At 45.4% G+C, this 60,948-nt stretch overlaps 3 protein-coding genes, 1 non-coding gene and 1 pseudogene across 4 annotated transcripts; 2 read left to right on the top strand and 3 right to left on the bottom strand.

Moving 5' to 3' along the window:
- Positions 1-306: 306 nt before the first annotated feature.
- Positions 307-1,245, bottom strand: LOC117845449 (uncharacterized). Its single transcript, XM_034726497.2, has one exon. It carries the CDS (start codon positions 913-915, stop codon positions 502-504), a length of 414 nt encoding a protein of 137 aa, XP_034582388.1. The 5' UTR covers positions 916-1,245; the 3' UTR covers positions 307-501.
- Positions 1,246-4,473: 3,228 nt separating this feature from the next.
- Positions 4,474-5,893, bottom strand: LOC117842880 (uncharacterized). Its single transcript, XM_034723404.2, has one exon. The coding sequence runs from the start codon at positions 5,659-5,661 to the stop codon at positions 4,774-4,776; it is 888 nt and encodes a 295-aa protein (XP_034579295.1). The 5' UTR covers positions 5,662-5,893; the 3' UTR covers positions 4,474-4,773.
- A 13,481-nt stretch (positions 5,894-19,374) lies between these two features.
- On the bottom strand, positions 19,375-19,507 carry LOC117846655 (small nucleolar RNA Z247). The gene has a single exon (XR_004638383.1). It is a non-coding gene; the product is annotated as a small nucleolar RNA Z247 (small nucleolar RNA).
- Positions 19,508-23,363: 3,856 nt separating this feature from the next.
- LOC117845520 (uncharacterized) lies at positions 23,364-24,611 on the top strand. The gene has a single exon (XM_034726580.2). The coding sequence runs from the start codon at positions 23,487-23,489 to the stop codon at positions 24,441-24,443; it is 957 nt and encodes a 318-aa protein (XP_034582471.1). The 5' UTR covers positions 23,364-23,486; the 3' UTR covers positions 24,444-24,611.
- A 23,073-nt stretch (positions 24,612-47,684) lies between these two features.
- Positions 47,685-48,753, top strand: LOC117842662 (uncharacterized; annotated as a pseudogene).
- The last annotated feature ends 12,195 nt before the right edge of the window (positions 48,754-60,948 follow it).

The following is a 60,948-nucleotide window of genomic DNA, read 5'->3' as shown; positions in this document are numbered from 1 at the left end:
TAATGGTCCCACAAACCTCGAGTACTTTACCCCAAAAGACAAAATAAGCAATATTTAATTGGGCAGCTAGGTGCCAGAAATTTGAACCGTATGTCTGGATGCGCTCTCATGAAATGATTTTGAAGCGGATGAATGTCGTAGTAAGAGAAGCAGGCTGGCAAGGCAAAGAGGGTTTGTAGTTTCCTTTGTCCGAACTCCGAAGCTGGCAAATGGTAGCATTGCGAGATGAGGAGAAATACTTTTTGCTCGCGATGTCCATTCTTGGAAGAAGCAAAATCAGCACGAGCACAGCTCACAGCCAAGGAATACGGAACAGTTGATTCTCGTTGCATTGGGAATCGGACATGGCAATACCGCCAACTCACACTTACAGTTACAGAAAGAGAAGACGCACAACCATCCAGAACATCGCGTGCGGCCGCTACAATCCGCAGGTGTTTGTTTACAACGATCGATCCGGCACTAACCGGAATCCACCGAATCATGGATCACCCACCGTAATCACCTGCTCGCGAGCGGGAACCACTTCTCCCGGAAGTTGGACTGGTAGGAGACCATGACGAGGAGCAGGAGGAGGAGGAGGCCGACGCCCCAGGGCGAGCCACCGGCGCGATGGATGGAGTCCCGCTCGGGCATGGGCACCGCCAGCAGGTCGCCCACGCCCCGCGCCGCGCCGCCCTCGCCCGGCGCGACGCTCGACAGCAGGCGCACCGCCAGCAGCAGCGCGAACGGCGACGCCATGAGCAGGATCCGCGCCTGGTTGGCGAACGACTCCGCCGCCGACTCGTAGCTCGTGTACCACGAGAAGCCCAGGAAGAGGAGCAGCACCAGCAGGAAGAAGCACAGGTGCAGCGGCACTTCCAGCGCCGCCACCGAGGACGACGACGAGCCGCCGCCACTGTACGAGTTCCCCATCGGATCGGTGTGAGGCTTCAGGAATTCGGCTAGGCGCTTGGTGGATGGGATGGATTTTCCAGTGGTTTTTGGATCGAAGCTTTTGGTGGGAGGAATGCAATGGAGGGTGGGCTCGATCGGATCAGCTCATTTATAGACGGCCTGCCCGGCAACGCCGCGATACGCCACCAGCCAATGCGCGCGCGCCACGAGTGACCGACCGCACATGGCCAGCTCGAGCTCCAGCCACTCTCCTTCCGACACGTACGCGCCGCACGCGACACGGCCGGCGAGCAGCGGCACGCCCACCCCGGCGCGCGCACGTGGGGCCGGCTCCGCGGGAAGAGGAGGAGGAGACGGGCGCCGGGCGGGCGGGGGGTGGCGGCTTTGCTTAGCGCGAGCACGTCGCGTGCCCCTCGATATTAAGCAAAGCGCGTTCGCCCGATGGGGCCCTTCCGTCAGCGGGAGGGTGGCGTGGAGCAGGTTGCCGCCGTTGCCGCGCTGGCCGGTGCGTGCAGTGCAGCGGGGTGTCTTGGTCAGGCGGCCGGATCTGTACTTTTCTTTGGGCTTGTGTTCCCTGCAGCTCAAGCATGGTCTGCAGCCCAAGCGTGGTTTGGGGATAAAAGAAAGGGGGGTGTGGTTAACTGGAGACGACGAGGCAAGAATGTCTCTTAGCGTTTGGTTTGGAGTGTATCAGCGCGGTATCGCAGAAGATGCGAGCGATCTAGGACATGAGACCAGTGTTACTGCACGGGTGGTCACGTGACGTGCATGCCATCCGATTGGTTTCTCTGGTTCTGGAGTAGATCTGGTCGAGTCAGCGTCCCTTTTCCACAAGGTAAAGGTGATGATGTGGTGGCTTGGGGGGCAAAAAAATAACAGAGAGAGTAGAGTAGGAAAACATAGATTCGATTTGAATCTCTAATATACGAAATCCGGTCAGGGTCTCGGACCATTCTCGAATTCCTATTGAGCCACGTCACAAGCGAATCATGTCCGTTCACTGTCGTGCTTGGTTCAATCAGGCCATCCGCCCGCTGGTCCAGAGTCCAGACTCTTCCTGAGATCGCTGCAGACTTTAGAGCCTCGAGCGCTTGGGCCGAATTCGCTACATGGAGCAAGCAGCGCTCGCGCCGGCGCCGCTTCCCTCTTCCTCGATTCCGTCTCGACTCTTGCGGATGGCCGAATGCCAACACGCTAGCGCGCCGCCTGCCTCCCAGGCGTCCCCGCTCCCTCTGTCACCACCGCCGCCACTCCCTCCACCATACCAATCTCCTTTCCCAACGTAGCCGTCGTCCGTCAGCAGCTCGCAGAGCTGCAGATCCACGCGACAGCGACGCTAAAGAAGAGGTCCGGCGCGTCGAACGCCGACGAAGCGCTCCGCCTGATACGTCATACTACAGGTAATCAACGGCGATGCCGCCGCAGGGTGCTCCTCTGGAGAGCGGCGAGTCCCACAAAGGCCAGGAGCAAAGACTGCAAGAGCACTCTCTGAACAGGCAAGCAAGTCTAGCTATTTCGCTGATCTCCTCGGTCTGCCTCAGATTCAAACGGGAAGCAAAGGCCAAGCCTCCATCTCATCATCCTCTGAATCAAGAAGAGCAAGCAACACAACAAAAAGGATCCCCGGCCTCGTACTCGCTTACGCTCATGATTGGTCCGTGGTGCTGTAATAATTATCAATTTGGCGAGGTAATTTAACTGAACATGCATCATACCATGTGGATAAGTACTGATTGATGATGTAAAGTGTCTGACAAAACCTTTTATCTTTCACTGTGAACATCAGGCACATCAAAATATATCTCCGCCTTCTTGAGCCTAGAGGTTGCGCCTCAAACTAGGAGGCTAATTAAGTATCCAGACGATAATACATGTCAACTATAGTATCTCCAGTCAGGTTGGGCGCGGCAACGCCGCGCCAGAGTTTCTAGTAGGAAATGAAATTCGGCGCAAATAGATAGGAGAAAAAAGAGTGGGCCCACGTAGTTTGGTTGGTACAGTTCTTGTATCATGGGCTGATTTGGATTTTGCATGGGCCACATTAGATTTTGGTGGTGCTCACGTTTCACGTGGGCCTAGGTGTACCGGCCCATGGGTCCTACCTAGCCCCATAAGCTAGCCAACTTCATTCCTCGTTCCTTTTTTGTTTTTCTTTTACCAACGTAAATCATACTCTGAACATTACGCCATCATTTCACAATTCACATCAAATCCCGGCTATTTCTGTGACTGTATCCTCTGAACATTTTCACTGGATACAAACGTCAAGGTCCACGTGAATCAACAGCTGCTGGTTAATGTTTTTTCGCTGTAGTCCTCTGCGAGCGGTTGCAACTGCAATCAGGCCTTGTGTTCTTGGGAAACTGAACAGGGCATGCATGCAGATGCAGGAGTATGCTGTATGCATTGCCAGTGCGCCTGTACTGCTTACATGGGATGGAATGAAGATCACAATGCACAGGTGCAGAATCCTGAGCGAGCGAGCGCTTAGGCTGTTCGCACCAGTACCGCTACCCGCTGCAACACGGTACTGGATGGCTGCCGCTACGGTAGTGGTCAGTCGGTGGACCGCTACTCCTGGAGGAAGCGCTTGCCGCCCGCTATCCGCTTCCCGAGGTTCCGCGCGGAGAGGAGAGAGTTGGGAAGAGAGAGGAAGGGAAGGAAGGGGAATAAAATATGGAGTAGTTAGTATAGAGTATGGGATAAATATAACACGAGTTAGGAAGAAATGAGTATAGAGTAGAGAATCTCGATGACTAGGATAGAATATTCTTTTTAGAGTATGGAAATAGAGGTTGACGAGTGCCGATAGCCTTAGGCACGCAGCGCTCACGCATAACCGATGGGCATCCGCAAGTGACAGAACTGCCCGTGTTAATGCTGCTTCAGATTTTTCAGATGCAGTACTGCCTATTACGATTTCCGTATGAAACATAAAAGAGATTCTCGTGTTTTCCTTGATAATAAATGAAAGATCCAACGAGTAATTCTGAAAGTTCAGACTTCAGATGTCACTATTGCAACCTTTGGAGAGAACAGTAAGATTAATCCGAAACTGCGGCGAATCATTTTGCTAGACCAAAATATTTTTAGAGAAAACTTGTATCGTATCAGGGTGTTTCTCCCTTATTCTACGCCCTCTATCTCCTTTGTCGTCCTTCATTCCGGCGAGCGCGGCCCTACTCACCTCCATTTTCAGCAAGACTGAGATTCTCCAGCAAACTCTCTGACAGTTTAGTGTTTAAGATTTCAGGAGTTAGAGTTGGACATTAAGGGTTGATGATTTGGGGATTTAGAGTGGGCGCCGGAGGGAGAAAAAGGTTGGCCTGATGGTAGAGGCTGTTGGCTGGTTGTGGTTCCAGTGGGATTGTCGTGGGTAGGGTTAAAGTGGTTAGCTTTTTTTTTTAATGAAACAGGACTAGTTTCCCCCTACTGGTTTCCCCCTACTGGTAGAGAGAGAGAATGTTTGGCAGTTTTGACAAATGAAACTTGAAGTACATAGAGACATGATTAAAGAAGAAGGAAGATAATTTGAGGAACATAAAAAGCATCAGTCAGTACCAGTAGGTGACTCTTAAGAAGAAAGAGAAAAGATGCTTTAAGCGGAAAAATTAAAAGGGGACAGAAAGGATGGCACCAGTCATTTTCACGCTCGATCTCTCCCAAGTTTTTTCTTCCATCATTTGTCTCCCATTTCTCATAAAGAAATCGAAAGGCACGAATTAGACAAAGTCGAACAAATGAATCTCTCAACTGAGCGCCGTTACCTAAATAAACAAATTCCAAGAGCTAAAGAAGAGTTTTTTTTTCTCCATCTCAAGTTCTCAACGAACCCGCTAAATGATCACACCCATTCTTCCCTCTCTAGCTATAGAATTACAAGGTGAGATCCAGACTCACATTCTCTCTGTTCCCAGCAGCATCTCCCCGGCGGCGTTCATGCTGCGACGAGGTGGACGAGGAGGACGAGGAAGACAGGGACAATCGCGAGCCGCCCTGTCCTGCCGCTACGTTCCCTCTTCTTGCTCCTGCGACCATTGCCTCCTCCTCACGTCCGGGCAAGGACAGCGGCGCCGGCCGCTCTTGGCGTGCCAGCGGCGCAGCCACGGTGACGGCCGGGACCCGCCAGAGCGCGGCAGCCGGCACCGGGCTGCCGTTGATCGGCTGCGACAGGGAGCCGGCCCCGGCGTAGTACCTCGGAACCACGGGCGGAGCAGCCTGCGGGAGGTGGCTGGACCACGAGGGGTAGTGCGGCGGCGGCCCCGGCGGGGGCTCGTAGCGCGCCATGCCAAAGCGGTGGTGGTAGCTGGTGAAGGCCGGGTACGCGTGGGGGTGGCCGGGGTAGTGGGCGTGGTGGTGCATGGCCATGGCGCTCTGGTACTGCGCCCGCTTCGCGTGCTGCCGCTCCCGCTTGTGCGCGTTCTGGTGCCCACCCAGGGCCTGCGACGTCGGGAAGTTCCGGCAGCAGTAGTGGCACTCGAACTTGCGCCCTCCGCCGCCACCGCCGCCGTCACCCGCGCCCGCGCCCGATCCCGCCGCCTGGCTCGCCGCGGTGGCGGTGGCCGCGGCGGCATCGCTGGTCGCGGTGGAGGGCGTGGCGGCGTCGGGCGGGACGTCGAAGCCGAACAGCCGGATCGGCGAGGGGCTGGAAGAGGACGCCGCCGGCTGCGGCGGCTTGGGGCGGACGAAGGGGAGCTGCGAGAACGACTCGATGGCCGTGTCCGGGGGGCTGCCGCCGACGTGCTGCGCGTCCTGCTCGCTCATTGCCTTGCCGTCCCAAGAGCGCGAGCAGATGCGCGCTTAGGGTAAGGGAGATGTGTAGGGATGCAAGGGGGGAGGGAGACCTACAGCTAGCCTACGGAGGCAGGAGCTCTTTTCTCTCCTGCCCCCTGCTGCTGTTGCGTTTATGGTGGTATGTTGGCATGGAGCAAGCTGCTGTTCTGATGTATTGGGCGTGTTCCCTGCTAAAAAGGGTTAAATTCGGTGGGTAGCAACGGGACCAGGGTAAGGGTACACAGGGGAAGTGTTAAATGCTGTGCTTGCTCAGATTTGTTGACTCCTACATCATCTGCTGGCTCCTTGGCAGTTGATGCAAATAATGAATTCAGGATTTTGTTTACGTTGATTTTTCTTTGTTTTCTTGTATTTTAGACCGTGTTTGTTTCTCTTGAAGCATAACATTTCTCTCAGGTACCTAGAAGTAACATCGGTTCCTTACAACCATTGTAAGAAAACTCTTATCTCAAACCCTAATGAGGTGGCTCATCTTCTTGCTAGGGCGAGTGAGTGTGTTGCTTTCTCGATCTTCAGGCATTGTATTCTTGGTTGTATCAAAATGTTGTAATCTCTGAACGTTTATATTAAATGAATGAGCCAGCTTGATTAAAAAATACTAATGATAACACTTGCTCCCCGAGATGCTCATGGTCCACATCCCATGGGTGGGGAACGTACATCTTTTAACAACTTTATATAGCAAGAAAATACTTTCTCCACCCATCAATATTTGTTTTTTTTCCACTCTTCTTTCATCAAGTGGCAAGAAGTATGGTCATTTTACACTAAGATATATACTCGTTCAATATCCATGTCGCTAATAATGATCGACACCATTTAACAACAAAGCTTTGACAAATTTGACATTTTAGAGAAAGGTAAAAACTATTTTGAAATTACTTTTTCATGATGAATCTAGTAATATATATCTTATATTGCTAATATATAGTTTTATTTTTTATGTATAGAGGGCTAAAGTAAAAAAAATCGTGTAGCAGTAATTGTAAAACGACATTATTTTGAACCGGCGGCGGGAGTAACAGGGAGAAAATACCACAAGTCTGACTTTATACCTGAATGGACTTCATCAGTTGAAAGCCCACTTTGAGCCCCTGCTCGTGTTACGTTTTAAAGGCACAAGAGTCTATACTAAACCTAAACAACTACTCCCCATTGTCTTATTTAGAACACTGTTCCAAGCAATTAGCAGGTGTTTAATGTCGTACTGTTGCATCATACATAAGGTTTTAAATCTCCGGCTATAGTTGTCGCCAGCCAGTTATAGCTGTTTGAGGCTGATCAAACTATTTGTATTTATGTACAACTAACAGTTGTAACCCGCTATAGTCTCATTTAGCTCCGCTATAGCTGTTTTAGAGGTCATCCGTTAAATACCTTTAGTTGGAGATTTAAAACCTTGATCATACAACGGGATGAAGATGAAGGCACGTACGTCTAGCTAATAATATATTGAAGTACCCCACGAGAGGGTTGGAACGGATGGAAAGTGAAGGAAAAGCACGCTTTCCCATTTAAATGGAGACATGCTTTAAATTCCTTTCGCCTGGTCGGTTTTTTTCTTTTCATTTTCTTTTTAATAGGTGTGGCCCAAGAAGCTAGACCTAGCTGCAGACAATCTCTCGAAAATCTAGTTGAAGCAGAAGCTCTAAAGTTTACGCATAGGCCCCTGACATATTGTTTATTTTGTTAGGAATAAAGCTGGGGTACTAGCTACTAGTACTACGGTGCCGCCCGTGTGCGATTCCAAAAGAGGCATGGTTCGCACGTAGTAGGATCATTCGATCGATCGATCCACTCATCCCGCGGCCGGGGGCAGGTACGCCGTACGTACGTGGCTGTTCGCGTTTGCCGGCGGGCGGGCAGGCGTGTGGAGGAAGGGGGGATGGCGACGTGCGCCCTCTCCTCCGAAGCGCTTGTGCACGCCACCGTCAGGTGTCCGGTGGTCGCGTCGCCGTCCGCGAGGCCCGACTCGCAAGCGCCCTCGCCCTCGCCCAGGATACCCCCGATCCCCAGCGACGCGGACGGCACGGCATCGCCGGGTCGCTCAGCGCCACCTCGCTGTCGGTAACTCCGAACCAGCTGCCGCCGGCAGATAGATGCCGCAACTAGCAACTTACCGAGCGAGAGATGTCGTCGTCGACGTGGACTCACGCAGGCTGCTGCTCGGTTTGATGAACTGGTGTCGGGACGGTTTCGAGCTGTTTTCATGGTTCGGTCACCGGTGAGCGTTGGTCCGTGAAATGCCAACGTCGTCAGCTTTCTTCGTGGCCGTTCGCCGGAACAGAGAGAATCTATCAACTGGGGGCTGCAAATGCCGGCCGGCGAAGTGGATGGGAACAATCGATCGACCGCCGGGTGGTCAAATTATGCGAGCCGCGAAAAAACTGGCTCCCCGCAGCAGCCCTTACCATCTTTTTCTTTGATTTGAATGATGAGAGCAACTCGTGTCCGGAGTTTGGATCCGCGCCTTGACAGACAACGATGCGGGCGCCATCGGTGCGCACATCTCAACGTTCTTCGTACACGCCGTGTCTTTCATTTAGCCAAGTGAACAACTGGCTGGCTGCTGCAACATTCAATCACGAACGCTACGAAGTGAACAGGAGGCGACACGTGACGTCGAAAGGTTGCTGGCATTGACGATCAGTTGGTAACTTTTATAGGCAGATGCTGGCGTTGCTTGTGGCAGGAAAACATATACTAAACAAACTAAAAGCTGCCCTTAGAATCCTTCCTCTGCAAAAGCGCCTGTGCTTGTACAAACTAGAGTTGTTTGTTGAGAACACACCCAGCAAACAATCCAGCTCCTGTAGACATTCTCGCGTTGCCACATTCCGCTATGATTGAACGTCGCGTACTTCCGCGGTTGTTTAAGCACCGTGCCGACATGGAACTGACCTCAAGCGCTGCAAATCGCACCTCGGGGTGTCTGGATCGTTTGGCTAAAGTTTAGTCCGAGTCACATCGGATGTTTGATGCTAATTAGAAGTATTAAACATAAGCTAATGATAAAAATAATTGTATAAATGAGGGCTAATTCGCGAGACAAATCTATTAAGTCTAATTAATTTAAGATTAGCACATGTTTATCGTAGCATCACATGCGCTAATCATGAACTAATTAAATTTAATGAATTCGTCTGGCCAATTAGCTCTGGTTTATGCAATTGTTTTTGTCATTTCCCTAGCGACCGAAGGATGCACAAGCAAGCATCGTATCCCTGTCACGATCCATCGACCAAGCATGGCTCCTGGTTTTGTCAGGCTTAGTTTACTACATCTGGATCCGTCCCATGAACCCATCAATCATGCACGCACGCGCGCACGCCGCCGTTCCATGTTTCGCACTGTTCACCGGCTCTGCTCACCGCCGCGTTCCCCCCATCCGGGCCAGGGGCCGGGTCCTGGCCCTAGCTACCAAGCAAGCAAACTGCCATGGCGTACGGCGGCGACGGCGAGCGAGGCCGGTCACGCTTGGGACGTGCATCAGTGTGCTGTTGCCGTCCGAGGAGGTAGCCAGCCAGCCAGTGGATCGGATCAGGTGTCAGGGGGGCACGCCGCACGCCGCGCGCGGCAGTACAGAATTAACTGAGGTGGGTGAATCCGTTTAAGGATTCACATGAGCGTCGCTGCCGCCATAACTGTCCGTTCTCCTTTGCAGATGGATGGATGGATGGATGCCATGGTCCCGTCCGGCCGGGCAGCCAGACCTGTGGCCGTCAGCGACACCGGCGTGGCGCATTCAACCAACGCCCCTCCTCAAGTACGACCCCTGGTCTGGACGAGGAACTGTGCTAGGATTGGCACGAATGTTTCAGGGATCGGCCCAGTGGCTGCCTGCGGAGCTGCAGAGGCAGAATTGGAAGCGCATGCGGCATGTGCCCTCTGCGGCTCTGCCTCAATCTGTTCACCCCGATCTTCATCTAAGTCTAACTATTTATACCCTTTTTCTTTCCATGAACTGTAGACCAGATTTCTGCTGTAATTCGTTAGCATCAGGAAAGTCGATGCGCACCGGAAAAGTTTAAATACTGACCCTGACAGACAGGTACGTCGTGGTCGACAGACGACAGGCACAACTGTAAGGCCCTATCGTTTACCCGCAGACGGCTACGCGACCTGGCACTGGGGCAACCGGCGCACCTCACCATTTGCAGCGAGCGAGGCCAGGTGATGAGATTTGAGATCGAGAGAGCCCCCCTTGCCTTTAAAGCGATGGCTCCCCAGCACCTGTCCACAAGCTTGCTTGCTGCTCGATCTGCTTCGCCCGCCCGCCCCAGCAGCCCCACGGCGCATGCGGGTCGTGGACGGCGACGCCCCAGGGCGCCCTGTCTGCTTGGCTGCTCCCTGCGCCCTGCTACCGTGCTTTGCTTCCCGGCGCGCATCAGGCATCACGACGGCAACGGTCCCCGGACGTCCGCAGCGACGAAGAAAAGTCTCAAGCCTTCTTGCTTGCTTTGCTTGCATCTGAAAGCGCCCAGTCCGATGTAGTAGAAAACTATGAACGGACACAGGCTGTGCGCAGTTCAATTTGATTATCTTGCCATGGTTGTAGTACAGTGCAAAACGCATCACCGTTCGATTCCGGCCAGACCCTGGAGATAAATGTTCGTGGATGCGGTTCGCTAATAGGTGTGGCGCTGTCTCCGGGCTTCGATCGATTGCCATGGCTCTCGCTCACGCCATTCATTCGCGTTGGTGGCTGTCACGCCCCCAAAAACACACAAGCTTTTCGATCGGTCTGGCTCCTCCCCGTCCCTCTCGGACGACGGCCAAGCCCAACCACACCATTCAACTCAACGGCGCGGGGCGAGTGCGCAGACCCATCGCTCGCGGACCCATCGATCGGCCTGTCGCGGCCACTGGCTCGTGCGATCGCGATCGGATATTACCGCGACGGCGATCGGCCGAACAGATGGATGGGCGGCACGGCCCCGTCCACCACCGGATTGGTTGGCCAGTGCAGAAGCACGTCGCCGTCATCCCCGGTCCTTGCCGGCCGGTCCGGCCGAGGGAGGAATTGAAGCTATCGAGGCTGGTTGGCCGCTTGCGCGTCGGTCCGGCCGTCCGGGCGCTCTCCACGTATGCGCGTGTCTCCTCGGCCCCAAACTGGGACGCGGGACAGAGGGGGGTCGAAGGTGTGGCGCGGGAAGTCGACAAGTAGCCGCTCTGTCTGTTCATGTGAGGCATGCATGGCTCGCGGTACTGTAGCTTGACAAGGGGCGTGTCTGCGTGCAAGCTCTAGCTTCGTGCCTAGCTGTATGGCAGCTTGGTCTTGCTGACTGATGGCGAAGCCAAGCGAAGGTTCACGGGGCCTTGTCGAGTAATAGGCGACGTTGGAGTGCACAACGACCTCGTCAGTGGTACTACTGCTGTACCGCATGCGTCCTCGCCTGTTGCCACTCGATCCAGTTGCACGTCCCTTAAAATCTCTCTCTACCGATTCAGTGAGGGCAGTATACTGTGTGTCGTCCTCATGCATCTTTAGTTATTTCTAGGCACTGACTCCTCGCGTTACTCTGTTTTGAGGCAGCAGATGAGTCAGGGAGCAGAGGACCACGTCAACAGTGGGCTGCATGCGTAGCCGGTTGCATCATCTTGAAAGGTCAACTTGAATGCATGCATGCTTTGCTTGCGCATGGTTGCTATGGCTCTGAAGTCTGAACGCTGAACACCGGGAGGAGGCGAAGACGTTCAGAAATCACAAGTGATCAGCGCCCTGGCCCTGCGGCTGCATGCGTGTCCCTGACCACAATTACGCCCGCAAGCCTGCGTGCTGAGCCGGCATGATGCATTGCCGGCAGAAAGCAGCCAGAGAAACCTTGGCTTGGCGTACTAGCTAGCCCAGACTGAGATCAGAGTCAGGGATCGCCGGATCGGAGCCGATGGCCTGCGCACTGCCAATCTGCCATTGCAACTTGCAAGGAGAGAGAATCGTACTCGTACGTGGGGGAGGGGACGGCACGGCTTTCTCGGGTTTCCGCCGGGACCATCCGCAGCGCACAGTCGCTCACCATCGCCGTTCACGTACGCCGTCAGTGGGCGCTGCGGCGAGGGGCGTGAAGGCGCGTTGGGCTGCGTGTGCGTCATCGCGCCAGGACGAGAGCGTGTGGCAGATGCACGCATCATGCCCACCCCGTCCCTCGGGCTGGCTCGGCCGGTATGGTAGCCCTCTTCCGTGCCATGCATGGGGACGCAGGTCGTGGCTACGCACGTAGGCGGTAGGCCTCGACAGGCCGGGCGCGTGGCGCTGGCTACGTGTCGCGCGCGCGCGGGCATGGCGCGGTGTGGCGCTGGCGCAGGGCAACGCAGGCACCGCGCCGGCGCGCCGCACGGGGTTGCCATCGGTCCGGCTCGCCTGGCTGTCTGTCGCTGTTTGCGGATCAGACAGAGCCGTCTATCGTTGACCTTCCTTTTCTTGCTCCGGCGGTCAAGGAGGATGATGGATTGGAGTGGACAGTGGAGCTAGCCGAGCGCCGCCCGCCGAACCGGATCGACCTGACGGAACAACGGCCCAGTTTGACTATCGCGCTTGGCCCATTTAATCGACGTAGCTCAAGGAGAGAGATATCCTCCACTTTGGGCCCATGTAATATGGGCCTTCCCCTTTCTAGGGCGGATACGGGCCAGGCCAGCTACTGGAGAAGTGTCATGTTCACATAGAAAAATTGATCATGTTTTTTCTTTGGAATTCCTCTTTCTTTTATGACGACGAAACTACAGTGATCTTGTTCACATAGAATTGCTGCGTGACAACCGACCGTAACCAGCAGTGTTCCACCCGTAGCAATATTGTACATTTACCCCTCCGCTTTTGTGCGGTGCCCCCAGATACCAGACTGCAGCCGCAATGTGTTGCAAACTTGCAGTTGCTTGTGCGGTGCCCCCAGATACCAGACTGCAGCCACAATGTGGGTGAAGACATAGACATGGATATTTCACTTGTGACCGTATGAGCTATCCGAGCCATTCATTTTTGAATCAATGGTGAGATGGATTATGGGTAGATAAGAAGTACGTGGGTAGGTAGTGAATCAACGATTGAATGGAGAAAAATCAACAGCTAAGATAAGCATACACGTACCCGTGGTTTTGCATTTTCCGTGAAGACATGCTGTCCTTGCGTTCCTGCTGCTGTTTGACAAATCCAAACTGGCAGCTGGATTGATCTCAGTGAAGGCCGGATAAGATGGAGACAGCTGACAAGTCTCGTCTGGGATCGTGTTTTCCGGCCGGTCGTTTTCTTCTGTATGTACAGTGCCAGTCTATCAACAAGTAAATCAGCGCCACGTGCCCAACTGTCAAGCGTCTCTAGATCGTCAACAGCTCTAGAACAACGGCAGCATCCGGGGCTGGTATGACTCGTCGAACTAGCTCGAGGCTCACGTGCGACGATCAGCAGGATGAAGCGAAGGAACATGTGGTCAGCCGGTCTGATCAGTCACGCGTCGCTGCCCCTTCCGAAACGGTACGAGCTGGACGCGAATGTTTCAGTCAAGTTCCTCCGAATTGCCCAGAGACAACAAGTACTTCGCTTTGTGCATAACGGATCCCGGAAGACCTCCTTTTCGTGGTTCTCGTTGTTCACTTGATCAGTTCATCAGGTTACTCCCGTCAGGCGAATTGGCGAAAGAAGCTTCGGCAACTTTGATTTGCTGAATTTGTTTATGCGCTCAAGTGGTTCTTACCAAAACTCACCGAGGAAAGGTTTGATTCTTACGGAAGAAGACGTCTAGATGCGCCTTGATGACTTGACGACGCACGCTTACTTTCGTGTAACTTGGAACTGGGGTTCGGTAAAGCAGTTGCGGCGTCGTATAATTCTGAGGCGTAAATTATTGGTGCGCTACGCTACCTCGTCACGGTCGTCTCTTTTTTACAAGACCGCAATCACGCAAACAAATTGCAAGCGCTAGTAGTAAAATTGAAATGGAATCTGCACACGTTCAGCTCCAACGCCCAATCCGCTCAGGGCTCAGGCAGTAGTGGTCGCCGCCGTTTCCTTCTTCCCGGTGAGCCAGTCGCGTCGGTCTCCCGCGGTAATCTCGTTCGGACACGAAACCGCGGACGACGACTACCGCCGTTGCCGCGAAATTAACTCGACTTTTCGAACCCGTCCCTCGCTCTCCTTTGTCTTTTCATCAGATAGAGTGCATGCATGTGTAAAGGCGGGCGGGCGGCCGCCGGCCGGCCGGTCGTCGTCTGGGCAGAGACGAGCGACGACGAAAAGCCGAGAAGGCCGGGAGGAAAAGCCGAGAAAGGAGCCGCGGCGCCCTCCGTCTTTTCGAGCGCCCGCACACAGGATCCGCGTGCCCGGTGCTGAGAAGAGATTAAGCAGCTCACGGCCTGAAAACGATGCTGGTTGCTAGTGCGTTCTCACCTACTTCGATTCGATCCCCTGGCCTCCTCTAGAGAAAGAGAATCAGCTTCCGTTTCGCTGTTTATTTTACGGGACAGCCGGTCACTTTGCACTGCTTTTGGGGCTCAACGGTTTGGCACCTGAAAGCTCAGACAGGCCCGGGCACGAGGCCTCAGATCAGCAGCCTCTGGTAGCCGCCGTGCGCGGGCGGGATACCATCATCGCTGAGGTGGAGGCTGCGTGATCCGCGAGTTTGGTTTCGAATCCGCCTGGTGATTAGTCAAAACAAGCGACCTGAACCTGAGCTTAGCTGGGCGATGTGGACCTTCAAGACGATCCCATGGTGGCATTCGCTAGCGGAGTTGACTTCCCGAGCTGCGTTTTCCGATTCGATTCGTGTCTGGTCGCGGCCGAGGATTCGTTACCCTTGCAGGCAAGGAACTTGTAGCAAGTGCGCCAGTGCTTGGTCAGCTCCGGGTGAAGGTCATACGACACGTCCGGATAGGCCGGGCTCCCGCAGGTCTGCCTTCTAGAACGCCGGTTGTACCAGTACCGGCCCGCCATTAATTGCGCCAAATCCATGGATCTCCGTCAGCGCCCTCGTTCCCAGCACGAAACCGATCGCGGCATACGTGTCCGCGCAGCGGCCTTTTCCGCCGGCCGTGGGCGCGACGAGAATTCCCGGCCCGGCGGCGCGACGGAACGACCGGGTTCTCTGTGAAAGTATACAGAGGGTAATAACGTGGGAGGAATGTCGCTCACTGCCCAGGACTCATGGTGTTTAAAGAACTCACGGTGTTTAAAGATATATTCAGATATTTTATGAGTTCAAGCACTTTGAAGTCATTAAATGATAATGAATTTGAAGAATGTTGCACTAAATTTGCAGAAACTTTTTCTTTTGATGGTTCATCTGATGTTGAGGTATATGATATTATTTCTGAATTAAAGATTATGAAATTCACTTTGCTAGATGGCGTAAGGTCTGCTATGGAGATTTTTGAGCATATCAGAGATGTGGATTGTTACCCTAATGTCTCCATTGCTTACCGTCTCTTATTTACTGTCCTGTGGCTGTCGCATCGGCTAAAAGAAGCTTTTCAAAGTTGAAGTTATTAAGGAACTATTTGAGGTCAATAATGGCTTAGGAGAGGTTAAATGGTTTGGCAACATTATGCATCGAGAAGAAATTGTTGGATGAGATTGACATCAACCTGACTTTGCATCGAGTAATGTTAGAAGAAACTTTTAAGGTAATATGTTTAAATAATTTGATATGAATATTGCTTTTAGATATATTTAAGTATTTATTGGTATCATTTCATATATATTTGTATAATGTTTATATTAAAGGGTCCCAAGTTTTACTTTCGCCCTGGGTCTCCCAAATCTCAGGACCGGCCCTGCTCATTGCCCTGGGCAGCGATGAGTTCGTGTTATATGGGCGTCAAAGATCTTGACGCATGGAATACAATAGATTGTTACAGACCTTGGAGTATACGACAAGTACAAGCTAACAAACTACAAGTCGTATCTCTCAGCAACATATATTCTCCAAATACATTTACAACTCTATCTCTAACACCTTCCCTCAATCTAACCTATCTAAGTTTAGATTGCTCTTGAAGTTTTCTAACTGTCGAACATAAAGGGGTTTAGTAAACTCGTCAGCAACTTGATCTCCGGAGGGAACATAATCGATTTCCAATAGTTTCTCAAGAACTTGTTCTCTGACAAAGTGATAATCAACCTCTATGTGTTTTGTTCTTGCATGAAACACAGGGTTTGTAGATAAATACTTTACTCCTATGTTGTCACACCATAGCTTAGCAGCTCTTGAACTTGGGACTCCCAATTCCTGCAATAATGTTTGTATCCACATAATCTCAGCTGTTGCATTAGCAATAGATTTATATTCTGACTCTGTGCTAGATCTTGACACTGTGGTTGCTTCCTAGCACTCCAGGAGACTAAATTTGTCCCCCAAAATATAGAAAATCCTCCCGTAGATTTTCTATCATCAACACAGCCTGCCCAGTCTACATTTGAAAAACCACTAACCAGTGTAGAGGCTGACTTAGTAATCCTAAGGCCAAGCCACACAGAATCATATCTCAAGATTCTTTTTACTGCTACCCAATGAATGAACAGTGGTAGGTGCATGCAAGAACTGACAGACTTTATTAACTGAGAATGCAATATCTGGTCTAGTCAGAGTCAAATACTGTAAAGCTCCAACAATACTTTTATATTGTGTAGCATCTCTAGAACCAAGTAAAGAACCTTCTTCTATGGTCAATTTCTCACTAGTTGACATGGAAGTATTAACAGGTTTACAATATGCCATACCAACTCTTTTTAATAAATTTGAAGCATACTTCTCCTAAGTTAAGAGTATACCATCACGTACCTTCGCAACTTCAATTCCTAAGAAATAATGTAGAACACCCAAATCTTTAAGTGCAAAGTCTTGATTTAAGTCCCTAAGCAATGCTAAAACAACCTTGGATGATGAACTCACTACAATTATGTCATTCACATAGATAAGTAGAAAAATAATAACATCTCCTTTGCTATAAAAGAATAATGAAGTATCTGCTTTGGATGACTTAAAACCAAGATCACATAATTTTGTACTTAGCCTTGAATACCATGCTCTTGGCACCTATTTGAGACCATATAAAGTTTTTGTCAAGCTTGCACACATAATCTAGAAGGGATGAGTCCTCATAACCAGGCGACTGTCTCATTTAGACATTTTCTTCTAGAAAACCATGAAGAAAGGTATTGAGTACATCTAGTTGACGTAAGCACCACCCTCGATAGACAGCAATAGATAGAACAGTCCTAATAGTAGCAGCCTTTACAATTGGACTAAACGTGTCTTCATAATCTATGCCGTAATGTTGCTTAAAACCTTTTGCAACTAGGTAAACCTTATGTCTATCCAAACTTCCATCTGCTTTTCTCTTGATTTTGTAGACCCCTTTGCTATCAATAATATTTGTTCCTTTTTGAGGTGGTACTAGGTGCCAAGTTTTCTTTTTCATCAACGCCATGTATTCAAGATCTATTGCATCTTTCCAATTTTTACTATTCAAGGCTTTATCTAAACTTTGTAGTTCTTCTGTAGATGTGAATAAACCATATTTAATAGTGCCATCAGTATATATCTTGGGTTTTCTGATCCCACTTTGCGAACGTGTCTTTGGTTTGTTTGCAGCAGGAGGAGCTTGACGCACATGTTCTGTTGGCGCCACATCGAGAGCATCAGCCCCAGATGCCACATCTTCTGCAGTAGCGTAAGGCAGCGCAACAGATCCCATAGGCAATGTCGTAGAAGCACCCCCTGAATCCCACGCTTGAGCTCGCGGAATGGGGCAGCATGCATCGCTGCCTGGTTCGCCAGGCGTGTGCGCGGGAGCTGTATGCCGCACAGACACTGGAGGGGATCCGCTGCCACCTGCAGCGTGCAATATCGGGGAGGGTTCTCCTTGGATTTCAGCGCCAGAAACCTCTCCATGTTCAGCATGAGAAGCTGGATTGCTGCGTGTACCTCCAGCTGGCAGTATCTATTCTTGATTTTCAACAATAGCTTCACTAGAGATAGTAGTTAAATTAGGACTATTAGTCATACTGGAATCCAAAGTTTGATCCCCCCAATGCTAGCTGGTCTAGAATTTATCAAGCTAGACGGGAGAAGGGAAATTTCTGCTTGTAATTGGGCTCCTGCATTGGGGTTAAGGTGGGAGAATGGAAAGACCGTTTCATCATAAACCACATCACATGGGATATACACACGTTCGGATGAAATTTCGAGACACTTAAATCCCTTATGTAGACTGCTATACCCAAGAAAAGCACACTGCTTATTGAAGCTTGTGTGAATTATATGGTCGTAGGTTGGGATAGCAAACACAACTAAAAATCCGCAGAGAGGAGTAATCAGGTTTTTGATGAAAAAGAAGTTCAAAGGGAGTGGAATTCTGAATGACTTTACTAGGAACTTAATCAGATATGTGGCTGCAAGAAAGGCTTCATCCCAATATTTTAGGGGCATAGAGGCATGAGCAAGCAAAGCTAGGCCAACTTCAACTGTATGACGATGCTTACGCTCGGTTGCACCATTTTGTTGATGAGCATGAGGACAAGAAACTAAATGAGCTATCCCCACTTTATTAAAAAAGGAATTGAGTTTTTCCCTAGTCGGTATGAACAGATACGATCTTACGATTAAGTTGTCGTTCAGCAAAGCTTTGGAACTCATGAAATTTTTGAAAAACATTAGACTTAAAATGAAAAAGATAGATCCACGCGAATTTGCTATAATCATCAATAAAGCTAACATAATATTTCTTTCTCCCAACTGAGTCTGGTGCTGGACCCCAGACATCTGAAAACACAAGTTGCGGAGGATACTTTGATATACTGGAAGACTTAGGATATGGCAACTGATGACTCTTTGCTTTCTGACAAGCATCACAAATAGACTCACTTTTAGACTCGACTAAACAAGGGAGATTATTGTTACTAATGACTTGCTCAACAATAGATGAAGATGGATGGCCTAGATGACTATGCCACCTTGCAAACGTGGGCTTGGTGGCTCCAAAAGCTTGTTTAGATGGAGGCGAAGAAGGAAGTGGATACAATCCCTTGTGACACCTCCCTCTAAGTAGAGTATTTTTCGTGTCCTGATCCTTGATTAAAAAGAAATTTGGGTGAATTTCAAGGAAGGCAGACTTATCAGAAAGTAGACGATGTACGGACACAAGATTTTTTGAAGCTTCAGGAGCATAAAGAACATTATTAAGATGCAGATCACGACTAGGGGTTTTAACAATGGAATGAACAATATGACTATGTCCATAGCTGCTCCGCTGACTGTATGAATCTGATCTCCTCCATTGTAATTGTCACGAACTGTGAGTTTGTCTAGATCACCTGTCACGTGGTCTGTAACTCCCTTGTCAACATACCAGTTGGAATCTACTCCATAAGATCCTGTTGCAGTAGCTACAAGTTTTTGATCAGGAACAAAATTTTCATCAAACCTATGCCAACAGTCAACCACCATGTGTCCCCTCTTGAAACACATTTGGCAGACATGCCTCTTGTCGTTGTTGTTGCTGTTGCTACAACTTCCTGCATTGTTGTTGTAGTGCTGGTTTGAACCAACAAGGCCACGTCCACGCCCTTGACTAGGAGGACTGGGAGGTTCACGCCCAGGGGCACGCTCGCGGCTACCACCTCGGCCACGGTTTGCACCCCCTTTTCCTCTATGGTTCACCATGTTTGCGGATGATCCTGACTGACCACCATCTTGCATGAGCTCGCATACAACTCACCTAGGAAGATAGCACCAGTTCTGGCCACCACCGCTGACACCAATGGATTGAACTCGTAGTCCAAACCCGTCAGTATATACTCCACCAATTCTTCATCATCAAGTTCTCTTCCAGCAGCCGCCATCTCATCGCTGTAGGCCTTCATCTTTGTGAAGTACTCAGCAGCTGTCATGGACCCCTTTTTGGTGGTCGATAGTTGAAGCCGCGTGTTCACTGCTCGTGCACGCTTCTGGAAGGAGAAGATCTCTTAGATCACCCCCTATACCTTAGTAGTAGTCTTCTTGGATGCCACTTGAGATAGCACGTCCCTTGAAACCAACCCGACAAGGAAGCTAAGGACCTACTAGTCAGTAGCCTTCCAATCATCGAGAAGTGGATTGGGAACCTTGGTGTCTTTGCCGTCCGCCGTCTTGCCATCGATGAGTGCTGCCGGAGCTTCTATGGCGCCGGTCAGATAGCCTTCAAGGTGCGCGCCTCGCACCGTTGCTAACACCTGCGCTTCCCATAGTGCGTGATTATTCTTGGCTGGCTTCTCGATAATAGTGTGGCTCGCCAATGGATTGAAGAAGCCAAAGTTGGAGGAGCTGGCCATAGTGGTTTGGAGGTAAGGCTATATATTGGTTCTGGCTCTGTATACCATGAAAATATTCAAAGGGCAATAAGCGTTGGAGGAACGTCGCTTATTGCCCTAGGCAGCGACAGGTTCGTGTTATATGGGCGTCAAAGATCGTGACGCATGGAATACAATAGATTGTTACACACCTTGGAGTATACAGAAAGTACAAGCTAACAAACTACAAGCCGTATCTCTCAGGAATAGATATTCTCCAAATATATTTACAACTCTATCTCTAACACTCTGGCTCTCTGCCAGCCGCCCCGCACGCAGGCTTCTATGGGTGTGATTGGTTGGGCACATATGGCCCAACCAGGCTCACGAGAGTCATTGTCTGGAAGTTTGGTTGCCTGCAAGCAGAGGTGAACCTGGCTGAACAAATGCAAGAGGTGCCTTCCGGCCTTGCTCCACAGAAACGGAATTGAAACTCGTTTAGGGCAGGCCTGGTTCGTGCGCTGCAGCTCACGCATCTAGGGGTCAAGTTTTCCAGCTCGTTGTGTCTCAATCGAGTCCGTAGCCAAGCAACCAGCTTCGCAGTGCAGCCTGTCTCAAGTGAAACAAGCAAACCAATCGTACCTGTCTGCACGGTCACGTCCTGGTTATTCTCACCCTGGTTCTGGCGAACAGCTTGGCCTGTGCATTTACTGTAAGGCCCCGTTTGGTTATTTAGGAGCTCCTAAAATTTCTATCACATCGAATGTTTAGATACTAATTAGGAGTATTAAACATAGACTAATTACAAAATTAGTTGGAGGCTAATTTGCAAGATGAATTTATTAAGTCTAATTAGTCCATCATTTGACAATATGGTACTACAGTAAACATGCACTAATGATGGATTAATTAGGCTTAATAGATTCGTCTCGTGAATTAGCCTACATCTATGTAATTAGTTTTATAATTAGCTCATATTTAATCTTTCACATTAACATTCGAATATTTGATGTGACGTAAACTTTAATCCGGACTAAATAACAAACACCCCTAAGCAATCACGCCCGTAGTCGTTCACCTTGTGGCTCAAAAGGGGTCACGTGGCGTGACGCGACGCCGCTGTCCAAATGGCAAGCCACGCTACGCTAGAGAGAGCGCGCGCGGGCGCGGCTGCTGTCCCGCCCCACAGGGTGACAGGTGACTTTGGCCGCCGCTCGGTGCCAGGCGCGCGGGGCAAGCGCACGAGGTGAAAGCCGACACGACGGCTTGTGCGCGGCCGCAGCCGCTTGCGCGGCGCGGGCCCGGCCGCGGGCGTGGACGAGTTCCCGTGTCTGCCCCTCTCTCCGTTTCACTGTCGCGCGGCCTGTATCGTCCAGCGGCCAGCGGGATGGATTTGGTCGAGGGCATTATAGTCAAATGTGACAAGTTTCAGAACGGCAACGGATTATGTGGAGGTTATTATACGGGAGGGTCAACCGGGTTAGTCTTTTCCCCGGTGGCTGGGCCCCACAGGCATATAATACTTCCTCCTTATTCGTTACCGATGCATGCATATTAGCATTTGGAAGAAATCAGATTTTAACCGTTAATTTCTTTAAGAATTCATTATAAATTGTTGCAATCAGTATCATGTTTCAAATATGTGAATATGATTCTATCGATATAACTTCTAGACCTAATTGCTGATCAAAACACTTACAAAGTTTGACTTTCCCAAACTTTGATGCGTCCTGCATAAAGAAAAGAAAGGAGTGTTGTCAGCGGCAACGAACAGTATCAGCGGAGTTTTTCATCTCCCTTGTCCGTAGTCCTTACCCGTATAATCTTTAGTTATTTATTACCTATAATCTTCTATCACAAGCGTTCATGGAGTCTTATCCAACTCTCACGTTATCAATACTGATGATAACTACGGAGCCACGATTTTTAGGGGAGGAAGGGAGAAAACAAACGAGTTGACCATTTGGCCAGTAGAGAACAGTCAACCCAATACTAGACAAAAGCTAGCTAAAAACATGCCTTTATTTCATGAATAAATGTTGACTAGGGAAATATTTATATGTATACAGTAAATTGAATCTAAATGTACCCTTTTGTGCCAAAAACTAAATTTTCTTGCAAGTTCGACGAAGATAAACGCTTAGTGTAACTCATCAAAATGAATGGATATGTAGACTGTATGTTCCCCAAAATGAATGAATGGAGTAGTATCAAAGAATAAACCAACTTGTTATAGTGATATCCAACGTATCAGTAGCAAGGTATTAAATAGCGTTTAGCGGTATGGTAAAGGATTACTGTGGATCGCGGATAGCGGATGCTATAGCGGACGCTAAGTCCAAATAGCGGAATTCAAAAAATAGTCACAATTTTAGAGCATATATAAATATTAACATCAAGTTTACTTATAAAAAGTTATAGTTTTAAGTTAACCATTACATTTTACGATAAGAATCACAAATAAATAGGTATAATTAAGATGTATGGATATATATTAACATTAATTCCCATATCAATAAATAAAAAAATTCATTTTTCATCCAATAACTCTCATTACCTAAATAACCATTTAAAATATTATTATTACCATTTGATTCATATTCATATTCATATGTCACTTCAACGGTAAATATAGCGTATATTGGCCTAACATGTACGGGGCAATAGTGGACAATAGCGGCCGCTAAGTCCAAACATGCTATCTTGGGTACCTTGTAGCGGTAGAGTATCGCTACCACTATAGCGGCCGCTATTGCGGGCGCTACAAATGATATTTAGGGGCTGTTTGGATACGAGGTGCTAAACTTTAGCAGGGTCACATCGGATGTTCATATGCTAATTAGGACTAAACATGAGCTAATTACAAAATTAATTGCACATATGGAGTCTAATTCGCGAGACGAATCTATTAAGGCTAATTAATCCATCATTAGCAAATGGTTACTATAGCACCGCATTGTCAAATCATGGACTAATTAGGCTTAATAGATTCGTCTCGTGAATTAGACTCCATCTGTGCAATTAGTTTTGTAATTAGACTATGTCTAAAACTCCTAATTAGTATCCAAACATCCAATGTGACAGGTGCTAAAGTTTAGCAAGGGTATCAAATCCCCCTTAGTACTAGAGTGTTATCCACAACCACCTTAAAAAAACGTAGCAAGCATATCAGAGGACAAATAAAAAATTGAGCTATCTAGTATTCAATTAGAAGCTCTGACAAGCAAGCAAAACAAAACTAGGAACAAATCACCCTGGTGAGCTGCTTTCAACACCAACACATCACTGCTGATCAGAACACATGCAAAAGACGTCTAAATCCAAGACTAAAATAAAGGATACTCTTCAAACCTTCCGAACACTCTAGACACCCTGCAAACCTTCTTAAGACCCCCCCTCCAGGTTCCCCATCAACACCCTTCGACCTTCAAATCTTCCCTCTCCACACGCCACCACCACCACCTTCTTTTCCTTCTGTCCGCCTGTCCGTACCACTCGCCCTGGTGCACGCAAAGCCAGAGCGCGGCGGCACGCCATGGGCACCCTCGTCGGGCACGTCGCGCCGGGCGCCGGCTTCCTCCTCATCGGCCTATGGCAGCTGTTCAGCCACACCCGCCTCTTCTTGCTGCGGCCGAGCTCGTACTCGGCGCCGGTCTGGTTCCCGGTGCGCGGCGTGCGGCACCTCGAGCTCATCCTCATAATCATCGGCACCGTGATCTCCATCCTGATGGAGCTCGTCATCGGCCCCGCTAAGCACCAGCCCTTCGACGACGACGGCACCATACCGTCCGACCACCTCCACAACTTCGAGCACGCGTCCATCTCGCTCGCGCTGCTCACCTTCGCCGCGGTCACCATCCACCTCGACAGGGTGAAGGCGCCGATGCGTGACGCGGTGTCGCAGCTCGTGGCCGCCGCGGCGTTCGCGCAGCAGCTACTCATCTTCCACCTCCACTCGGCGGACCACATGGGCGTGGAGGGCCAGTTCCACTGGCTGCTGCAGACGGCCATCGCCGTCACGCTCGCCACCACGCTCCTCGGCATCCCCTACCCTCGGAGCTTCACGGTGAGCCTGGTCCGGTCGGCGAGCCTCGTGTTCCAGGGCGTCTGGTTCATCGTCATGGGCGTCATGCTGTGGACGCCCGCGCTCATCCCCAAGGGGTGCTTCCTCAACCGAGAGGAAGGCCACGACGTCGTCCGGTGCCGCACCGACGAGGCGCTCGACCGCGCCAAGTCGCTCGTCAACCTGCAGTTCAGCTGGTACCTCACCGGCACCGTGGTGTTCGTCGTTTTCTTCTACCTGCAGCTCACCAACCGCTACCCCGAGGAGCCGCAGTACTTGCCGCTGGTAAAAGGTGGCGGCGGCGGCGGCGACAGCGACGGCCGGTTCAGCATCGGAGATGACCACGACGACGAGGACGATCTCGAGGTCGCGAAACGTGGCTTCGGGCACGTGGTTAGCGGCACAAAGCCTATCGAAATCGAGAGGTGAGGTCGCCGCACCGTACGCACGGTTAGGATTGTTCTGTGATTATCGTGTAATTTGGCTTTAGTGTTTGTGGTGAAAAATGTACAATTATTCTTTAGAAAACCGTTACAAAGAACGGTTTACAGTTGGTACTACGAAGTACTTCGTAAATTGTGACCCTTGGAGTACGGATCCAATGGTAGCCCATGTCTGTCCCTCCTCGCTAGGCGTTGTCACGCGCGCAACAATGGCAATCACTGTAATCGCCAATATTTTCAGTTGACAACGCAATCTACCCCACAAAGCATTTATGGTGGCGGCTAGAACAGGTTTGTACTGACGGGTATCGCACCCGTCAGCAACCTTGAGTCAGCACAAATGCCGTCTGTGCTGGTGGGTGCTCGCCCGCCAGCACAGACTGCTCTTTGCAGGCGGACTACATTAGCCACCCACCAGCACATATGCTTTCTGTGCTGACGGTGTGGTTACGCCGCTCGCCACTAATATGTATTTTCCCATTCAATATATTATTTCCTATGAGTTATTTATAATTTTTATTTCCCGCCAGTTTTTAGCCGTTAAATTGCAATATGTATCTCCAACCACATAACAATAAACTTGAATAATAAATAATTCATATTATTATAAACTACATCATACATAATATATAATTCACATTATTACAAGTCCAACATTTTGAATAGAGCTATTCTTTGCCACGCTAATATTAAAACTGCTACGTCCATCTACGAAGATTTGTGCACTCGTTTGCCATCAACACGCCATCTTTATCAAAGAATGCTCCATCCTCATGACAAATCTTGCATAGGATGAACCTCGCCATGTTCGTATAAATGTTGTTGATTTGTTTATCTTTGATCTTGCTATAGTTACTGTCGATGGTAGGCATCTGCAGGTATACAGTAAATGAAGATTAGGATGTATTGACATTAGGAAGTTAGCACATGGTAGTGTATAAGAGACTTACGTCTTCAGGGTTCGTCCAGTACCTCCCATTATTTATGATGAACTCGCACATGTAGTACCACATAGAACAGAGCTGGGAGGTTGCTTGTGGCACTGCAAACAAATAGAAAAATGATGAGTTGTTATTAATGACAAGTCTACATTATATGAAAAAAACCAAAATTTATGTTCTTACGAATCTATGATGTATTATTTTCATAGCTTTTGTCCTTTTTGGATTGTGGATCCCGCCTTTTAGTATGTAAAGCTTGTACGCACTTTGAGGGTATAAAGATAAGAGTTAGTAATACAACTTAGGTGCATAGAATGTCAACATGCATTTAAGTACTACCAAGGAATGTCTTATTTTTGTATAATGCCTATAAAATCCTTGTACCTATCTCTATGATAGCTGACTGAGTCGAGGACCACTGCTTCTCCTAGCTTGGGTAAAATAATGATGCAAATCCAGTGATCTGTACATTATATTAAAATAATTTATATTATAGACGATATTAAATAACACCTAGTATATATATAGTAATTAAAACTAGCTTACTCAAAACCATAAGGAATCATGATATAATCCTTGTTAGCCTTTTTATTCATTACTTTTGCAATGTATACGGACACTTTGTGCATTTCTTCTTTGTGGGCTTTTATTTTTATAGTATCTTTCTCTGCTTGTGTCGCTGCTGCTTCTATTTGTGCTTTGATCGTTTCCGTCATTTTGAGCTTGTGCTCTGGCTCGCTTATTCGTGATGGGTCAAGGTACGCTACCTTGAACCTGCCGTGCGTCAATTCTTCCTCACTCCATTGCATCTTGCAGAATAGGTTGCTCAGGTACTTGAAATAAAATACGTATGTATTTAAAACTCGTGTATGCAGTACATGTGGACTTACAAGCACCATACAGAATGAGATTCATGTCGAGGTGTTGTCAATGATAAAGTCTGTGCGAACCCTCAAAATTGATCACAATCTGGTATGGGAGAACGCCAAGGAAAACCTTAGTTGGGACATGCGCGGTGATTTATTGAATTCCTTGCTTCATTGCATTCATGATCCATCCATGCAGCTTATGCAGTTCCCATGAGCCCTTCAGCAGATCCGACCAATACAAGAATGGTTTTCCTTGCTCATAATGCTTGGGATATCATTTGACGCAAAAGAATTGAGGTTTTGATCCTTTTCCTTTTGCCGAGAGGCGCTGCGAGTTATAGATTTTTCACTGGAAGATGAAGCCTTCTTCTTCAATACGTTTAAAAACTTATCGACGTCTGCTGATGGAGCCTTTTCATATGTGCTGACCATACGAGGTATTGCTGGCCTCTTGGGAGGTGGAGATGCTGGTGAAAGCGATGTTGGATCATTAACTTCTAAATCATCTACTCGTTCATCGCCTTCTAGTGCTGATGTCCCATCGTCCTCATTGGGAGCTTCTTGGATAGGTGATAGAATTGGCTGCTCATCCTCATTGTTAGCTCCCTGCACATGCGACAACATCGGCTGCTCCGTGTCAGCATTTGAATTTTGAAGGGGTAGTTCTTAGCTCGGCCACGAGGTTTCTAGCGATGCATTCAGAATGATATCTCGACGATGTCGCAGTATGTACTGGTTCATCGCATCACTGAGAACCTCAATCCCCTCATCAGTAGGGATGTCTACCTCGCACAACTCATCCAACACTGTAACAACTTGTCGGGCATACACCCCAGGTCCACGAGTAGGCCTTGGACGGCCCACCAAGGGATGTACTCGGACAAGGTCAGAACAAGGATGGGCGTATCCTTCTCGGATTAGTCTTGTATGTTTATGGAAAACTACTCGGGCCATTACCGAGTAGAACTCTGTAATAGTACCCGACTAGGACTCAGACTTGTAACCCTGCCCTCCCGTGTATATAAGGCCGGGCAGGGACCCCCCTCAAAGGCATCTCTCTCAAGATCAAAGCAAACATCAATACAAACCAACACACAGGACGTAGGGTATTACGCGATCTAGCGGCCCGAACCTGTCTAAATCGTGTTCCTTGCGTCACCATTGATTCCTTGATTCTCGACGATCCTTACCGCATAAAAGACCACCTAGGGTACCCCCTAGGCGGGTTGCCGGTCTAAAACACCGACAGCTGGCGCGCCAGGTAGGGGAACTCGTCGAGTTTCTCAGCGCGAACTCAATGGCACGGTCGTCATTAAGCCCATCTTCGCTATCGAAGCGGGCGCAACCTTCGTTTTTGGATCCTGGCTCTGCATCGCTGACGGCGCCGGATCGTTCCGGCACCAGATCGTCAACTCCGACGGAGACCTCGGGTTCCACCGCGATTCGAACTTGAACTCCGACGGCGACTCCGGGCCCGACTACAACTTGGAGTCCAACGGCGACTCTGGGTCCAACTACGACTCGAAGTCGACAGCGAATCTGAGTTTGACTACAACTCGAAAGTTCGACTACATCGCAAGCTCGCCGACCACTACGGGCGGCTCGCCAATGATTTCATGGACTATGTCGTAGGCACACCGACTACTCCAGCCAAGCATGGTCTACGCTCAAAACGCACCCTTGTCTCAGGGTCTTGGATAAGTCCGACCCTCTAAGCCGGGGGTCGGGCGATTCGAAGCCTTGCGGCAAGGGGTCGGGCGCATCCGACCCTGGGACCAAGGGTCGGGCGAGGCGGAGTTCCAGCCTCAAAGGGTCGGGCGCATCCGACCCTGGGACCAAGGGTCGGGCGAGGCGGAGTTCCATCCTCAAAGGGTCGGGCATGTCCGACCCCGGGACCTTGGGTCGGGCGAGACTGAATGAACTACTCCTCACCCACGTCAAGACAACCACGATCAGCTTGCCAACCACTCCGTTAGCTACGGGCAGCTCGTCGACGACTTCAACTCGTCTTGACTAAAAATTAGTCGGGGCAAACTTTGCATCACCGACAACTAGTCAGAATCGCCTCCGACTAGTTGACTTCGTCAACAACCGTTACGGCTACTCTATTCAACGGACTGCTGACCACTTCAACGACAGAAATCGCCTAAGTGCTCGGGGGCTGCGGGTACCGTACCCGTTGGTCAGTTTTTTCTTTTCAAGATCTCCAAGGGTAAAATGGACAAAAGCTGGTTTGACCCTAAGACTGACTCTTCGACTCAATTTAAGGCTCGGGGGCTACTCCATATGGAGTGCGATTGACATCTCACTACCATATAAAATTACTCGGGAACGGAGACAACTCGAAGAAAGCAAAAGAGTACCTTCCAGCCACGCAACAGTACTCGAGCACTTCAATCTGCAACCTCTACGACCAAGCTACTCGGATGGCACCTGCAGTGCCCAAGACTGTGGCGCACGACTACAAAGTACTCGGGGGCTTGTCGGGCATACACCCCAGGTCCACGAGTAGGCCTTGGACGGCCCACCAAGGGACGTACTCGGACAAGGTCAGAACAAGGATGGGCGTATCCTTCTCGGATTAGTCTTGTATGTTTATGGAAAACTACTCGGGCCATTACCGAGTAGAACTCTGTAATAGTACCCGACTAGGACTCAGACTTGTAACCCTGCCCTCCCGTGTATATAAGGCCGGGCAAGGACCCCCCTCAAAGGCATCTCTCTCAAGATCAAAGCAAACATCAATACAAACCAACACACAGGACGTAGGGTATTACACGATCTAGCAGCCCGAACCTGTCTAAATCGTGTTCCTTGCGTCACTAGTGATTCCTTGATTCTCGACGATCCTTACCGCATAAAAGACCACCTAGGGTACCCCCTAGGTGGGTTGCCAGTCTAAAACACCGACACAACTTGCACCCAGACGTATTCTAGCGGGGGTGCCTTTGGAAACACATGACCCGTTACTGCCATGCCAGTTGCGACCTCTCAAAACTTATTTTATTTCCTTCCATAAAGTATAACCAACCTGCATGGTGTATCCACTTGTATGTCATCAACGGGATACCTCACGTTTGCAATGGAGCCAACACTACTTGGCGCAACGAATCCTGTCTAGGCAAGTAGCATGGTTGGTTTTGCCTGTCGTTGACCATCGAATACTGTCGGGTCAGCCATCGTTTGGCTCATCGTATGGTTTGTTAGGAACTCTAAGAACTCCTGCTTGCGATTTCTCTCATCTTCTCTTCAAGGTTTTTTAACGGTCGCGCTTCCTGTAGCTTGCTTCGTCGTTGGGGAATGCTTTACCATAAGGCAATGTTGATGACATCCCTCGAACATGTTCTGAGTGCTTCGCGGTTCCAATCATAGCGGTTAGCTGATTTTTCTGCCTTTGTCGGGCCTGAAAAGACCCTTGTTTTGCGCCTCGGCGAGCTGTTCCAACCTCTCATAAATTAGCTGTGTTAAGGGGTATTTGAATTTAACCTTGCCGTTGGGTGTTACAGTCGGAATTTGAGCTAGTACTCAATTTCTGCTGCACTCATCCAAGCCTGCAAACATATCCGGTAAACTAGCTTTCCTCCGTTTTTCTTGCTCTCTCCTCCATTTAGCAATCTTGGTAGCGTACCCTCCTACACATAAGTGATGGGGGTTCTTGGCGGCTTTCATAGCCTTCGTAGTATTTTCTTCGCTCTGGGCTTTTGCTTCTGATGTGTTCTTCTATTGTTTGAACTTTTCCCACATTTCTGGATAAATCTTACTGAAGTCATCCCTAGCATTCGCTTTTCTGTACATATTCTTTATTAAGAGTAGACCTCCAATTCTGAAACATCTCCCAAGGAGGCCCTCAGCAAAGTTTTATGCGAATTTCTCTTGACCTGAAGGAAAAGTGATCCTTTCTTTCACTATGGCCCGCAATATATCCTTTGTAGTGGTAGGCACCTTCTTCCAATTACTAGTCGTGATCTAGATCTGCAATTTATCCCTAACAATAGCTCCACATATGTTCCAAAACCTAGCAAATATCCCCTTAGGTAATATGGGCTCACCTTTGGTGCCAAGTTCTTCTATTACGAGACTACCTTTTTCAGGGATATGGTTTTAGCTTCATTTCCTACGTTTCCTTTTCGGATTACTACTAGAAGCAGTAGTAGCTGAAGGTTGTGGTGCAGAGGCAAGTACCTCCTCTTTATGCAGAGTAGATGTTCTACAACGTCGCGGCGGGGAATGCACTGGGGATTGGTCATCGTTTTATAGAGAAAATAATAGTTGGAGTTTATCATCTTCAAGTGAACAACAAACATATCACTAGCTAGTATATGAATGTGCATGCAGGTACCTAATGATCCGTAGTTAGATCGTATTCAGGGTCATCTTCATCTAGATGCCTGCGAGACCTAGGTGGGCTTGGTTCATACTCAGGTGGAGTAGAATACGATCCACAATCGTCATTAGAATCGTCATCTTCCTCCTCTGAGGATTCAACATTAGGTGTGGGCTACTGTTCTCCCCCATCTTGCAATGGAGGGTTCACGAATTTGTTGGCATCTGGTTCCGCGATATTGTCATTGTTCTCATTGTTGTCGTTGTTCTCGTTGTTGTCCATCGCTCTTAATATGCAGATTGTGAATGCAGGATTTAATAAATAATTTAAATTCTATTATCATTCCTATAAAAGAATATAGGTAACAATGTTCTAATTTCTACCGGAATCCGTATCCTATAAACATTTTAATTTATACCACCATGTCTACCATATCAAAAAATAAAGTTAACAATTTGTTCCGAAATAGAGAAAACAATAGTTGATCATCGCTATATAGAGAAAATAATAGTTTGGAGTTTATGCCCTTCACGCACAAGGATATCACTAGTATATAAATGTATGTACATGCGGGGATTGTTCCTACCAAAACATATAATTAACAATATTCTAATTTCTACAAATTTTTTTTAACAACATTTACAGTAAAATTGCAATACAAATTGTATCATATGCAATTTCATATTTATTATCATATTTACAATGCAGTTATAATACTTTTACCACTAATGGAATAAAAATGAAATTGCAATAGAATTTACTTTAAAAAAATGAATTTGAAATACACTAATGAATTTACTTGAAAAAATGGAATAAAAACTTCTACGAACCGGCGCATGGGAGAAGGGGCGCGGCGGAGGAGCCAAGACCGGCGGCGTAAGGAGCCGGGGGGAGGGGGGGGCGAGGGTCGACTGTGCTCGACGGGAGCAGAGGAGGCGACATCGGTAGAGGGAGGCTAGGCGGCACTCGGGAGGGGCTGAGGCCGGGGCCGGTGGTGCTTGAAGACAAGGCAGGATGGGACCGGCAGCGCTCGGAGATGGGCCGGCACCACTCGGTGGGAGCGGAGGAGGCGGGGCCAGTGGAGGGAGGCGCAACGACGCTCGGAGACGGGGCGGGAGGGGGCCACCGACGGTGGACAAGTGGCGGCGCTACGAAAATTCCGGCATGAAATTTTGGCAGCCTGATGGCATGTTGAGATTTCACGTCGGGACTTAGGAAAAATTTCGCCGCGCCAGGCAGTGGAGGCCCTTCGTGCTCAGCACAGAATTTTCACCAAATCTCAAACAATTTTAAATAATTGCTAATTGAGTTCAAAAATATTTGAAATTTTTACACCTGATCATAAATATTTTATAGTGTATGTAAAAATTATATTTTGATAAATAACATAGGTTGAAACTCCTCTTGAGTTATATGGTTGGTATGAGTTGGATATCCATTTTGGAAGGAGGTACAATTATACTATCTCAAAATTGTGTTATTTATTTATGTCCATGTTGGGGTAGTGATAAAGTTGTTATATGCCAATTATCATGATTGTTGGGACACATTTACAATTTATAACAACTTATTTAAGTGTAATAATGTAATCCGCTACCACAACTGGCCTAAATCTAAGTCATTTTATCCTAAATTAACATAGATAAAAATTCCAACACAAATTTTATCCAATTCATCATACTGATTGTATCTCAATGTCCACTACACATAATCACCATATAACTCATAAGGTGTTTCAATCTACTCAAAACATTTAAGTTATGTATGAAAATATAGTTTTTACATGCACTATAAAACATTTATGTTTAGGTGTAGAAGTTTGAAATATTTTTGAACTCATTTAGTAAGTATTTAAAATATTTAAAATTTTGTAAAAAGTCTTTGTTGGCGGGTACTTAATGACACCCGCCAGCACACAGGAACTGTGCTGGCGGACCTCACTAGCACCCGCTAGCACAAAGGGTCAGTGCTGGCGGGCGTCATTAGCACCCTCCAGCACAGTGGCCTCCACTATAAGACCTGAGAGGCCTTAAAAATTTCTAAGTCCTAACAGAGAACTGCAAGGACACGCCATCAGGCTGCCCAATTTTTGCTCCGCGCCGCGCCTCGCCGATGCCGCTGGGCCACCTCCTCCCTGACTTCGTTGCGGCCTCCCCGCGTGCCACCACGGGCCCCTCCCCGTCCGCCGTCATGCCTGTCGACCGCCACCGCTCCACCTCCTCCTCGACTCCACTGTGGCCTTCCCGAGCGCCGCCGGGCAGCCTCCTCCCCGACTTCGCCTTCGTCCTCCCCGACTTCGCTGCCTCCTCCCTGACCCCCCGGCTGGTTGTTTTTTTCCATTTTTTCCATTTTATTCATATAAATTAATTAAGAAGAATTGTGACCTTTTTCGATTTTGATTCCATGCAATTGCAACATGATAAAAATATGTTATGATTAGTTTATATGCAAATCACACTATATTTTTTAGATAGGGATTGTGTTAGAAATTAAAAATTGTTACCTTTTTCCATTGTTATTCCATGCAATTTCAATATGATAATAAATATGTTATGATTAGTTATAACAATGTTCATGAGATCTAAACTAACAATTGTAAATTTCTTCCATTATTTTGGATAATCTTTTATTCTGAGCATTTTGTGAATTAATCAATTTCCAGCATAATTATTATTGAAGATGATGCTTATGGAGCCACCTATATCTTATTACAATTTTATTTGGATAGTTTGGGCTAACTATGGCAAGTGGAAGTTCTTTTCCCCGTGGTAGTGGCGGCTGTGGAGGTGGCTTCCTTGGTGGAGGCGACCGTAGAGGTGGCAGGAGACAGTACATATTCGAGGACCCTTCCTGCTAGTCATCCAGGACTTCACTTCCCTAATGGCGCCATTGACTTGCCAACACGCGATCGAAGGAGTGGATCAGTTCCCAACATAGTAATATTCTTTACTTCTTTTAATTGATTTTTTTACTACACACGAATAAATTCTAAATTTAATTACATACAATGTAGCTTATCAACCCTATTATATGGCTCAAAGATGTTGTCAAAGTTATAGGTGGTACTTTTCCTATAGTGCAAACCGAGGTTGTTGGTGAACCTCATTTTAAAAGAGTACATCTCTCTTTTTAAGTGCCTGTTCGAGATATAGATTTCACCTCGATGTCACCAGGAGAGGCCATCTCGATAGTTTCAATTGTCGCATGGGGTCAAATAGCACAAAATAAGGTAACTTTTGAGAGGACCATTGTGGAGGCTTTGTTGGAGGTATGCCCTAGAGGCAATCATAGAGATGATGATATTCCATTTGTATCCATGTTTTATATTGTGTTCCTTGAATATCCATTAAAGGCTACTTGAATTGATTTGCAATTATGTGAATTGTATGTGAAACTCTTTACTTGTATGGTTATTCTAAAGTTGTCCCTAGTCGGAGTTCATGTGAGGACACACATGAATATTAGACTAGTACATGTATTAGTTGATGACTATGTTTCACAAGTCATGGACATAGAGATGTCAAACTAATAATGTAGGAGTATGTGGAGACATATGCTAGGACTGATCCAACATGAGAAGTAGTTCTCTCTTTACACAACATGTACGCTTTGTCCTTAGACCTGAGGTTGTCGCATGTACTCAAGATGTGGATCATCTTACTTAGGGGCTATCAAACGCTACACCGTAACAGGGTAGTTAAAAAGGTAGCTTTCGGTTTTGTCAAGAAGCATGCTGTGAGGCATGGTCAAATCAAGACGGGATTTGCCTCTCTCTAATTGAGAGTGATATCTCTGGACCCCTTGAGTGATCGGATCCGAAAATGCATGGCCATGCTACGTATGGTTAAGAGTTAACCTACAAAGGGATTCTGAATCACAGGATCGAGAAAGAGCGGTCGGCTTGGAGCTAGACCAAATATCGTGAGGCAAAAGGAGTACCAAGTACATGATGTCGTGACGGTTCGTCTGATATGATCTTCATGTGCGTATAGGAGTTGGCACGTTTTGCTAGAGGAAGCTACCGACTATTGGGTCGAGTAGGAGTACTCGGGCCATGTCTATACGTATCCGAACCTATAGGGTCACATACTTAAGGGGTTGGAAGCCCAATTCGGATGTGATCCGAATTGAATCAGGTTTAGGAGTACTAATGGGCCTCGGACCTAGAGGCCCGTCAGGAACCTCTATAAATAGAGGGGTGGGGGCGCCCTAGGGTTTCATCTTTTTGGCCGAACCACAGCTGCCGCGCGTCCCACGCCCTCACCTATTGCAACTCGCGGACCTAGTAGTCCGGCTTGCGACGCTTCCTCCGTGCACGTGTGGATACCTTCGAGGTGTTGCACCTGCAGCACTTGGACGAGCCGCTGCCGAGCCGCGGCACGAGGACGACCTCACTGTACGTGGACAAGCTGTTGAGGAGCTGCTCGACATCGACGTGATCGACTACGTGTTCGACTACGCTGATCAACTTCACTGCCCCGATGCGATTCTACGACTTCCGCACCTATGCGTCGAGTGGTAATCCCGTGATCCATATACAACAGTTTTCCTAGTTTACATGGTAGAAAAATTTTGTTTTGCGCTAGCGTAGCCTACCTCGTATCCCAACAGGCTTGCCTAGAGCAGATTAAGGATCATGGGTACTTTGTGCCAGACTTATCATATTTTCGAATAAAGCAGCTTGAGAGGGAGAAGGCAATGTGATTGTGACTACTGAGAGGCTTTGTTTGCTTAATCAACATGACATTGTATGGTACATTCTTTTATCATTCTTTTAACTTTTAGTTATGTTACATCTTTTAACTTTCATCATGTTATTATCATCTTTTAAGATATATTTGGTACTACCATTGCGGAAGGGAGCTTTTGTGCGATTTCGGATCAAGTCTTGGATGTGTTTGATTTGACTTACATGGGTAGAAACTCGATGTTCACTAGAGATTGGAAGTTCTAGCCTCATCTCACTTTCTATAGGCCACATCAGTTAATGTCTCCATTGTTCAAGATTTATAGTAGTGTATGTGATCGTCTATGTGAAGCGAAGGAAAGTGCACTCGTCTGTGCTCGAACTTATTTTGATGAAGTTCTAGGCTGGACGATTGGAGACCTTAACTATGTTCTATATCTAAGGAGAGCTGGAGTGTGAAATATGTAACATGCATGGTTGTACCCCTACCCTTTTCTTGTGGATTTGAACTTGTTCTCTCTAGGACCTTTAAGTATTGATGTACGAACTTGCACTATTATCATAATTGGTTATATTGGGTTGTGGCATGGATGTACCCCTACCCTTTTCTTATGCTAGCGGTCAGTTAGAAGATAATAAAGTCTAATCCACATTAATAAAGTCTTACAAGATAATTAATAAGTTTTACAATATAACTAATAAGAAATGTTAATTTATCCTTTAACGATTCTTCCTTCACATGCACTACGTAACCATGGCTTCATGGATTTATCAATGCTTGCTTCAACACGCTTGATTCTTCGTTCATGGTCTTTGAACAGGTTCAATTCCTCATACTGATTGTAATCATCAATGCCCACTACACCTTCAACTCCAAGGATCCTTTGTTTTCCAAAGACAACAATGTGCTTCTTTGCATTCATAGGGTCGGTCATGTAGAATACTTGTGCGACACGCTCAGCGAGTACCCATGGGTCATCTTTGTAACCTACATTGGCTAGGTCTACAAGTGTCAACCCATAATTGTCATATGTAACACCATTTGGGTGTTTGACCCATTGGCACTGAAAGACGGGGATCCGAATATTCTCTCCATAGTCAAGTTCCCATATTTCCTCTATGAAACCATAGTAAGTTATGTTCTATCCGGATGTATCAATCGTCTGTATACGAACACCACTATTTTGGTACGCCACGCTTTTGTTGTCCTTTGTGGTGGTATAAAATGTGTATCCATTAATTTCATATGCGTGCCACGAGGTGACATTGCTTGATGGGCCAGACGCCAACCTTGTTAATGTTACTTCATCTGTGGAATTTCCTTCAAATAGCTGCATATGGTCCTTCAACCATGATGGGAAACAATGCTTTTGCTCTTTGATGATCCAATCCTCCGAGCAACCATTACTTTGTCCACATACCTCATTTAGGTGTTGCTCGATGATGGGCTCCACTATTGCGAGCTGTTGTAGAACGCTTGAATGTGCTTTCTCCAATTGCTGGTTGTCCTTGTCGATGAATCTTTTCATTCCAATGGTACCTCTCCCGGATAATCTGCCTTTGTGTCGAGATTCCGGTAAACCAATAACTCTCTTATCTTTTATGTAATCTATGCAACAATCACCACTCTCTTCTGTATGGTATCTCTCGATCATGCTGCCCTCTGGAAAGACCTTGCTTCTCATGTATCCATTGAGAGTCGACATCAACCGTTCATATGTCCACATCTGATGGAAGTACATATGCCCTGGTTTAGTTATTTGCTGGACCATGTGGACCATGAGATGTTCAATGATATCGAAAAAGGACAGAGAGAAGCACATCTCGAGCTGGGCCTGAGTTTCTGACACAAACAGTTGAGGCCTAGCCAACTCGACACAATCGATCACTTTCTGCGAAATCATGTTGAAGAAGTAACACATCCGTGTGATAACCATCTTTACGAATATTGGTTTAATAGCCCGGATTGCAATAGCGAGAAAAACTGTGATCATCACATGGCAATCATGAGAGTTATAGCCGGCAAGCGTCATGTCCTTCAATGAGACTAGTGACTGAATGTTGGATGAGAATCTGGTCGGCACTTTCAACCCGCGCAAGCATGTGCACATAGCCAATCTCTCATCTGGTGTTAAGTTGTAGCTAGCTGGGGGAAGGTACTGCTTACCATTAGGAAGTTCTTGCGGGCGGAGCTCTGGCCTAATTTGAAGGTCAACCAGATCCTTGCGTGATTTTAGTCCATCCTTTGTCTTGCCTGATAAGTCCAAGAATCCGATGGTGCTATCAAACACATTCTTTTAAAGATGCATCCCATCAATGGTATGGCACACCGCCAGCTCTTGCCAGTATGGCAAATACTTAAAGAAGATAGACATCTTAAACAGCATGTCTGCGACGTCTGTAGTTTCAACCTGCTTTCTTCCCCTTTTCGAATTATCAGCACCACCTAATGACTTCTTACTGAGTTTGAACTTGACCTTTTTGCACATTTCAAATACTATTTTACTTGTAGTCGGTTTTGGAGCAAAATCATTCTCATTGGTGGCATTGAAAAAATCCTTCATCCCGCGGTATTTGGGCGCCTTCAATAAGAAGCGCTTGTGCCGCATGAACATTGTTTTCATAGATCCCTTATGGTACGCATATGATGTACCATCCAAGCAAACTACGCATGTTGTCTTACCTTTTACCTGACCTGTCAGGGCAAATAGAACAGGATAATCATTGATGGTAACAAAGATAATGACCCTTAGTGTGAATTGCTCCTGTCCATACTCATCCCATATCCGAACCCTATCTTTCAAAAGCTCCTGCATATGTTCCATCAATGGCTCAAGGAAAATATTTATGTCGATGCTAGGTTACTTTGGGCCTTGTATGGGAATGGTTAGCAAAAGGAACTTTCTCTTGTGACAAAGCCATGGGGGAAGGTTGTATATGGTCATCAGCACTGGCCATGTGCTGTGTTGCTGGTTCTTTCACCAAATTGATTCATGCTGTTTGTACTCAACGTGAACCGTACATTCCTTTTTTCATTTGAAAACTCTGGATGATTGGCATCGAAGGTTCTCTACTAGCGAGCATCGGAAGAATATCGAAGCTTTCCGTTAGCCTTTACTGGGCGATCAGCATACCAAGTCATCATTTCAGCGGTCTTTGGGTTTGAGAACAAACACTTCAAATGGTCCACCACTGGCAAGTACCACATCACCAAGGCAGGAACTCTTTGCACCCTTCTTCCTCTTATTCCTGATGGAAGAACCGGCACGGTCCTCATAGAAATCGGCATTACTTTTGTAACGGCTAGCATCGCAATTTGGACACTTTTCCAATGCTGCATACTCACTGCGGTACAATATGCAGTATTCCTGCACGCGTGTATTCTTTGCGCATGCATCTTCAATGGATTGATAATCTTCTTTGCTTCATATGTATTTTTTGTATAAAGTTAGGCTTCGGGAGGAACTTGCCCAGCAGAGTAAGGAAATCATTGAAATTATTGTCTGACCAGCCGAATTTAGCCTTTAGGATCAGAAGATGAAGGACGAAACATAACACTATCCACTTCTTCCCACATCCCTCATACATACAGTTCTTTACTGCCTTCTTGAGTGTCTCGAAATTCTCTAAACCTTTAGCACTCCCTAGCAACACTTCCGATTCAATGTGGCGCAACATGTCCTCCATGTCAACATCACGTTCCTCGTCCACTTGTGGTTCCACATGCGCATCTGTTTGATCACCATTTTGATCTCCATGGTCATAATCATCATCCATCATAACATGACCATTTTTGTTTGCATCATCACACCCACTTTATCAGAGCCAGTATCAATGTCTGTATTGTTGAAAGTACGTCCTGCCTCACCATGGTGGGACCAAATTATGTATCCATGCACAAAACCTTGCTTTATCAAATGTCTCTTGATGACATCAGTATCCTCCGATACAATATTGTTGCTACAGTCAAAACATAGACAACATATTTGCTTTGTCTTGCAAATGCAAGTGTGCTTCTTCGCATCCTCCACAAACTTTGATAGCTCTGATATGAATGCATGCGAATATCTCCGTATACCATACATTCATGCTCTATGATCCATCTTTAACAACCTATCACAACAATTATATTATATTAACTAATTTAATGAACTATGGATCGCAATTTTATAAACTCAATTATATATTAAATTCAATCAAACTCATTAATTAAAACTATAGATGTAATAATTAATAAGTAGGAAACTCATTTCTATATTACATTAGATGACAAACATAGCATTGTAATGGTTATAATATGATCATAGCATTTTATTTAAAAAATAATCCATCTCTAGTTATTTTCTCTCTCTTCCCTCCTCCCTCTTCTAGATCTAGATCTAGATTTAGATGACAACCTAATGAAGCTAGAAATGATGGATAGGAGTTGAAAAAGAAGGTTGGAATGGCACAAACTTACCTTTTATAGCCACCTCCTAAAAAAATAAGAGCAAGACTTTCCACCTTAGATTTATTATTTTTGGATCTTTTTCCAAGCTCCTCTCGGGCAAACTCCAAATGAAAGGTTGGCTAGGGAAGAATCTATTTGCGGCTTTATCTGGGCGGTATTTGAGCTGGCGGGCACTAGCCTGACGGTCCTATTCACCTGTGTGCTGGTGGGTGCCAATTCCGTTCGTCAGCACGTTAATTCCGACGTGTTAGCTCAGATCGTTTATGGCAGTACGTTAATTCCGACGTGTTAGCCCACATCGTTTATGGCGTAGCGCGGAAACGTGTTTCGTTTATCCCACTTAAACAATTCCCTTTGCAACTTTGACGTGTCCAATCTACAACCAACAGTTCCACCTGGCAAATCCACTCTAGCTGCCGCTCTTCTTCGTCCTGAGGCAGTATCCATCTTCCCGGACAAGAAACCTGGACCACTCGGAGCACAAGAATTGACCTGTCTCGTCGCATGACGGACGGAATTTCAAACAAACTGACGACCGCTAGCAATTTCCATGAAATTCACATGTTCAAACCCGTCGACCTCTTTCCGTCCATTTGCGGCATGAAAGAAAGAAACCTAAATCAAAGAGTAATTTCCAGAACGCGTACGAAATTGAGCCGCCGGCCGGCCGCCGCTTATCGTCCAGACCATGAGAATTGACAAACATCTATGAATTGTGAAGAAAAGGAAAAGTCGCGGTACCCTCCTACGTCCTCGTCAGTCGTCACCTACCAGAGTCTCTGTGCATTTCTGCTGGGGCTCAACGGATATACGGATCACCTGGATGCTCTGGAACCTGGTGGCCGCCGGCCGTGCGCGCGCCCGGCCGCTAGGATCATCCGTGAGGTGGACGCTGCGCGAGCCGCCAGCTATAATCCGTCGGACTAGTCAGAAGTCAGAACAAGAGGACCTGAACTCAGCAGGATGATGGCAACTGTTTGCCCATTTAATTGATGGAACTATCTACCTATCCGGTGACGGATTTCGTGGCTTAAATTTAAGAGTAACCATATTCATTCCGAGCACTGGAAAAATAAATAAAATTTACAAATTCTCAAAAAAAAAACTCTAACCAATGTAACCGTGAGATGATGAGGTGGGTCTTATATTAATGGTGTGGTATGCATCAATAGAAAAATATGATACTGGCGGGTTGTTAGACCGATGGTATATATGAACCAGAGTGTAACTTGGCTGATAAGGTTACTTACGGCAGAACTAGTCCATTAGAGTTTGAGTTATCGCCTTAGCATCGATGCTTATATTTTCTTGTAGTGATAGGCAACATGCCCATCAATAGCGAGACGCCAGTGGTGATTTCGTCAATCTCGAGGATCTGCCAACTCAGTCTCTCGGAGGTGCTCATAAAAATAAGGTTATTGCCTGTGTTTATATATAGGGTTGAGTGTGCGTGCGTTTATTTAAGCGTCTGCGTGTATACTCTATACTATGTTGCAAAAAAGGTTGACGCTAATATAAACCAGCAGTTGACTAAATTATTAACCTTGCTCTTAAATGACTGTTTGCATTCTCAGTAAAAACATTTAGAAATAGAGACAGAAGTTAGAGACAAAATTAGGAAAAATCTGAAATCCTGTCCAACGTGTCTTAAACAGACTTTGGGACATCGGTGAAAAACAAGGTTCGCAACAAAGTGTGTTAAAATGAAGATGGATATTCAACTTTTGCTTTCACAAATATAATAAAAACAGAAAACTAGTCAGTGATATCCAAAGGGATTACGGAGTGCTATCCACAACCTTCATGCAAAACAACGCATCATTGGAGTGTTATTCATAAACATCTTGCAAAACATCACGTGTAGTATATCAGTGTGCAGTATCAAAAGGTACTCAATTAGACGCTCAGACAAGAAAAGTTAAAAAAGGGACTCTCTACCTGTTACTCGGGTGTTGCTCTGTCTGTCATCACTCAGGTAATCTGATTTGCTAGAACGCTTGATTTTGACTCACGAAAAAATTAAGTGCTGGCAACAAACCAGTCACTCGAATTTCAAAACCATCAGATTCTCGTTAGACGGTGTAGATAATTAATACCCAAACAAGACATAAACTAGTATGATGAACACACATATTAGAAACTGCAGATTCACAGATATATCAGTGCTGTGACTCCATCTTGATCAAATGAAAAATAAATGCTGATTCACAGATATTTCAGGAAAACAAAAAATTCTGAAGAACACAAGGCTAAAAGATATCATTCAACAGAGGCAGCATTCCAACATAACAACCACCATTAATATTACATTACTGTAAGCTGTTCAACCACCATTAATATTCCAGACATATGGATGTTGCATATCAAACAAAACAAAAGATAGCTGAATGCTGCATCTAGATAACTATATAAGATTCAAAATTTAGAGTTCATCATATATCTAGATAACTCCATAATGATATGGTTCACAGTTCATCATATATAAGATTCAGACAGTAGACATCTGAAAATATAATTGGATATTTCAGAGGCTTGAACATGACATATCTGGATGATGCTTGATTAGTTGCAGAGAAGACTTCTTCAAAGCATATTCACAACCCTGAGGTGCTGATTGACATCTTCAATGAAGGGCAAATACTTCACACTCCTTACCAGATCAAAGAAAATCTTCTCACGCCCAACTGTGACATAGTGTGCACGAAGTGCCTCTGCAGTCTGATTATGTGGACAAAGGATGAAACCAAACCTTCGCCTTGGGTCTACTGCAATCTTGAACAAAGGAAGATCGTTGTGGCCACAGTACCTCTCCAAAGCACGAACTGTGGTCATCCACCTGGTGTTATTTTCATCAGTAGGAGACCAGGCTAGAACCAAACAGTCCTAAGGACCATCTTTGATACCTAGGTAGCACATGTTGTCACAAGTGATCGGAACATCACTCTTAGAAAAAGCGTTTTCACCAAGAACACGATTCTGCAATCCAAATGTCAAAAGAATTAGAAAACCTGTGCTATGTACCAAATTGAAAACAAAAGCAATCAATGTTTAAAATAAAGAAATATAAAATTAACAGCATAAAAAAATAGATATTATAATAATAAGGAAAAGCAAATTGAACAAATGCACAGATATTTTTCTATGGTTAGCCGAAGAACAAAGAGTTTTGGGATAGTGGAACCCTTCAGATTCAAACACAGCATTCAAATATACACAGATTTAAATTACAAAACATAATAATTGAATTTATAGTAACACCATCACTGTAAATTAGTAACTAATAAAGTGTAAATGATTAAAAATGCTAATTTAGATGGAATTATACAAGAAACAGGTCACTATAGCATTTAATTATCCTTCAGTCACTAATAACTCTGATGAACATTACTTCAGCAACCAACAATTACATTAGATCGAATTAATTGATGGATGACACTGAATAAATCATCAAATAGGACTTAATAGAACACAAAAAATACTGATCAGGATAGACTCACTCAAGCCTAGCAAAGCAAAACTTCAAATTTGGCATAGTAAAACAGATATTATATTAACAAGGAAAAGCAAATTAAATAGCTAAACAATTTTTTCTATGGTTAGCCAAAGAACAAAGAGTTTTGGGGTAGTGGAAACCCTTCAGATTCAAACACATCATTTAGATATACACATATTTAAAATTACAGAACATAGAAATTGATTTTACAGTAGCATGATCACTCACTTAGTAATGTTCCTACTTGTGGGTACCCACTTGGGGGCATAACATATGGTTTATTTTTCTTGATTGGAGTAGGTGTAGTATGCTTTTCCAACTTCTGAATGACTCTATCAACATGTTCTTGATTTAGCTTAACATTTACAAAAGAAAATCATATGTAAGCAGTAGGGATTGAGTGTACGAAAAATTGACAATTAAAATTGGAGAATGCGTATGAGACCTTATGATAATGGAAATTTATGAAGATCGAAGCATATTTTTTGTGTCAAGCATATTTTCATTGCTTAGACCACTAGGTTTCTTGGGTGGTTTTAAACATGATCTTGGAACATCAGGAGAATTCTGAAAAAAGGGAGAACTAATAGATATATTAATATCATATATTATAGTATTCAATTGAAACCAAAAAGCTGTGACAAAACTACCTTATTGTGGTCAGAATAAGCGTTCGGTATTTTTGATTGAGAAAGAATCAGATTGTCATCATAAACAAGATCATCCATAGACGCATGAACTGCAAATGATTCATAAAGGTAGAGAAGTATATTATCTTTTTGTATTACACAAGACATGAACATAAGTAAGCATATATAAAACTAAATAGAGGAAATGAGTGAAAACCTATAGTACTATTGAACTTCAAATGATTTTTCTGTGGTAGACACTTAGAGAAAATGGGTGAAGAAACTTGGGTAGGAGAAGCAGAATCATGAGGATATTCAGTAATGAGTTTGAGAGCTTCCAAAACTATATTCCTGATTCTAGAATCTGTGCTTGAAACATGTTGCATCAGCTTCTTGAAAGTATGAAAGATATTATAAGGAAGAGATGTCATTGAAGTTATATCCAAATTAACCCACAATACATAACTGAAGGTATGTTTGTCAATAGCCTTGCAAATTGATTTCTTCAATTCAAGTGGGACATTACATCTTGAAACTGGATCAATGTTGTCTATTAATTCACAATCATCTGATGTAGAATTAAGAAGATCAGGACTCTGCTGAGCATAAGAAATGAGTCATATATACTAAAAAATAGATGTCATTTTACTAGAAGAAATTAGAAACAGGAGGAATCAAACCTTGGCATAACATGTATCAGCAAAGTCTAGAATTGGTCTAAAACCATAAACACCTGAAGACTTGATGTCAAGATCAGAATAAGTTTGAATCATATTGCCTTTCCAAACAGAGATCATTGGCAAATTAGCATCAACACGATGGTGATCAAAATCAACATGATCCAAATATATGACCTGAAAGATGAAAAGGAAAATAAAAAATAATTATTCAGTTCAGAAATGTATAATGTAAAAAGAATTTAATATAACTATAGGAAAGAGATACTTACAGCTAGATAAAAAGGACATCCAAGGGTTCCTGGTTCTTTACCAGCTTTGGTTTTGCCCTTGTTGAAAGTTTTGATGTGCTTAAGCAACCCACTTAAGACATAGCCAGACCAATCAAAATCTTTGCAGTTGGTAATATCATAAAAAATACCAAAGTGTTTCTGACTTGGTGTCATAAAAGCATTCGGACAAAGAAATGAATTCAACGCAATAAAAATAAAACAAATGAATGTATCCTCATCAGACAAAACTTCTTCTTCACTCTGAAGTTTCTTGGTAAAAAATTCAACTAACGGAATTGATAGCTTCTTCAACTTTTTCAAAACTACTGACTTGCCATTAGTAATATCAGTAGGAAAAGGTCTACGACCAAGTGGTATTCCAAGAACGTTGTGCACAGATTCCTTGGTAAGAGAAATAATTTTTCCATCAGCAACAATATCACCAGATTTGTGATCAACAAGTTTTGCTACACACCTAGAAAACTTGTTCAGAACAAAACACTTGTCGAATAGCAAAAGAGAACCAAAGCCATAACTTTCAATAATCTCCCCCTGATTACGGGTCAATTTCTTTATGATATTAGCAAAACCAGTAGCAGAGAATCGAGTGAAAGTATATTTTCGCTTCTTAACAACCTTTTGCTTGTTGAACTATAATGGTGCATAATGAATTAAATTAGGTAATATAGGGGAATAAAAAATATAGGTGATATGTATGAGTATAAAATGAGTTATTGCTACACACCTGACTAGTCAAAGCCTTCTTCATTTTATTTTTCAACAGCTTAAATTTCTTGTACTGAAATTAAAAGATTAAAGTTATGATAATGAAAAGAATGTAAACGTAACAAATACTATGAAAACTTACATCAGCAAGAACTTTCTGGTATATATGTATGTTATTTGATCTTCACTAGAACCAGTATCCTATGAAAAGATATTATAAATCACAATTAAAGTCATTTTACATACAAATACAAGGCTTTAGTGGATAGATAAAATAACTACATTAAATGCCATCTAAACTATATAAAGATGTGTATTAAATTGATCAGAAAGTGCAATAAACAAATGTAAGAACTGTTAAGATAGTAGAAACTGTATAATATCCAACAACAAATCATAGATAAATAAATATAATAGTGAACTTGGAAAAAGTGCAATATACAGAACTTACGTCAGAATGATTAGATTCATCAGCAAAATCATCACCCAAAAGAATATCCAAATCTTCAGCTTTAGAAAAGGTTTCTTCAAGATTTTTGGTATTAGCATCTTCATCAGTATCACTGTGGGTAAAATCATCTATATCTCTATGCCTGTTACGGGCCATCTTAATAACAAAAGAGATAATTGCCACATACTCAGAAATAACATCACAATGTCTGCAATTAATAACATTACAACCTAGGATGTCAACTCAAATGAAAACTAATGAGTAGTACTAGACCTTAATTCTGAATCACCGCTGATCATACAAGATAATTTGCTGGAGAATGTATTTTAGTAAATAAAAGTTCAAAATCCATCAATTACATTAGCTCGAATTCACTAAGGGGTTCAGCTAAAATAAATCAGCAACTAGGACTTAATAGTGCTGAGAAATTATATTTCTAGATAGGGACAAGCATAACAAACCAAAATACAAATATGAAACTCTAATCATAGCCTAAGCAAAACAACTACATCACAACAGAAAGGCAAAACAACCAGCAACCACAAACAAGTTAAAAGCCTATGGGTGCATAACCCAACAAACAAAGCCTAGAATGAAATCCCAGCAGGGGTTTCGAACTACAGCAACACACAACAAACAATCAAACTTATGATGAGAAGGGGAGCAGCAATTACAAATTATTAACCTAGAAATTAGGGAGAAATGAACCAGATGAGATGAAAAATAGAGAGGTAAATCAAAATTGCAGTAATCAAAAGGGGCAAAAGCAGCAGTTCATCCTAATCAAAATAATACAACCAGGGAAAAATTACTAGTTCATCATAATCAAACAATGCAACCCTGAGAATTGATGAATCAAAGGAAAAGTGGAGGAATCAGCTCACCTTTGGACCTCACCTGGGTAGCGGAAAACAGAGGGGAATATCATAAAATCCAAAACCAAAAATAGGGCAAATCAGCAATTCAACAACGACAAGCATCAAACAAACAAATGAATCAAATAATCGAAGGGGAAAGGGGATGAATCACCTCATCTCGGGAGCTCGCCTGTAGAGATCAGTAACAAAGAGCGAGCAAGGAATCAGAGAGAAAATAGGCAAATCAGCAAATCATCAATGACAAACATCAAACAAACAAATGAATCAATTAAGCAAAGTGGAAAGGATGAATCGCCTGACCTCGGGAGCTCGCCTGGAGAAAGCAGAAACTAAGAGAGAAAGAGGAAGCAGGCAAGAATGAAAAGATCTAGCCCTAAGACAACGGGAAGAAACAAAAAAGGCGTGGTTCCCAAAGTGAAACAGTAGAGGCAGACATGTGGGACCATGATGTCAGAGAGCCAAAAAAATAAAATAATCGAGTGGAGCGGGGTAGAACAACAAACAGAGAAGATCGCAGATAAAAAAATGGACGGCCCCAAAATCGAGTGAGGAGAGCTCAAGAATCACTCGGGCAATGTTTAGCTTTTTCCAAAAAAACAATTACCTGGGAAACTGGCCTTGCTTTCAAAACTAACAAAACACATGGCTGCTGATCAATAGATACAAAGTAAAATAAGAGGACTTTTCCAACATTCCAACCCATCCGAACTCTTTAGACGCACTCCAAACCTTCTTAAACCCCCATTCCCATCAAGCGTTCAACTCGCCATCAGCTCCACCCCGCCTCTGCTCGGCTACTTCCCCGTACCACTGCTGCACGAAATAGAGCCATGGGCACCCTCGCCGGGCATGTCGCGCCAGGCGCCAGCTTCATCATCATCAATCTGTGGCAGCTGTTCAGCCTCTTCTTGCTTCGGTCGGGCTCCTACGTAGCATCAGTCTAGTTCCTTGTGCGTGGCATCCGACACCTTGAGCTCATACTAATCATCATCGATACGGTGATCTCGATCCTTATGGAGCTGGTCATCAGCTCGGAGAAGCACCGACCATTCAATGCTGACGGCACCGTCCCATCCAACCACCTCCCCAACTTCGAGCACGTGTCCATCTCGCTAGGGCTGCTCATCTTTGACCTGATCACCATCCACATGGACCGGGTCCGGGCAGCCAATTGCGACGCCGTGTTGTAGCTCGTGGCCGTCGCAGCGTCCGCGCAGCAGCTGCTTGTCTTCCACCTCCACTCGGTGGACCACATGGGTGTTGAGGGCTAGTTCCACTAGCTGCTGCAGATCGTCATCGCCGTCACGCTCGCCACCACGCTTCTCAGGATCCCCTGCCTGCGGAGCTTCAGGGTGAGCCTGGTCTGGTCGGCGAGCCTCGTGTTCCAGGGCATCTGGTTCATCACCATGGGCGTCATGCTGTGCACGCCCGTGCTCATCCCCAAAGGCTACTTCCTCAGCTAGAAGAAGGCCACAACATCGTCCGATGCCGCACCAACGTGGCGCTCGACCGTGCCAAGTCGCTCATCAACCTGCAGTTCAGCTGGTACCTCACCGGCACCATCGTCTTTGTCATCATCTTGTACCTGCAGCTCACCAAGTTCTACCCCGAGGAACCACAATACGTTCCGCTAGTGAAGGCAGATAGTGGTAGAGATAGCGACAATGGCCGGTTAAGCATCGGAGATGAACACGACAACGATGACGATCTCAAGGCCGCGAAATGTGGCTTTGGACAGGTGGTCAGTGGCACAAGGCCTATGGAAATTGAGAGGTGAAGTCGTAGTAACTACTACACTAAGGTTAATTACAAAGTTCATGTGGTTACAGTGCACTCCGCATGTAAATTGCAAAAGCTAGTACTTCTTTGAAATCTGTCGCCTTCTTAGTGATTTGTGTAGTGGAGTGACCGGACTCGTAATTCAGAGTAAATTCATGCTGGTCACACAATTTGTTTATTTATAAGCGCATGCTCAATGGATTCATTTGGTTGGCTGTTTCATGTGTGAATGGCAAGTTGTACCTGTACCTGAGGACCAATGGTGGTCACCCTTGGATGATGAGGGATTGACAATGTTGTGCAGAATGATGTTGCTCTTGGCTTGTGATGTGCAGGTGTAAGATGCGACATGGCGGCCGATGGCATGCGGTGAAGGTCAAGCGAAAGGTTCATGCCGATGGACCAAGGGTGGTGAAGGATGAACACGAGTAGGCTTGGACCGAGGGACACGAGGAGTCTGGGTGGAGTCATGGGCGATCCACATGGTGCACGGAAGAGCAAGAGAACATGATGGGATGGAGACAACATCAGTTGAGTCAAGCGGGATAGAGGCCTCATAGGCTTGGCGGAGGCCGAACACGCGTTGATATCAAGGAGCGGAGATGGACAGTTTGGGTGGTTTGGGCCTCAAAACCACCGTGCAGGTAGGTTTCTCGGTTTGGGCCTCAAAATTGGGGGTGAGCCCGGTGCGGCCGGAGCTTCGAGAAGAAGGACACGTGGTGCCATCACAAAGCTTGTGTCGAGGCGAAGCGAAGTTGTGAAGGCGGCATGTCCGTCCAATGCGTATACAAAAATCTGGACAGTTTTGCCCCTGCGAGGGTATGTATCCTAGTTGTAGCTGTAGGGATATTTTAGTCTTTAGCCATGGATCATATAGGCAATAGGATGGCTGCTTGAGAGAGTCTGTTCTCAGAGTTTTTGTTTTTCCTTCTCGTTAGGCTAGACAGGGGCTTCATGTGAAATCAAGAGTGGGAGGATGAGGCTGGCTTCCTAGCCTTGTATCAAGATCTTGATTTGTTTGCTTAATCCATCTTCTGGTTGCTTAGTCTCTCCTCCTGTTCTTGAAGGTTTTTCTTTTTCTACATTTTCGGGTGAATTTTGGGGGAATTTTTGTTCATCGGATCTGAGTGCGAGTTGAGGAAATTTTCCTTAGGGGAATTCATGCTGGAGCATCAGTGAGCTTGCTTGTGGCAATTCCCTAGCGAATCCCTCCCTCAAATCTCTTGAATTTGATGTTTTGTTCAGTCTGGTTCTTTTCTTAGGGTTCTTTGTTTTTCTCCAAATTGATGCTGAATTTCTGATCTTTAAGGAGGCTTCTTTTTGGATCTGTTCATTGTGTGGAGAGGAGCTTGCGGTTTGAAGCTTTTGTGAATTGGAGTTGTGCAGGTCGAATTCTGAGAAATTGAAGGGGAGTTCAAGCTTCTGTTCTTGGTCTGCTAGACTTTGATTTTTCAACCAATTGCTCCACTGCTTCTTGCATTGGTTTTTGCTCTCAGCTGTAGCTAGGGAATTTAATTCTCACTATTTTGATCTCCTGCTACAGCTTGTGCTCTTCTCAGTTGTTTAATTCGTGCAGTTCAACAACACAGGCCAACAATGCTTTGGACATCAGGTTGGTAGTGTCATTTTCAAGCTACAACAAGCAATCATTGGTTTGTGCTCTTTTAGCTACACGATGGATTTCTTGCATCATTGACCATTTAACTCACTGTCTTAACTATTTGCTTGCCTATCTAGATGAACAACTAGCTATTCTCTACATGTTGAGTGAACTTAAAGTATGAGCCTTTTAATTGTCAGATCACTCACTTGTTTTGATTAGTAGCTGTGCAATTCAGTAGCTCTTGTGGATTTATCATCTGCTAAAGAAAGTTTGACAGTGGTTAACTGAGTTTATCTATTTGCAAGGAAACAACCTGTGTGTCTTGCAGTTTGCTCTAGCTGGTAGTTTGCTTACTCTCAAGAATTTTAAAGGCTCTCATTCACCCCCCTCTGGTCGCCCATTTTGGTCCTAAAATTGGCATCAGAATATGATTAAGGTTCTCAATACCCTAATCGGTTTCGAGATCCAATATGGTGACCATTGAGCGTTCTTCCTCAACCGCGCCTCCTTACTTTGGTGGGTCTGATTATCGATATTGGAAAACTCGCATGAGAGCCCATGTCAATAGTACAGGAGCATTTGTTTGGGAAATCACTCAGGATGATAACTACGTGAGCCCTGCCACTCGTTTGACTCAAGAAGCAAGAGATGAATATCACGCCAACAACAAGGCGGTGGATATTCTGCTTGCAAGTCTGTGTCATGTTGAGTTTGATCGTGTCGAGGATCTATCTTTGGCTCATGAGATTTGGTCCCGCCTTTAGAGTTTCCATGAGGGGAACAGTCAGGTGAAGGCACAACTCTTTGAGACCTACCGGTGTGAGTATGAAAACTTTGCTCATTTGTCCAGTGAGTCTGCTGATGCTTTGTTCTAGCACTTTCTTGCTTGAACAAGATGAAAGCGAACATCACCAACTTGTCCTACACTGATCATGATAGAGCTTTAAAGCTCTTGCATGCTTTGGATCATGAGGTGTGGGGTACAAAGGTTGATGCTATCATTGAGTCCATAAGCTATGAGACCCTTACAACTGATGAGCTTTTCGCCAAGCTGAAGTCGATAGAGGTTGACATGAGGCTCTGAGGAAAACATGGGAACCCTACTGACCCTCATAGTATGGCTGTCGTATCAGGCTTTGGACAGTCTACATCTTTGGGTAACTCTTCCACCACATCCTTTGTTTCAGAGGAGCAGTTGGAGGTTTTGAGGATGAGGAGCTCGCCTTGATCATGAGGTGGTTCATGCGCTTCAACAACAATCGCAAGAACTGGTGAAGGAGCAACAACAATTGTTTCGAGTATGGCAAGCCAGGTCACTTCGCCACCAACTTCCCTGATAAGAACAAGTCCAAGAATAGGTATGACTACAGCAAGTACAAGGACAACAAAAACAACAAGAAGAAGTACAACGATCGAAAGAAGAAGGAGGACTGCAAGAAGGCCAAAGTGCGCGCCTTCATCGCCTCCCTCAGCGATGTCGACTCCGACACTGACGACCACACCAATTCAAGCTCAAGTGAGGAGGACGACAACCGCAAGGTGAAGAAGAAGGACGGCAAGAATTTCAACAGCCTTAACTTCTACTCCGGCAAGAACCGCGACGGGTACTGTGTCATGGCCCTCAACACTGATGACAAGAAGGATGGTGAGGAAAGCGACTCTGACCAAAAAACAGAGGTAAAGCCTACTCCTGAACAACTTGCCTTAGAAGTAGAAGAACTCAATGATTGCTTGATCAATCAAGATAAGTTAATCAAAAAGGTTGCTCATGAATGAATTGAGCTTAAGGCTAAGTTGGAGAGTGCATTGATTAAGTTATATATGCTTAAATCTGCTCCTACTATTTCTGATATTGTTGAGTGTGATGAATGTGCTGTTCACATGGCTAGTTTAGCTTCTTTGCAATCTAAGCATGCTTCTCTAGTAGATGCACTTGATGTGACTAGGGCTACTTTTAGATGAAGTTAAAACTAGACCTATTTTACTCGGTACTTGCAAATCTTGCCCCGCTTTACAAATTCAACTTGATGATGCGTGTGCTCAGATTAAGGCTTTTGAGAAATCTAAATTAATTGCTAAATCCAAAGTTCCTGAATGCACAAAATGGGCTAAGGATGAAAATACCTACTTGCGCACAATTCTCAGTTGGGTGTCAAGTAGGGAACCTCAGTTGGGTATCATGATTCAGGAGTTTAAGAGGACTGATGGTTTTGGGATTGGGAGTGTGATTAAGAATTACAATTTTGATTGGTTGTATGAGAAGGTTGGTTAGTGCAGTGGTGAGAGAGAAAAACAAGCAACTTCCACCACATGTGAGGCAACTAAACTGAGTGGAGAGCAACCCAACCTAGAATGTGAGGAAAACCCCAAAGATGGAGTGTTTACTGAACCACCAAAACAAACTCCAAAGAAAGCCATCTAGGTGGAAAAACCCAACCATCTTAGAAACAAGCTTGATACACTTCCAGATATAGCTTTGAAGTATCCTCCACCAAAACCCAAAGGCAAACCACAACCAAGAGTGAATCCTCAACTAAGAGTGAACCCTCAACCCAAAGCTAACCCACAGCCGAGAGCTAACCCACAGCCAAAGCAAGTAGTTCGGTTCCACTGTGAGTATTGCAAAAGGGAGGTTCATCTTGAGGAGTTTTGCTTTCGAGGGAAGAAAACTTTGAGGCCTGAGCGTGCGTGGGGAACCGAGACATGTACCACCCTTCTTATGGTGTAAATGTGCATAGATCAGCTTCTCCACCTCATCGTGTGGGTAGTGTGTGTTCAGTTCCTTCTCGCAGGTTTGCCAAGCATGCTCCTAGTCGTGATCAATATGACTTAGGATAACATGGCCGTGGCTTTGAGTCTCAAAGGTACAACTAACGTACCACAGTTTCTCCCTCGTGGTGGTCATTATTCTCCAGTGAGACGAGAGATGGTTAACTTTGCCAACCCCACTCTTGAGCAGATGGCTCGACACTAGTATTCTACTTGTTTTACTAACCCCAGTGTTGAGAAATTTGCTCATCCTTGGTCTCCTTTTTGTTGAGCAGGTCGAAGGCTTAGAGAACACGTGGCTCATTGACTCCGGTTTTTCTCGACACATGACTGGTGATCATAGATGGTTCTCTAGCCTCACCCTAGTGATGACTAGAGAGTACATCACTTTCAGGGATAACAGTAGAGGAAAGGTATTGCTCAAGGAGCTATCAAGGTGAGTGAGAATTTCATGCTCAAGCAAGTTGCTCTTGTTAATTCCCTCAGTTTTAATTTTCTTTCAGTTTCGCAACTGCTTAATGATGGTTTTGAGGTTCGCTTCAAGCAAGGAGCCTCACGGATTTTAGACTCTCGAGGTGATCTTGCGTGCATGATCATTCCCGAGGGTTAGGTTTTTCGAGTTGACTTTTCTAAGTTGTTTGGTCTCTCTCGGTGTTTAGTTGCTGGTTCTTCTTCTGAGATTTGGAAGTGGTATAGGAGATTGGGTCATTTGAGCATTGATTTGCTCTCCCGCTTGAGTGCTCTTGACCTTATCCGAGGATTGCCCAAGTTCAAGTTTGAGAAAGATCTTATTTGCGCTCCTTGTCTTCATGGCAAAATGGTTGCCGCTTCACACCCACCTGTGAACTAGGTGATGATTGAGCATCCAGGGAAGTTGTTGCATATGAATACAATTGGTCCAGCTCGCGTTTGCTCAGTTGGTGGGAAGTGGTATATTCTTGTAGTTGTTGACGATTTCTCGAGGTATTCATGGGTTTTCTTTATGGAATCTAAGGAGGAGGCATTTCCTTTTGTTCGAGATCTGATCTTGAGGTTGAAAAATGAGCGACCTAAAGATGCCATGGGAGCTATTCACAGAGACAATGGCACAAATTTAAGAACGCTCATTTTAAAACCTTTTGCAATGATCTTGGTCTTGAACATCAGTTTTCATCGCCTTATATCCTTCCTCAGAATGGTGTTGTTGAACGGAAGAATCAGACTCTTTGTGAAATAGCTAGGATGATGCTTGATGAGAATAGGACTCCTAGAAAATATTGGGCCGAGGCCGTTAACACTGCTTGCTATGTTTCCAATTGAATCTTCTTGCGAGCTTTCTTGAAGAAAACCTCTTATGAGCTGATGCATCGATGAACCCCCAAGGTAAGTCACTTGAGAGTGTTTGGCTACAAGTGTTTCATTCTTAAGCAAGCTAACTTGGATAAATTTGAGTCTCGCTCTACGGATGGTATCTTTCTAGGTTATGCTTCTCATAATCGTGCTTATTGTGTGCTTAACCTTGAAACTAACCGAATTGTGGAAACATGTGAAATTACCTTTGATGAAACTATGCCTTGCACAACTCCTGTCTTTGAGCTTTCAAGTGAACATGAAATAGGACAAAGCATCTTTGAGGAAGAGGAAGAGCATGTTGATGGTGGTGATGAAGATGTTTATGAGATTGATCATGCACCAGTTGCTACACCTGTACTTTCTACTTCAACTATGACAGTTGATGGCCCTACCCCTACTCCCACTACTACAAGCCATCAACAAGTACCACTACATGATCATGATGAAGAAGAAGATTAGAGTGACCCGGCTGCTGTTGAGGGGGAGGCGACTTCAGAGCGCGAGACTCCACGGCACATTCATCATCGTCATCCTCCATGACACATGATCGGTAACTTACATGAACACACCACTAGGCACAGCTCTAGGCAGATTTCACACTTTACACATTCTATTTTTGTTGCCTCTTTCGAACCCCGAGATATTGGACATGCTTTATCTCATTCAAACTGGGTTAATGCCGTGCATGAGGAGTTGGAGAATTTTAAGCAAAATAGGGTTTGGGTTTTAGTTGAACCACCTCCAAATTGCCATCCCATAAGAACAAAATGGGTTTTCAAAAACAAACAAGGAGAGGATGGGTTGTTTGTGAGAAACAAAGCGAGGTTGGTTGCTCAAGGTTTTTGCCAAAAAAAGTAGGAATTGATTATGAGGAAACATTTGCTCCTGTTGCTCGTTTGGAAGCGATTAAAATCCTTCTAGTCTTCTCCATGGCTAAAGGTTTTAAGCTCTTCCAAATGGATATCAAAAGTACCTTTCTAAATGGTTTTATTGAGGAGGAAGTTTATGTGAAACAACCCCCTGGTTTTGAAAATCCTAAATATCCTGACCGTGTTTTCAAACTCCAAAAAGCTCTTTATGGCCTAAAACAAGCACCAGGAGTGTGGTATGCTAGATTAAAATCCTTTTTGCTTGGGAATGAGTTTGAAATGTGGTTAGTGGATAAAACACTCGTTCTCCTCAAGCAAGGTAAAGACATATTGATCATTTAGATATACGTGGATGATATTATCTTTGGTGGTTCTTCTCACACTTTGATTGCTAAGTTTGCAGATGATATGAGCAGGAACTTTGAGATGTCGATGATGGGTGAGTTGACCTTCTACCTTGGGCTAAATATCAAGCAAAGCAAGGATGGGACCTTTGTGCACCAAGGCAAGTACACGTAGGATGTGCTGAGGAAATTAGACATGGCTAGACAAGGAGTACCGCAGTATGATCGGCTCCCACCTATATCTGACGGCAACGGGGCCAGACATACACTTCATCGTGTGTCTGTATGCCCATTTTCACGCTTCTCCAAGAACTTCTCATTGCCAAGCGATGAATAGGATCATGAGGTACCTTCATTTCATGCCTGAGTTTGGTTTGTGGTACTCTGCCTCCTCCACACTTACACTTCACGGTTATTCCAATGCGGATTTCGCTGGGTGTCGGTTGGATTGCAAGTCCACTTCTGGTACTTGTCAGTTTCTTGGTTCTTCCTTGGTTTTTTGGTCTTCCCGCAAACAGTCCAGTGTTGCTCAGTCTACCACCGAAGCCGAGTACGTTGCCGCTACTAGTTGTTGCTCCCAGCTATTGTGGATGATCTCCACTTTGAGAGACTTTGGAATGACTTTTTCTCGTGTACCCCTCCTGTGTGATAGTACGAGTGCAATCAGTGTAGCCAAGAATCCTGTTCTCCACTCAAAAACCAAACACATAGATGTGAGATACCATTTTTTGAGAGATCACGTTGAGAAAGGAGACATTGACCTTGGCCACGTTGCTACCCAAAACCAACTTGCTGACATTTTTACCAAACCCTTGGATCAAGCAACTTTTGCTCATTTGCGGGGGAGATTGGTGTGTGTTTTCCATTCTAAGTTGGGTTTTGGATGTTCTCTTATATTATACTTGTATCATGCTTGTGTATATACCATGGTAGGCTAGCCACCTTTTCATGTTAGCATAGATGATTATCATGTATATCCTATCATGCTAGCTTTGTAATATATCATGGTGGATGATCCACATGAACATCATGTCATGCTTTACCTTAGACTTCACATTGGGTATGGCTTGTTGTTCATTTGGTATCATTTTAGCTTAGTTCCTTAGCATCTATATCATGTTGCATTTGTATCATATTGCACTAGATTAGCTTCTCCTATATACCCTGAGTAGTCTCTTATGCTACTTGTGAGTTATTGCTTTGGTTGGTTATCCTGTAGCAATGTGCAGTTATGCTCTTGATGACATTGTCTTATAAACATGATGAGATAACTGTTTTTGAATCCAATGCTAATTCTAAGCTATGAACTTGACATGCTTATCACCATGAGTAGTTGCTTGGTTATGCATTGTTCTTGCTTGAATGCTAGTTCCATGTTTAGCTTTTGCTTGGAATTCATGTTCTTTTCAATTGGGTCAAAGATCAGGTATCATTGCAAATGTTTAGCTCATGATGCACCCAAGGGGGAGCATTGTTTTTTTGTGCCGCAAAGGCACTTCATGAAACTTGTTTAATGTGAATGATGAAAAAAATGATAAAAAAAATCAGTAATTCATCAAATCTTTTTGCTTAATGTTGATATTCTTGCTTGCTTAGTTGTTACAAGATGTCTACCAAAAGAAGTAGGCACTTGGTTTCAACAAGCTTTCACATGACTTGTGATGCATATATGGGTGTTTGCAATGATCTTTTGTTGAGAATATATCTTGCTTGTATGAGCTCTGATGGCCTAGTTTGTTCTTGCTTGAGTGATTCATGGCTAGGTGCTTGTCATGTGGTGATACTTTTACAAGCTACTAAAACTTGATCAGATGCTTTGTCTTTTGCTTATATCATAATATCCTCTTGATGGTGATGTAATTGCTCTTTATGATCTACCTGCTTATGCATTATCTCATTTGTAGCCTTTGTGAGTGCTTTGTGATATATTTGAGAAGCTTGGTACATTATGCACACCATGGCATGCATTTTGTGCTCTCATGATATACTTGATGTTTGCATTGTCAACAAGGGGGATAGATTCACACAAACTTAATTTGGGGAGAAGATGGTTGCATTCTCTTTTGTGCATGCATTTCAGTGTGGCATGTTTTCAGGGGGGAGTGCTTGTGCTCAGGGGGAGCTTGTGAGCTATATGCGCTCTTGTGCTCATTTGCCGGTCATGTTGAGCTTTTACCTCTTCTTGAGGAGCCGGTGTTTGGTTTGAACTTTCGATCTTCACATGATTGGTGTTGAGCCCTTTCTGCCTCTTCTTGAGGGATTATGTGGTTTTATCTCAGTTTTGTCAAGCCGTCGCCCTTGTCTTAGGGGACTAAGACTTCTCATTTCGAGTGATCTTGTGTTTGCCTTTTTCTCTTGGCTTTTGGATCACTTGGATGAGCTTTCTTTTTTTCTTTCTCTTTCTTCTCTTCTTTTCAGCTATGAATTTATGTGGGGTGTTGTCAATGCACTCATCAACGGGGAGATTGAGGACCAATGGTGGTCACCCTTGCATGATGAGTGATTAACATTAACAACGTTGTGCGGAATGATGTTGCTCTTGGCTTGTGATGTGCAGGTCTAGGATGTGACATGGCGGCCGACGGTATGTGGTGAAAGTCAAGTGAAAGGTTCATGGCGATGGACCAAGGGCGGTGAAGGGTGAACACGAGTAGGCTTGGACCAAGGGATCCGAGGAGTCCAAGCGGAGTCATGGGCGATCCACATGGTGCACAGAAAAGCAAGAGAACATGACGGGATGGACACAACGTCCGTCAAGTCAAGCAGGACGGAGGCGTCATAGGCTTGGTGGAGGCCGAACACGTGTCGACATCAAGGAGGTCACATGGTGGCCAAGTGGAGATGGACGTTTTTCGTGGTTTGGGCCTCAAAACCACCATGCAGGCAAGTTTCCCAGTTTGGACCTCATAACTGGGGGCGAGCCCGGTGCGGCCAGAGCTTCAAGAAGGAGGGCACGTGGCACCATCACGAAGCTTGCATCGAGGCGAAGCGAAGTCGTCAAGGCAGCATGTCCGTCCGATGCGTCTACAAAAACATGGATAGTTTTGCCCCTACAAGGGTATGTATCCTAGTTGTAACTGTAGGGGTATTTTAGTCTTTAGCCATGGACCATATAGGCAACAGGATGGCTGCTCGAGAGAGTCAGTTCTTGGAGTTTTTGTTTTTCCTTCTCGTTATGCTAGATAGGGGCTTCATGTGAAATAAAGATTGGGAGGATGAGGGTGGCTTCCTAGCCTTGTATCAAGATCTTGATTTGTGTGCTTAATCCATCTCCTAGTTGCTTAGTCTCCCCTCCTGTTCTTGAAGGTTTTTCTTTTTCTGAGTTTTTGGGTGAATTTTGGGGAATTTCTGTTGGTCGGATTCAAGTGCGAGTTGAGGAAATTTTCCTTGTGGGAATTCATGCTGGAGCATTAGTGAGCTTGCCTGTGGCAATTCCCTAGTGAATCCCTCCCTTGAATCTCTCCAATTTGATGTTTTGTTTAGTCTAGTTCTTTTCTTAGGGTTCTTTGTTTTCCCCAAATCAATGCAGAGTTTCTGATCTTTTAGGAGGCTACTTTTTGGATCCATTCGTTGTGTGGAGAGGAGCTTGTGGTTTGAAGCTTTTCTGACTCGGAGTTGTGCAGGTCAAATTCTGAGAAACTGAAGGGGAGTTCAGGCTTCTGTTCTTGATCTGCTAGACTTTGATTTTTCAACCATTTGCTCCACTACTTCTTGCGTTGGTTTTTGCTCTCACCTGTAGCTAGGGAATTTAATTTTCACTATTTTGATCTCCTGCTGCAGCTTGTGCTCTTCTCAATTGTTTAATTCGTGTAGTTCAATGATGCAGGCCAACAATGCTTTGGACATCAGGTTGCTAGTGTCATTTTCAAGCTACAACAAGCAATCATTGCTTTCTGCTCTTTTAGCTACTCGATGGATTTCTTGCATCATTGACCATTTAACTCACTATCTTAACTATTTGCTTGCCTATCTAGATGAACAACTAGCTATTATCTATATGTTGAGTGAACTTAAAGTATGAGCCTTTTAATTGTTAGATCACTCACTTGTTTTGATTAGTAGTTGTGCAATTCAATAGCTCTTGTGGCTTTATCATCTGCTAAAGAAAGTTTGACAGTGGTTAACTGAGTTTATTTATTTACAAGGAAACAGCCTGTGTGTCTTGCAGTTTGCTCTAGCTGGTAGTTTGCTTACTCTCGAGTAATATTATTGCTTTGGCTTGATCACTATGATTGTGCTACTATGTTCTTAATTTCATATTAGGCATAGTAGTATAGTAGCTTAGTGCAAGTTTGTGCCGGGCTGTTACCTTGTGTTTTGCTTCCACGTCGATTTGAATTGTTTTCCTTAATTGTTCCTAGAGCTAGAATATCACAAGTTGAGATGCGTAGCCTTGGCGATTAAAAGAGAGGTGTGTTGGGTTGTAATTGGACATATACCTTGTTTTCAGAGAATTTTCAAGGCTCTCATTCACCCCCCCTCTGGTCGCACATTCGGGTCCTTCAGTACTTGAAGACTTGTCACAAGTGGATTGATCCCCCATAGCCATCACCAGCGCTTTTGACTCATTGTTGTTGTTGTCTTTTCCGCATCACTCACCTTGTCCAATCGCATCGCTGTCACGCGTCCGTTGCTAACATATGCTCCATTCTAAACTATCTACAATCTTTTCAAGGTTGTCTATTTTCCCCTGGGGATCCTCGGTGCTGTCCTTTTGGATCGTAACCTCTAGAGATTCTTGATTTCACTGCACATACAGTGCATAAAGCAATGTAATAGTATCACGGCGACAACTCAGGCGTCACGCAAGGGCCTTCCTAATTAGGTGATAAATTTGTACGCATAACTTTTTTCCTAACAACAATTTAAGTGATAAATTTTGTAATACAACTTTCATGATATACATAACTTATACGCGTAACATTTGTCATAACTTTTAATACTAGTAGAGAACTGATCTTCCATGCGCCCCCTTTTGTCTTGGTTTAAAGTTGACCTGGGACAAAAGGGGGCGCGCCACGGTAGGCTGGAATGGAGCGGAGCTTTACACCCGGTTGGTATTTGCAACCGGGACTACAGGCCCTCCTTTAGTTCCGGTTGTAACAACCAGAGTCCAGGCGTTGGTGGCGTGCCCCTTTTATCCCGGTCGGAGCCTCCAATTGGGGTAAAAAGTTTAGTCCCGGTTGGTAATTCCAACCGGGACAAAAGAGACCTCAAAAGATACATTGGAAGCATGACAGGACCTGAAACCCATGGGGCAACGAGATGACCTACATCTAGAAAAGAGAGATAATGGACAGCACTACTTACGTCCTGCCAGTTACACTCTCAGCAAAGAAGAGAAGGATAGCATGTTTGAATGCTTGAATAATACGAAGGTCCCATCTGGGTACTCCTC

Source organism: Setaria viridis, chromosome 2 (assembly GCF_005286985.2).
Source record: "Setaria viridis chromosome 2, Setaria_viridis_v4.0, whole genome shotgun sequence".
Classification (NCBI taxonomy): domain Eukaryota; kingdom Viridiplantae; phylum Streptophyta; class Magnoliopsida; order Poales; family Poaceae; genus Setaria; species Setaria viridis.
This window is presented reverse-complemented; position numbering and strand designations above follow the sequence as displayed.

Bases quoted from the DNA above. Each gene is read 5' to 3' on its own strand.
- LOC117845449 (XM_034726497.2), bottom strand. From the start codon at position 915: ATGGGGAACTCGTACAGTGGCGGCGGCTCGTCGTCGTCCTCGGTGGCG.
- LOC117842880 (XM_034723404.2), bottom strand. From the start codon at position 5,661: ATGAGCGAGCAGGACGCGCAGCACGTCGGCGGCAGCCCCCCGGACACG.
- LOC117845520 (XM_034726580.2), top strand. From the start codon at position 23,487: ATGGGCACCCTCGTCGGGCACGTCGCGCCGGGCGCCGGCTTCCTCCTC.